The 66323-nt window shown below is 56.7% G+C and overlaps 7 protein-coding genes across 11 annotated transcripts; 3 read left to right on the top strand and 4 right to left on the bottom strand.

Annotated features, from left to right (window-relative positions):
• Positions 1-1310: 1310 nt before the first annotated feature.
• Positions 1311-6672, top strand: LOC307112633 (uncharacterized protein). Of its 4 annotated transcripts, XM_079793426.1 has the most exons (4): positions 1311-1470; positions 3333-4011; positions 4384-4585; positions 6097-6672. In XM_079793426.1, the coding sequence occupies exons 2-4, from the start codon at positions 3385-3387 to the stop codon at positions 6195-6197; spliced, it is 930 nt and encodes a 309-aa protein (XP_079649552.1). In that variant the 5' UTR covers positions 1311-1470; positions 3333-3384; the 3' UTR covers positions 6198-6672. The 4 variants fall into 4 exon arrangements, with proteins under 4 accessions (XP_079649552.1, XP_079649549.1, XP_079649550.1 ...); XM_079793423.1 differs by having other exon boundaries at positions 3333-4585; XM_079793424.1 differs by having other exon boundaries at positions 1461-1554; positions 3333-4585.
• A 1143-nt stretch (positions 6673-7815) lies between these two features.
• CALY (calcyon neuron specific vesicular protein) lies at positions 7816-17426 on the bottom strand. Of its 2 annotated transcripts, XM_079793930.1 has the most exons (6): positions 17382-17395; positions 11764-11911; positions 11499-11650; positions 10300-10413; positions 9249-9362; positions 7816-8146 (listed from the first exon to the last, which is right to left on the bottom strand). In XM_079793930.1, exons 3-6 carry the CDS (start codon positions 11628-11630, stop codon positions 7847-7849), a joined length of 660 nt encoding a protein of 219 aa, XP_079650056.1. In that variant the 5' UTR covers positions 11631-11650; positions 11764-11911; positions 17382-17395; the 3' UTR covers positions 7816-7846. The 2 variants fall into 2 exon arrangements, with proteins under 2 accessions (XP_079650056.1, XP_079650055.1); XM_079793929.1 differs by lacking the exon at positions 11764-11911 and having other exon boundaries at positions 17382-17426.
• A 4236-nt stretch (positions 17427-21662) lies between these two features.
• Positions 21663-25444, bottom strand: FUOM (fucose mutarotase). Its single transcript, XM_079793031.1, has 6 exons — positions 25343-25444; positions 24635-24703; positions 23187-23257; positions 22910-23008; positions 22332-22405; positions 21663-22092 (listed from the first exon to the last, which is right to left on the bottom strand). Exons 1-6 carry the CDS (start codon positions 25362-25364, stop codon positions 22026-22028), a joined length of 402 nt encoding a protein of 133 aa, XP_079649157.1. The 5' UTR covers positions 25365-25444; the 3' UTR covers positions 21663-22025.
• Positions 25445-27189: 1745 nt separating this feature from the next.
• On the bottom strand, positions 27190-36582 carry ECHS1 (enoyl-CoA hydratase, short chain 1). Its single transcript, XM_079792995.1, has 8 exons — positions 36450-36582; positions 34718-34915; positions 34094-34221; positions 32963-33062; positions 31600-31704; positions 31034-31153; positions 30269-30336; positions 27190-29480 (listed from the first exon to the last, which is right to left on the bottom strand). Exons 1-8 carry the CDS (start codon positions 36535-36537, stop codon positions 29415-29417), a joined length of 873 nt encoding a protein of 290 aa, XP_079649121.1. The 5' UTR covers positions 36538-36582; the 3' UTR covers positions 27190-29414.
• A 2794-nt stretch (positions 36583-39376) lies between these two features.
• Positions 39377-47793, top strand: PAOX (polyamine oxidase). Its single transcript, XM_079794299.1, has 7 exons — positions 39377-39590; positions 40105-40591; positions 41830-42029; positions 44026-44278; positions 44917-45029; positions 45498-45655; positions 47075-47793. Exons 1-7 carry the CDS (start codon positions 39407-39409, stop codon positions 47216-47218), a joined length of 1539 nt encoding a protein of 512 aa, XP_079650425.1. The 5' UTR covers positions 39377-39406; the 3' UTR covers positions 47219-47793.
• Positions 47794-48713: 920 nt separating this feature from the next.
• On the top strand, positions 48714-60007 carry MTG1 (mitochondrial ribosome associated GTPase 1). Its single transcript, XM_079792975.1, has 11 exons — positions 48714-48885; positions 49598-49664; positions 50717-50819; positions 52950-53030; positions 53439-53495; positions 53780-53870; positions 55435-55496; positions 56008-56104; positions 56304-56385; positions 58911-59023; positions 59570-60007. The coding sequence occupies exons 1-11, from the start codon at positions 48774-48776 to the stop codon at positions 59728-59730; spliced, it is 1026 nt and encodes a 341-aa protein (XP_079649101.1). The 5' UTR covers positions 48714-48773; the 3' UTR covers positions 59731-60007.
• Positions 60008-61254: 1247 nt separating this feature from the next.
• SPRN (shadow of prion protein) lies at positions 61255-64069 on the bottom strand. The gene is made up of 2 exons (XM_079792976.1): positions 63937-64069; positions 61255-63213 (listed from the first exon to the last, which is right to left on the bottom strand). The coding sequence occupies exon 2, from the start codon at positions 63195-63197 to the stop codon at positions 62766-62768; it is 432 nt and encodes a 143-aa protein (XP_079649102.1). The 5' UTR covers positions 63198-63213; positions 63937-64069; the 3' UTR covers positions 61255-62765.
• Between the last annotated feature and the right edge of the window lie 2254 nt (positions 64070-66323).

Below are 66323 nucleotides of genomic sequence, written 5' to 3'. Positions count from 1 at the left end.
GGGCCAACACTCTATCCACGGAGCCAAACTGGCCAGGGCTAAGGTAGTTTTTATTATGAAAAGTTTCAAACATACACAAAAGCACACAAACTCATGTGTATTAGGATGGATGTGGGGATGGTTGCCCTAACCTGACAATGCCCACCCCTCTCACTCCGCAGCAGGGTGGGACTTGTCCCAGAACATGGGACTCGTGAGGGAGGGGAGTCAGAGGGGACAGCCTCCCCCAGGGGCTTTCTGTTCACTTCAAAATGCCTCTGCCCCACCCAGGTCCCAGACCTTCCCACCAGTGGACCTGCTAGGCCTGGTACCCAGCACACAAGGGGGATGTGTTGGCTCCAAGTGAACCCATGAAGAGCCGGCCCCCACACAGGCTCTCTGGCTGCAAGGTTCACTCAGCAGCTGGCGGACCTGGCCCTGCAGATCCAGCTGCCTGGTAATATCACTGCATAATCGTCGGGGGAGGGGCTTCTAGGATGTCCTCATGTCTGTGCCACCAGGACCAAGGGCCCAGAGCTTCCCCAGAATCTGTCCCTGGGACCAGGTGGGGCTACCAGATCCACAGTGGAGAGGGCCCTCAAGGTGCTCACCTGCAGCCTTGCGCCTCACGGAGCCATTGGTGCGCACCCACCCTGGAGCCTGTGAGTTATGCCCCAGCCACCCTACGCTTGGAGCAAAGAGCAGTGACGCCTTGCCCTGACGTCACCCCTGCCCCCCTCCCACCAGGCTGCTTCCCTCCCTTCCTCCCTGGATGCCTGCAGGCTTACTAGTAAACCACCTCGGACCCCAATCAGCCTCTGCAGAACAGGTGAGGAAACGGAGGCAGGGCCCAGAGGGACACAGAGGGCCCGTCCCCTGGGTGACTGAGCAGAATTGGTGAAGAGGCAGGTTACAAGCTGTGGGTGGGTTTGGGGGAGGCTGCTTGCTGCCTGTTCTTGGACCCCGGAATATGGCTGTTTGGGGAGGGTCACCCAGAATCTTCCCTTGTTGGATGCAGCCAGCCCTGGGGACACGGGGAGAGGGGCGGTTTGACTCTCACCCTGATCCTGGCTGGACATGCTCCGCTGAACCCAACCAGGAGCTCCCGGCTCCCAGTGGCCCTTCCTGTCCCTGCCTCCTGCCTCCTCCTGGGAACGCCCAGCGTCAGCAGCAGACAGATTCTGAGAGCGTCCTGGCCACTTTGAGTCAGATTTCCTGGGCCCGAGACAGACTTTTGTCTTCTCCCAGACTCCTCCCCTTCCCATACGGGCCCCTCCCATGGTCCACTTCCTTCTTTCATTTCCCACTCTTAGTTCCAGCAGAGAGGTTTCTGGAAAGCATAGCTCACAAACATCCTTCTGTGTGGGACAGCTCCGGGGGAGGGGCCGGGGCTGCCCACTAGCGCTCCGAGGACTGAGATGACGGTGGGCAGTGCTGCTGCCTGAGAGCCTGTGGCATTTCCGCACTCGGGGCCAGTCTGCGCCTGATCTGGTGAGATTCCTGTGTGGAGGGCTGCGGGGGGCCGAGGCTGGGACATGGGTGAGGAGCACCTGCTCTTACCCACTCGACTGTTCGGTGAGACCGAGGGCAAAGGGAGGGCTTCCCGGCCGTGTCCCTCAGAGCCTTGCTCACCTGACGCTCCCCTCTTGGAAGGGACAGGGTGAGGGTCAGAGGAATGGTGCCCAAGGCCTGTGGGCTCACTGGGCAGAAAGGGTGGCCTCTTGCAGAGACTCCTGCTCGGCTGTGTGTGCTGTGTGTGCTCTGTGTGTGCTGCGCTGTGCTGAGTGGGCTAAGGGACTGAGTCCCTTCCTCATCCCTACCAATGCGGGAGCCTTCCTCCTGGCCACCAGATAGAGCAGGTGGGGGTCAGGGACCCCGGGGAAGTGGGGAATGGGCAGATGGGCTTCCTCCTCCTTTGCTTCCCTAGGGGGCCGGCGAGAGGGTAGGGGGCCCTTGCAAGGGCTGGCCGAGCAGTCCTAGTGACTCCATGCTGCTCGCCTAAGTGGGGAAGGTTCTCAGCTGGGGACCCCCAGGCAGAGTGAGGTCATCGCTGCCTTGTGCCTGTGGAGCTGGCTCTGAACCCAGGACCACTGGCGGGGTCCACTGAGCAAGCCCCCAGCGATGAGTCCTGGGGAGACAAGCAGACAGACCCCCAACTAAGGCAGTTCAAGCTCAGCCCTCCGCTCACAGGGTTTGAGTTGCAGAATCTCTATTCAAGGGTCTTGAGCTGTGTAGAGAAAGTTCTAGTGCTTTCTGGAAGGTGTGACTGCTCTTCCCAGAGCAAGTGCTTAGAGGAGGTCCCGTCTCGGTCGGCTTGGGCTCCTTAACAGCCACAGACAGGGCGGCTTAGGCAACAACATTCATTCCTCAGTTCTGCAGGCTGGAGAGCTGAGCTCCGGGTGCCCACATGGGCGGGTTCTGGCGAGGCCCACCTCCTGGCTCCTGGCTGTGTCCTCACAGGGAGAGGGTGAGAGAGCTCCCTGGGGCCTCTTACAGGGACACTATCCCATCCTGAGGGCCCCACCCCAGGATCTAATGAACTTCCAGAGGCCTACCTCCTACCACCGCCGGAGGTTAGGATTTCAACATACAAATTTGGTGGGGGACACAAACATTCAGCCTATAGCAACCTCCCAGGACCTCATGAGTCACATCGGAGGTAAAAGAAAGGACTGGAAAGTGTGGCTTCTGTGTGGCCCACCCCTTTCAAAGTCAAATGTCTTGTGGACATGAATGAAGACACCAGGTGAGAACAGCAGAGGCTGCCTCCTCAAAGCTGCTTGGGGACTGGGGCTGTTATATTGTAAATCAGAAGACGCCTTAATCAATCAGCCAAATTTATTTGGAGTCCTGTTCATTCCCGCTCGCGCTAGCGGGCCCAGAGGAACTCTTGCTTCTCAAATTCTGGGGCCCATTATGGTGGAAGTCTTTCCAATTTATATGTTTTTCAGCTCTTTGTTGTCCAAATTTGGAATGAGACTTCCAGACCTTCTGAGAAAAACTCCTGTTTGCTGGGACAGGGCTGAGAGACCATATCTCAAGGCCTGACCAGGCGCTAGCACTGACAACTCTGGGGCATTAGTTTATGGCCTCTCTGGAATGGGAGTAGTCTTATTTTCCCTATTATTTAAGCAAGCAAGCGTTTACAGAAGCCAGTATAGCAGAGTTAAAATTTTAAACAGCAGTTTTTACCCGAGATGGAGGTTACTATGCTTCAGGGCCAGCTGTTAGGGCACCACAGGGGTTGTGTGTGGCTGCCCAGGCTGGTTGCAGCCGGTTGTGGACCTGGTTCCACCTTTATGGCTGGTTGGCCTTGTCTTTCTGCATAATGAGTCTGTCCTGATCTCTTGCAGCCGGGGGTGGTTTTCTCTGTGGGAGAACAAAAGCAGCTCAGGGGCAGCGCCTATGGATTCCAGTTCCGAGGACAAAGATGCAGCCATGGCCATCCCCCCGCTGAAGCCCGGCGAGAAGTTCCACCTGTTTGTCAGCTACAGCAGCATGGATGCCACGTGGACACATGGGCTCATCGGCCGCCTGGAAGCCGACCACGCGGGGCTGCGTGTCTGCCTGCACGAGCAGGACTTCACCCCAGGCAGGAACATCCTGGAGAACATGGCTGAGTGCATCCATCAGAGCCAGAAGGTGCTGCTGGTGCTGAGCCAGGACTTTGTGCAGAGCAGGTGGTGCCTCCTCGAGGCCGACCTGTCACTCTTTGGCTACTGCCTGGAGCGGAAGCCGGTCATCCCCGTGCTGCTGCGGCCCTGCCAGGTCCCGCTGCACCTCAGCCACCTGACCTACCTGGAGGCCATGGACAGCCGTTTCTACAGCAAGGTGGTGCAGCTCCTGTGCACACCCAGCCACTGCATGGTGCGCTCCCTGCCCGGCCCGCGCCCGGTCCCTTCTTTGTACAGCGGGAAGACCCTCCTGACCCTGAACTGTGTCAACAGGGACAGCCTGCCCTCGTGGAAGGTGGGGACCTTCAGCATCCTGAGCGTCCCAGACCCCTTGAAGGAGGTGTTGCCGGACCCCGAGGTATACAAGCATGCTGTGGGCATCCTGAATGGGGTACAGTCCCCCAGGTCCTGCCTCCGCTATCTGGGTTGTAGGGTCCTGCTCAGCATCTTCCTCTTCCTTCTCTTCGGGGTCTCGATCTTTCTCATTGTGGCTTTTGGGCTCGAGCGCATCACACCGGGTCTGCGGTTCCTAATAATCACCACCATTGCGTTCTTCAGCCTCCTCACCGTGGTCCTAGCAGTGAACACTCTGTGCTGGTTCAGAAGGTTTTCTAGGAGGAAGATGCAGGAGCTGGGCCTCAGGGTGGGGGAGGCCAACCTGCTGCTGGCGCCGCACTCGGTGCTGATGGGCTGCGAGACCCTGAACCAGCTGTCCTTCGTGTTCGTGCAGCTGGAGGACTGCCGGCGGACCTTCCTCCAGGCCCCCGAGGGCGAGGCCCTGTTCCGGGAGGCCCTGCTGCAGTTCTCCAGTGCCTACGCATGCTGCCTGGCGCGGGCACACTTCCCCCACTGCGAGGACACCGCGGCCGCTCGGGGCCACCTGGAGCCCGGCCTGTGTTTCTGCCAGTATGTCTCTGTGCGGCTGCGGAGAGGTTAGCCCACGTGGCAGCGGGAGGGCCTGAGGAGGGGCCTTGTGTGGACGGACATCCAGCGCCCCGGGCCGGCGCTGTGGGCGTGGCCGCAGTGAGCCTGCCTGGGGCGCTGCCTCTCACCTCCGGTCAGCGGTGCCAAGCAGGGCAGCCTGCACTGCCTGCTCTGAGGGCAGAGGTGACTGCTGTCAACCCACCCGGCCTGGTGTCCTGCTCTGTCCCGACAGATTGGCGCGGGGGGGGGGGGGGGGACTTTGGTCAAACTACCTGAGAGGAGGCCAGGGAAGAAGTGTGTTCGCCTAGGAACCCTCAGGGACCCCCAGGACTGGCCCACCCCTCGGGGACACAGTCACTGCCCCGCTCTGGATGTCCAGTCAGTATCCAGGAGCCAGAGCAGAATGCAGCTCCTCCAGGCACTTCCCCTCGTTCTGGGAAATGGAGATGGGAACAGGTCAACCCCTAGGGACTTGGAAACGCACACACACACACACAGACACACACACAAACACACAGAGACACACATGCACAGACACACACACACACACACACACACACACACACACACACACACACACTGAGCTCCTGCCTTCAGTGCTGAGCGCCACAGCCATCCTTGGCTGGAAATGGGAGACCTGGGTTGGACTGGGCATGGTCAGATTGGCGTCTGTGGCCTTTGATTCCAGACCAGTGAGCCCTTGCTGCTCTGCATGGCCTCGGGTCCTGAAATAAAGACCCCAGCCTGTCTTCATCCTCCCTTCTGGGGAGGGTGTGCGGGGGCTGCAGCAGCGCCTCCCAGAACCGTGGCGGCGCCAGCATCCTCATCCTCGCTGCTGCTGCCAGTCATCCCACAGGAACAGGCAGCATCCCCGGGAGGTAACTAGGAACTGGTTCTGGACGTTGGGGACAGAGCAGGGAGCAGCAGCAGGCTGAGCCCTCCCTGAGCTGCTCCTCCCAGAGAGTGAGATCCCCACACCTTAAGCTTCACTCCTCTCCCCAAGACCCCTCTCTGCTCTGGCCCAAGCACAGGCAGGACCTTGGAGGTGAGGGTTGGCCCCAGGGTAACGTGGGCCGCAGGCTGCCCTCTGTGAAAGAGCAGTTGGCAGGTGATGACCTGCCAGGCTTGCAGTCCGGTGCTGGGCAGATTCCCTAGCAACTTGGGGAGCCTTGGGTGGGCCCTGGCCAGATGCTGTGCTGGTGGGAGTAGCCCATCGGCTCTGTGGTTTCGCTGCCTGCAGGGCCCTAAACTGACCCTCACCCCCTCCCACAGGCACAGGTCCAGGCAGTAGCTGCAGAGTCACAAATGTAGTTCCTCATTTATCGTCCCACCGCCCTGGCAGTGACCTTCCTGTGGGATTGGGCATGTGGCCTCTCAGCACGACCCCTACATGCGACCCACAGTGTGACCTGCCCAGTCCCACAGGAACCTGCAGTTCTAGGAGGTTCTGAGCTGCACCCCCCCTCAGAGCTTTGGATCACCCCCCGCCAGAGACCCAGGCTCCTCTTTCTTCCCGCAGCTGCTTCCCAGGCGCCTGCAGGAGAGCCTGCTCCGGGCTGGGGACTGACCCGACAAGCGGACGTGTGTCTCTGGGACAGCCACCTCGGTGAGGGGCTCTGATGACTGACCTGAGACGGGGCTCCACCTCCTGGATCCCATCCCTGGGTCCCCAGCCAGGCCCTAGTGAGTGTTTGCCTGGTGAAGAAGGGCATGTAACCTTGAAACGACCTTGAGGACATGGGCATCTGAGGATTGCGCTTGTGATGTACTGTGAAGGGGTGGAGGGTGTGACAGGAAGTGGGGAAGCAGAGCGGGAGGCGGCCAGGTGAGGTCAGCTTGTAGACGACTAACATGCAGCACACGGTCCGACCCATAAAAGTTCCCCCTGTGCCACTGTCCCCAGTGTGGTCTCTCTCTGAGGGTCCAGGTCTCTTCTCAGATGAACACAAGGAGTTTCTCACGTTTTCCTTGAACCCATTGCCACCGTCATCGGGTCCCTCGCCAGGGAGCCCATGGACCTGGGACACACTCGATGTGTAAGAATCGTGTTTTTTGACTTTTGGCATTTTATCTGACACTATTAAAGCCTCACCTGCTCTTACACCTTCATCAAGAGACTCCTTTGGGCTGTGAGCTGGACTCAAGGTCCCCGATACCACGCACCTCACCGGTGAGACCCACAGGTGAGCAAATTGCGTGTCTCAGTGTTGAAGAAGTAGTTGCCTCTCCACTGGCTCAGAAAAAAACTTTGGATAAATGAAAGCTAGAGAAATGACACAGGCCAGATAGACAGACAGGTCGATGAATGGGATGATAGATAATGATGGATAGACTGAGGGATGGATGGATGGATGGATGGATGGATGGATGGATGGACAGGAGCCCAACCATTAAGGGCACTGTGCGTGGCCAAGCCTTCCCTGACCCCCCAGAACCACCCTCCTCCTCACACCCCCAAGTTTGTTCCCACTCCACTACCCACCTCGCCTCCATTGTGCCCCGGTTTCCCTCACAGCCCACTTCCTTGGCACTACCCACTGTTCCTAGGCTGCCCAGACCCCCGCCCCCCAGGCCTGGAAGCTCCCTTGGGTGCAGGTGCAGTTATTGTCCTGTAGCGGCTGAGAGAGAGACCACAAGGCCCTGTGTGCGGGTGCCTTTCACCCCCAGGCCCACCGCGCCTTCCTGAACCAGGGTGCCCAGGGCCCAGCTCACAGTCCCACCCAGTTCTTCAGGGAGACATGAAGGCGGGGGGGGGGGGGGGGGGGGGCTTAATTAACCACATAGGGGGTGGGGGACAGGAAAAGGCCTGAGGATGCTCAGGATAACCAGGAGGCCAGGTGGATGTGAGTCTTTATTTAGAGAAAAGCGACAGCGCTGGAGGCTCCGGGCGGCAGGCGGCAGCGGGGTCCTGGGGACAGGGGCACGACCACGTGGTGGGACAGCATCTGGCGGGGCGGTCACGGGTGCCGCGGGCGGGGGGGCGCTGCGGACAAGGGCGGAGGGGTGAGACCGCCCATTTCCGTGGGGATCCCCCCTCTCCCGCCACGGGTTCACCTGCCCCGCCCTGCCCCCCCCTCGGGCGCTCAGACGCGGTCACGGCAGCCGCGTGGGGGGGACAGCACCCCAGGGTAAGGCTGGCAGGCGGAGTGGGTCCCGCATGGGGTGGGGGTGCCGGGAGGAGGGTCCCTGGCTCTGAGTGGTGGCCGGGCCCGGTCCCCGCCCAGTGGCTCACCTACGGGGCTTCGAGGCTCCGGGCGAGGAGGCGGCCGTCACTGCGGGGCCGGGGCCGGGGGCGGGGCGCTCCCCTCCGCCTGCAGCGCCGCCTCCTTCTCGGCGCCCGCCGCCGCCGGCTTCCCCGGGGCCTCGGTGGTGGCCGGGCCCGCCTGGGGGGACGCCTTGGGCCCCTCCTTGAAGACGGGATGGATCTTCCTCCAGACCACGGGGGGCTCGGTGCCCTGCTTGCGGCTCAGCGGGTAGGCGCCCATGGCCGCCAGGATGCTGCGGTGGCGCTCGGGGCCCATCTCCGCGTAGTACATCTCCAGGGACAGCGGCGTGCACATCTTGTGCTGCTGCAGGGGCGGGGGGGGGGGGGGGGGGGGGGGAGGGGGAGTCGGCTCAGGGGGCGGGGCCAGAGGGTCTGGGGCGGGGCGGGGGTGGGGAGGGGCTGCCCCTGGGCTCAGGTGTGCAAATGGGGGTGAGCTCTCCCTAGGACACCGACCACTGAGCGGCAGCCACATGTGTGCGCCACAGGAGGGGGGGCCGTGACCTCTAGGCCTTCCAGTCCCTCCTGCCTTGGAGCAGTTCAATAATACTGCCCACAATCACCCGAAATACGTTTGTTTCTGCCCTCATTTCCAGCCACCCAAGTTGACCTCCAATTCAGAAGTGGGGGTCCATGGAGCGTCAACCCCTCTCCGAAAGAGGGTGGTGGCTCCTCCTCAGGAGTGAAGGGGAGGGGGCTCCACAGGCACACCCTAGCCCACCCCCAACCAGAGGACATCGAGGGGATCCCGGTGAGTGGGGGATAGGGAACCCCTGGGAATACAGACAGGCCTCCCAGGCCCCAACTCAGGATCGCTGGGGTTAGGGTAAAGGAGCAGATTTCACTACTGAAACGTTGGAGGCGTTAGGAAAAGACACTACAAAGGCTAAAAACCCTTACTAACGCCGAGAGGAAAAAGAGAAGGGAGAAAGTATTTGCCAACTGTGGGAAAATGTTACTGTCATATCACAGAGCAGCCCCCACCCCCCACCCCCCCCCCCCCCGCACAGGTCAGCGGGGGAGGGACCAGGAGCCCCCGCACCTCCGGTGCAGAGCAGGTGCTGACCTGACCGGGAAGCACTGACTGGCCAGCTCACCTCCGTCCCTGCACCTCCTCCCTGAGGTTTTACTTAGTCCTTACTCGCAGGACGATAACGTCTCTTGCAAAAACACCTTTTCTTTGAATCTTTCAAAAGAGGATTTGAATGTTTTCTGGGAAGGTCACGGGAGCACAAGGAGCTTTGGAGACCATATTCCCACAGGAACAGGGCACGCCCTGGGCTCCCCGGGGGGCACGGCTCCCCCGGGGGCACCCGTCCCCGTGCTTCCACTGGAGACCCCCAGGGCCGCTCCCTGGTACTCTGCCTGGGGACCCCCTCCCCACTCTGGGCCCAGCTTGCCTGCCTTACCCGAACCAGGAAGCCATCTGGGCAGGAGAACTGGTCGTACCAGAGGGCCTTGTACATGATCAGGAGGCAGCCCATGATCGCCATGACGAAGGCCAGCATACGTGCGGGGGGCATCTGCAGGTGAGGGGGAGGAGAGGAACCCATGGGGGGTGGGGCCAGGACCCAGCCTGGGCAGTCCTCATGATGGGGCTGCGAACCCAGCTGAGGCCCCCACAACCTGCTAGCCTGTGCGGGGGAGGCTGGCTTTCCTTCTCAGAAACAATAGGGGGAAGAGGCAGGTTTTACTATTGACACATGAAAGGCTTTAGAAATAGTACGGGGAAAATGAGAAAAATCATTATTAGTAAAATTAGTAATGCTAAAAAAAAAAAGGGTGGGAGAAAATATTTGCCAGAGCACCTAGCAGGAAAAGTGACTTTCTATAGTATGTATAAAACCAATAAGCCCGGCCGGCGTGGCTCAGTGGTTGAACGTCAACCTATGAACCAGGAGGTCACAGTTTGATTCCTGATCGGGGCACAAGCCCAGGTTGCAGGCTCCATCCCCAGAGTGGGGTTTGCAGGAGGTGGATGATCAATGATTCTCTCATTGATATTTCGATGATCTCTCTCTCCCTCTTCCTTCCTCTCTAAAATCAATCAAAAAATTATATTTTTTTTAGAAAAGAAAGGAAACCAACGAGTCACTAAGGAAGAGACAGATGACCTGCTGGGAAGGCGGGTGCACGCATTGCCCACAGTGGCTGTCACCCACTGTACAGCAGGAGGGAGGATTGGGTCCCGCTGGCCACAGGTCAGCCTGGCGCTGCTCAGCCCCAAATCCCTCAGCGCCCCCACCCCTAAGCACCCAGCCTTAGTTCCCACCCCACCGTGCCTCTGAATGGGCGCTTCCTTGTCCAACTTCCCTGACAGCAGCAGCCTGAGAAAGGGGCCCAGCCCACCTGGCCCAGCCCTGGGTGCTCAGGCCTGTGGCTGCCTCAGCACCTTGATCCTAATCTGCCTCTCCACGGGACTGACCCCCCAGAAGCACTGGGCGGGAAGGGTTCGGTTACCCCGCGTCCTTCCTCCGGGTTGGTGGAGGCCAGCTTCTGGGCCTCCAGGTCTGGGAACTTCTTCATCTGTTCTGTGGAGGGCAGTCCATATTCCGTCTGTGTCTTGATGACCACCTGTGCAGAGAGATGACCCAGGAGGCCCCTGAGCTGGGAGGGCTAGGAAGGGGTGGGGCAGGGGCTCAGCTGCCCAGCAGGGGTGTGGGTACTGACCATCGGCCAGGGCTGTCTAGTGGCTGGGCTCCAGTGACTACAAGCTGAGGCCCAGGGAAAGTGGGTGCTGCAAGTCTGCTGGGTCCATGGCAGCCATGAGGCCTGGCCAGACCATGGACGGAGCCCCTCTGTCTGCTGGCTGCCTTCAGCTCGGAAGGTCCCACCGCTTCCCGCCAGGAGCTTCCCCTTCAGTGGCCCCACAGCTTGCCTCCCCTTCCAGGGAGTCACCCTGATTCCTCTTCTGGGTCCCAGAGTCCTGAGGGCCCTTCCATAGAGGGCCCAGGCAGGTGCGACCCCGTGCTCTGTGTTCCCTAGGAGCAAGGACTGAGCCTTCCCAAGGTGCCCACTGAGAACTGGGTCCAGAACTGCAGCAGACGCAGTGGAAGCCCAGATGGCTGGAGAGCTGCTCTCAGCCAATGCCTGAGGGGGGGCTGTCATCATGGTCCCCAGCCCATAGCTGACAGATATAGGTACAGATAGCCACCTCCTCGCCCCTAGTTAGGACAAGTCTTGATGTCACTCATACTCCGGAGCTCACATGGGATCAGGCAGGGCTACCCTGAGCTCTGCTTCTCACAGATTCCCGCTGAAAGCTCCCCCACTACCAGCCGCTGCCCCCAGGACCCCGTCTCAGGCTTGACCCAAGACACAGTGTGCCCAGCAGGACAGGGTGGGAATTTTGTGTGCTGAGTCCCCGCTGGGCAGCACCACGGGCTGGGTGCTGTCTTCTAAACAGTGTGTGAATCTTCAGTCACCTGTGACCAGGTTACCTCGTTTACAGATGAGGACAGGGTGGCTCGGGGGGGGGGGGGGGGGTGGCGGGGTAAGGGAGCTGGTTGCATGTGGCTCTAGGTTTCCACCCAGCTGGCCCTTCCTCTGCCTGCCCTCCTGCACCTTGGAGGAGGCCATATCTAAATAAATCTCCCTCTGCACCCCTTTGTTCCCAGCGCATGCTGAGAAGGATCCCCCCACTGGCCCAGGCCACTCACCTGGTCAGAGTATGGTGGCTGGAGCTGGCTGACATCCAGGGGGCTGATCAGCGGGACGCTGTCCATGGTAACCCCATCCTGGTAGCCGAGGTCTCTGCCGAACTTCCCGAAGCTGAAGCCCAGCTTCACCATGGTGGATGGTGGTCCTTGTCCTGTGCAGAGGCAAACACAGGGTCACTGCACACTGGCCGCCTAGCAGATGCCCACCCCAGCAGGCTCTGAACAGAGAGGGTTCAGAGAGGACCGGCCCCAGTGCTCCTCATACCCGAGCTGGGGTGGGCCGTGAGCGGCCAGGCCAAACTCCCTTCCTGGCCCCTGGGCTCCCTCGGGGCCCCACAGCCGTGCCGGGGGTGGCACTTCAGACCAGTGACTGCCCAGACACAGACGGGCAACAGAGTCTTCCACTGGCTGACCTGCTAGAGGACAGTCTAAAGGCAGTGACTCCATTCAACAGAAAACAATCTCTGATAGAAGCCTGAGGGTAGGGTGGCCAGACTTAGCAAATACAAATACAGGACACGGGTTAAATCTGAATTTCAGACAAAAAGGATCCTCCTCCTCCTCCTCCTCCTCCTCCTCCTCCTCCTCCTCCTCCTCCTCCTCCTTCTTCTTCTTCTTCTTCTTCTTCTTCTTCTTCTTCTTCTTCTTCTTCTTCTGTATAAGTACATCCCATGCAATATAGGACATACTGATTCTAAAAAGTCATTTGTTGTCTATTTGAAATTCAAATTTAATTGGCCATCCTGTGTTTTAACTGGAAACCCTCCTAAAGATGCAAGAAGTAACAGGATCTACAGAAGATGACGTCGGTGAGTAAACCCAAATGCTATCTGGGAGGACAGAGTAGCAGTGGTGTACACAGGGCTGGGCCGTGTGGAAAGCGGACATCCCTGACAAGAGGGGAGAGTCAGGAGGATGAGTGGGAGATGGAGACAAAGGCCCTTTGCCATGTCTGTAAATCATGGTGCTAGAGGACTTAGCCACGCTGCGGGGCAGGGAGAAGGAAGAAGAGGAGAGGCCTGGACAAGAGAAGGTCAAGCTCGCATGATTCACAGGCAAACCATTTCTTGTGAATAGAAAATCCAAAAAAATCTACAGGTAAATTATGAAGATTGAAAAGTGAGTTCAGGCCCTGACTGGTTTGGCTCAGTGGATAGAGTGTTGGCCTGTGGACTGGGGAGGTCCCAGGTTCAATTCCGGTAGGGGCATGTACCTTGGTTGTGGGCACATCCCCAGTGGGAGGTGTGCGGGAAGCAGCTGATTGAGATTTCTCTCTCATCGATGTTTCTGACTCTCTGTCCCTCTCCCTTCCTCTCTGTAAAAAATCAATAAAATATATGAAAAAAAGAAAAATGAGTTCAGTGTGGTTCAGTAGTTGAGTGTAGACCTCATGAACCAAGAAGTCTTTGGTTCAGTTCCCAGTTAGGGCACATGCCTGGGTTGTGGGCTCAATCTTCAGCAGGGGTAGTGCAGGAGGCAGCCGATTGATGTGACATCTATGTTTCTATCTCTCCCTTTCTCTCTAAAATCAATATAAACATATTTTTTAAAAAGAGCTCAGCAAGTTGATGGACTTAAGGTATTCAGAAATCAATTATATTCCTATATATCAATGACAAAAAATTAGAAAATGCTTTTTTTTAAAATACTCCTTAAACAGTATCAGAAATAGCAAATGCTCAGGAATAGGTCTAACAAGAGATGAGAAGAACCTCCATATAGAAAACCATCAGCCCAAGGACCAAAGGTTCAAAGGTTCTATTTCTGTTCAAGAGCAGGTACCTGGGTTGAAAGTTTGATCCCCGGCTCCGGTCAGGGCTTGTTTGGGTGGCAACCAATCGATGTCTCTCTCTCTCACACACATTGATGTCTCTCTCTCTCTCTCTCCCTCCCTTACGCTCTCTCTAAAAAAAATTCAGTAGAAAAATATCATTGGGTGAGGATTAACAACACAAAAAGATGTGTATGTGTATGTGGAATCAATAAATCCCAATAAATATTCCAACAGAATTTTTGTGTGTGACCTTGACAAGCACTGTAATTTCATATGGAAGTCAGAGAAACGAGAACACACTTGACCTCTTGAGAAGGACGAGGGGAATTCATGCCAGGTGTCCAGCTTGTTACACAACAGTGGGACTAAGCTGCTCAGTATTGATGCAGTAGACAAAGACCTAGTTGACACACCTTACACATTCAGACCATAGATTTATGACAGAGATGTCACTGCAAAGCAAGGGGGATGACTACCTTTTGATAAACACACATCCATGTGGAAACAACGACCCCAACCCCTACCTCACACCACACATAGAAGCCTACTCTCAGTAAATCAACCTAAGTTGGAAAAGTGTCTTGAAGATAATACAGAATATCCTCCTGGTCACAGGGATAGAACAAGGTCTTCAATATGATAAATAAGCACTAACCATAAGGAAACATTGATAAAAGGACTACCTTAAAATAAAAAAACTTCTGCTCATCAAAACATAGCCTGTAGCCGAAACCGGTTTGGCTCAGTGGATAGAGCGTCAGCCTGCGTACTCAAGGGTCCCAGGTTCGATTCCGGTCAGGGAATGATGTGCACATGATGTGCCCGCAACCAACTCATGTACCTTGGTTGCGGGCACATCCCCAGTGGGAGGTGTGCAGGAGGCAGCTGATTGATGTTTCTCTCTCATCGATGTTCCTAGCTCTCTATCCCTCTCTCTTCCTCTTTGTAAAAAATCAATTAAAAAAAAAAAAAAACATAGCCTGTAGCCCGGCTGGTGTGGCTCAGTGGTTGAGCATCGGCCTATGAACCAGTAGGTCATGGTTCGATTCCTGGTCAGGGCACATGCCCAGGTTGCAGGCTCAAACGCCAGTAGGAGGCAGCCGATCGATGATTCTCTCTCATCATTGATATTTCCCTCTCTCTCTCCTTCTCCCTTCCTCTGAAATCAATAAAAATATATTTAAGAACAAACACACAAACAGAAGACATAGCCTTCAAAGAATGGGAACAGAAACCAAGAAGGTATTTGCACCCCAAAAATGACAAAGGGCTTATTGTGGGTTCAACAAGCTCTAGCACCTGGCACCTGTGGATGTGGCCCTAATTGGAAATAAGGTCTTTACAGATATGCTAAGGTTCAGATGAGGTCACACTGGCCTATGATGGGCCTTGACCCAATGACTGATGTCCTTCCTTACAGGAAGGGGGAAATGTGGACCCAGACACACAGGGAGGAGGCCATGTGAAGAAGGAGGCAGAATTGCAGTGATGCGGCCTCAGCCAAGGGCCACAGGGCCACCAGCAGCTGGGAGAGGCAGGAAAGAGCTTCCCCTGGGACCTCAAAGAGCATGCCAACACCTTGATTTCCGACTTTTGGCCTCCAGATCCCTGAAAGAATAAATGTCTGTTGTTTCAAGCCACCCAATTGTAGTAATGGATTACTAAAGCCCAAGGAAGCCAATGGCCTCTGAACATCAACCCTCCCTCTCTATTGCCTGCAACCCCCCTGCAAAGACTTCTGTGAATCTCAACCCCCAATCTCCTGTCCTAGGGTGACCTCACCACCCCCAAACACTCTCCCTGTAACAGCCCCACCAGGGCCTCAGGTGACCACTGTCTCTGCCCCAGCGGGTTCCAGGTGTGGGCAGGCTGGTGGGAACAGAGGAGGAGGCCTGTCCGGGCAGAGAGGCAGAGAGATGCCGGGCAAGGAGTCCAGGGCTGTGCGGGGCGTGTGTATCAGGGGTAGGGGTGGGGGTGGGGGTGGAGGTGCGGGGGAGTCAGGAACCACCACTGCAAGGCGAACTGGAAGCCGCAGGCTGGGCAGAGAGAGGCGCCCCCATCGTGGACTCCCGGCGCTCCCGGGAGGAGGGTTCTCCTAGGGCCCTTCCTTGCGGGTGTGCGCCTATCCCAGAGCCCTTACTGACCCGCAAAGCGCCCCCAACACCCACCCCCAGGCTGGGGGCGGGGCGCTTCCCCAGGAGGGGCGGGGGCACCTGGGCACCGGGCCCAGGCGGGCGGGCCTTCTTCGGGCGCGGCCCCCGCGCTCCGGGACGCAGAGGTGCTCACGCAGCCGTCAGAGTGAATATGAAGAGGCCCAGCGCGCGGGAGAAAAGGAACTCCCGCCGCGAAGACCACGGGAGATGCAGATGAGGGGGCGGGGGGAGGCGGGGCGCCAAGTGCCCCGGGCTGGAGGGGAGGGAGGGGTGCGCCACCCCGGGGAGGAGACCGGAGGCCTTCACGCAGCGGACGCCCCACGTGGCTCAGAAGCCCGGCCTGTGGCTGAGGCCTGAGCGCGGTCCGTGTCAGGTTGGTGACCGTGCCCGCTGGAGGCCCAGGGTCTCCCCCCACCCCCATAAGGAGCTCCGCTTCTGGGGTCGGTCCCCTTGGAGCCAAACATAAGGTCCAACGCAGCTTGACGTCCACGTTACATCATCGCGGGTTTCCATAGCAACGGGATGAGCTTTGGGTGCCTGGTCTTCAGGGGGAGAAGCTGTGTGGGGCCCTTTGGACCCTCCGCGTCTGGTTCCGGACCCCGTGCCCCCGGGCAGAATGCTGGGAGGGGGGAGGGCTGGCTGCGTGTAGGTAACACCCCCCCTCCCCCCAACTCGCCTTTCCTTCGCTGTCACGGGACCTACTGGGCAGGCGGGCTGAGCGCATTCACATGACAGACACACAAGTCCATGGGATGGGGGAGGGGTCGCCTCTATCCTCCCACCCGCTCCGCTCCTTCCACGCGCGGTAATTGTGTCTTCTCCGGCGGGTCGCCTGCTCCCCACCCGCTGTTGGCTCCTGGGAGGATGGGGGGGGGGGCGGGGCGGTGCAGCCTCTTCTCCGAGGCTTGGGGAGGGGGTATAGGATGAGAGGCAAGTCTGCGCTGATGGGTGGATAGGGGGGTGGCCACGGACTCCAAGGTGAAAGCCCACGAAGCTCGGATACAGGTCAGGCCATAGACTCGCTTTCGCCCCCCCCCCCCCCCCCCCCCGGGGATGCTGCGTCAGGAGAGGCGCGCGCCACTGCGCACGGGCACCAGCGCTCGGCGCGCGTTGGGCTGGCAGCTGGTAGTGCAGGGGCCTGCGATCTTTGCTGGAACCCAGCAGCCCCCCGCCCCCCGCCCAGCCGCCCCCAGGTGCCCTCCTGCCCCTCGCCCTGCAGGCCGAGCGTGGGTTTGGCTCCTGCTTCAAGGGCAGGTGGACTTCGGGCCAGCAGCCCAGCCCTGAGAGGCCCCGGAGGTGGGGGGGGGGGGGGCAGTGGGGTGGGGAGACCTAGGGCTGCACCCGGCTTGGGCTTCCCACGTACCAGTCCGTCACCTGTGGCCCGGCATCCAGCCCGCTGCGGCAGGTGGTTCGGAGCCAGATGGTTCGGAGCCATGCCCGCTCCCTGCTCCCGGCCCCCGCGCAGCCTCCCCACCCCCTCCGGGAGCCCGAAGCGCTTCTCGGTGCTGTGGCGCGACGCTCCTTCTGTCAACCCCTTACTCCCCTCTCCCTACCCCCTCCCCGCCCCCAGACAGAGCTGGGGTCCTGGAACTGCCCCCCCGCCCCCATTTCAGGATGGCCGCAACCGCTGACTCAGATTTGCGAGGCTGGAGCCGGCTCACCGGGAGGGGCTGCCGTCACCATGGCGGGGGCTGATGTCCAGCAGTCCTCACCCACCCGATTCCCCGCTCTGCCGAGGACGGGGATGTGTGCAAGGCTAGACGCCGCGGCCCTTCTGGGCGGTCCCGGCAGCAGTTCGCCCCGCGCAGACCCCACAGGAGGAACCCCGTCCGCCACAGGGCTCCCCTCCATACACTCCTCCTGCACACGCACCTGCACACCCGCACACTCACCTACCGCCGCCCTCCCCCACCCCCACCCCACGGCTCCATAGGGGTAAATGTGGAAATGGCTCACGAGCGGCTCCAACGCGCTGCTGCGGCAGAATGCGGTCTCCGGAGGAGGATGCGGTTCCAGACGCTTCTCAGCCGCAGTCGGGTGGGGCGGGGGAGGGGCCGAGCCCCAGACCGAGGCTGCTGTTGCTGGGGAGACGCAGGCTGGGGGAGGGGAGCCCGGAGCCTGCCCCCCACCCGAGCAGCACCGGGCCCCACAGCCTCACACCCCCCCAGACGCGCGCGCGCACCTCACGCAGGGCACAGGCACTCTGCCAGCGGAGGCCCGGCTGCTCTGCACCTGGGCGTACGGGGCTCTCCGTCCTGGCTCTGGTCAGGCCTCAGACTCTCCCTCCCGCCTGCCTTGGCCAACTGGGTTGAGGTCCAGCTGGGTTTGGCCCCCACCCGCTCGGAGGAGGGCCTCCTTCCCCTGTTTCAGCGTCTGGAGCTCCGGGGCTGTCCGCTTTCCCTGGGCAAGCCGGTCGCTCCTGGTCACTGTGGCCCCAGCACCTGCTCTGTGCTCGCGGAGAAGGCGCTCAGCAGGTGTTTGGGGAGTGTCATGGGAGACGGGACCCCCCTCCCCCGAGGGCTCAGCCCGCTCACAGCTGGAGGACAGCGATGGCAGCAGCTGGATCAGCGCTCCACCCCTTTTGCTGTTGAATACCGTCCCATGTTCAGATGAGCCTCCTTTTTAAAAAATATATTTTTATTGATTTCAGAGAGGAAGGGAGAGGGGGAGAGAGAGATAGAAACATCAATAATGAGAGAGAATCATTGATTGGCTGCCTCCTGCCCACCCCTAACTGGGGATGGAGTCCACAACCCAGGCATGTGCCCTTGACTGGAATCAAACCTGGGACCCTTCAGTCCACAGTCCGACGCTCTATCCACTGAGCCAAACCGGCTAGGGCTAGATGGGCCTCCTTTTACCCATCCATCCACACAGGCCTCTGGACCGATGCTGGTTGTGTCTGATAGATAGTGTTGCATGGATGCTCTTGTCGTCCTGGTGTGGACACAGCTTCATTTCTCTTGGGTGGGTACCTAGGAGTGGAGTTGCGAGGTAGGATGGTAGTTCACATTTCACTTTTAAAGAAAACGCTAAAATAAAATTCTTTTCCAAAGTGGCTGCACCGTGGTACATCCACCAGCAATGTACGAGGCTTTAGTTTCTCCACACCCTCCTCAGCACTTGTTACTGTCTGTCCTTTTAAAAAGTTATAGTCATCTCTCTGAGTTTGCGAGTCCCACCCCCTGACCTCAGGGGAGGGGCGAGGGGCTGGAAGTTGAACCAGTCACCAGGGCTAAGGATTCAGTCAATCATGCCTATGTAATGAAGCCTCCATAAAAGCCCAAAGGGCAGGGTTCGGACAGCTTCCAGGGTGGTGAGCACATGGAGATTTGGGGGGACGTTTCCCCAGACCTTGCCTGTGCATCTCTTCCATCTGGCTGTTCCTGAGTTGTATCCTTTTATAGTAAACCAGTGATCTAGTGAGTAAAACGTATCTGGGTTCGCTGAACTGCTCTGGCAATTTATCCAACCCAAGCAGGGGTCATGAGAACCTCTAACCTGTAGCCAGTGCGTCAGAAGCCCAGGTGACAACCTGGTTGTGTGACTAGAGTCTGAAAGCAGGGCTGGGGACAGTCTTGTGGGACTGAGCTCTTAACCTGTGGGGTCTGATGCCATCGCCAGGCAGATGGTGTCAGAGTGGAGCTGAATGGCAGGACACCAGCCGGTGTCCCAGAATTGCTGTGGTGTGGGATCCCCCATTGCTATTGGTGACCAGATTCATTAAAGGCCTCGGTGCCAGTACAAACTGGGCAAGTATTCATGTCACCAAAGAAAATAGATGGAAGGCAAATAAGCCCATGAGAAAATGCTCAACATCAATAATCACTAGCCCTAGCAAGTATGGCTCAGTGGATAGAGCGTTGGCCTGCGGACCAAAGGGTCCTGGGTTAGGTTCTGGTCAAGGGCACGTACCTTGGTTGTAGGCTCCTCCCCAGCCCGGGCCCTAGTCGGGAAGTGTGTAGGAGGCAACCAATCAATGTGTTTCTCTCACATCGATGTTTCTCTCTGTCTTTCCCTCTCTCTTCCACTCTCCCTAAAAATCAGTGGAAAAATATATCCTCGGGTGAGGATTTAAAAAAATAAAAATAATCACCTGGCAACGCAAATCAAAACTTGAGGTGACACCACCACCTGCCCACCCGCCAGCGCAGCTGACAGGAAGGACTAGCACCCAGAGCTGCCAGGACGAGGAGGGTCAGAATGCTCACTCCCTGTGGAGTGGCAATGTCAATTAGGGCGGTGACTTTGGAAAACAGTTTGGGAGTTTCCTAAAAAGTTACACATACACTTACCACACGACCCAGCCATTGCACTCCAGGCCCGTCTGTCCACAGACCTGGGTGTGCACGGGCACAGCAAGCATAACTGTAACAGCCACACACCAGACACAACCCAGCTCATGATGGGAAACCCACTGCTCAGCAGCAGAAGGGGGCTAATGATATACACAACATGCATGATCCCATGACAACTGATGTGTGCAAGAAGCCAGCCAACAGAGCACACACTGTCCCACTCATGTGACATTCCAGAATGTGTAAATTGACCTGTCCTGACAGAAAGCAGGCGAGGTGGGGGGAGAGGAGATGCAGGGTGACAACGGTGCTGCATGGCTCTCTTGAGTGTAGACAATATCCAAATGTACACACACACACACACACACACACACACACACACACACACATATATATACTAGAGGCCCGATGCATAAAATTCATGCAAGAGTAGGCCTTCCTTCCCCCGGCTGCTGGCACCGGCTTCCCTCAGGCACCCGGGACCCGGGCTTCCCTCTGGCCACTGGCAAGCAACCAGGACCTGGGCTTCCCTCGCAGCCTCGGCTTCATTTGGACGGTTGTCCGGAAGGATGTCCAGTCTAATTAGCATATTACACTTTTATTATTATATGCATTTTTAAATTAATTAATTAATTATTTATTTTTAGAGAGAGAGAAAGGGCAAGGAGAGAAACATCAATGTGAGAGAGAAACATCAATCGGCTGCCTACTGCACTCTCCCCCACCAGGGATTGATCCTGCAATCCAGGCATGTGCTCTGGCCCAGAATTGAACCCAGCACCTTTCAGTGCATGGGACCACACCCAACCAGCCGAGCTGCAATGGCCAGGGTGATGTCCAAATAGACTTCATTGTACATTTGAAATGTGTGGTTTATCATTTCTCAATAAAACAGTTTAAAGAAAGGCTCTGTGTGCCTAGCAGTGGCCATGGGGTCTGAGGTTAAGCCCTTGCAGTGATGGGCCCAAAACAGGGTCCCTTCCCCAGGCTGAGCCCCAGATCTCCACCCAATGGGCTTACCAGTCCCCAGGCTCTCTTAGAGGTCGGGAACGAGCCCCTACATGGGAGCCTCTGCCAAGCCCTGAGGGACAGAGACCCAGGAGCCCCCAGTCTTCCCAGCTCCCACATTCACATGGCTGTAGGAAGATCTGGAGGAAGAGGGACCTCAGGGAGAGACCCTGAGTCTGGGGCAATGGCTGGCGGGAATTTCTTCCACCCTGAGACCCAGTCTGAGCATCTGGCCGGGTGCCATCAGAGCCTTACAGGAACCCCTTCAGGCCAGCCCTCTGCCTGGGCAGCCCCTATCCTCCCATCCTTTGCACCCCCCCACCTCATTTCCCAGGACAGCTCAGGCTTCTTTATAGTCAGTAGGCACTCAACCACTGGGCTGAGGGAACATAGGCATGGGGCCCAGCTGGCACCCCAGGCAGCTCAAGCCCTCCACCCAGGGCCATCCCACTCCCATCCCACCAGCACCACCCCCAGACCAGCCCTGCCACCTGCCCTCCTGCCTTTGGGGCTGAAGAAAGGGCCTTGGTCCCCTCTCTAAGGGCCACCCCAGAGTCTGCAGCTGGGGGGATGGATGCATAAGCCTCTACTCCACTCAGGGCCACCTGAGTAGCGGCTGCACCTACCTCCAGGCCTCCTGCAGTGTGCGGGGTCACCACAGCCCCCCACCCAGGTCCCCAGGTCCTTAGGTTGCAGGAGGGTGTCTACCTGTGTGACCTCTGGTCTCACACCCAGGAACTCACCGAGTCAAGAGGCCCAAACCTATTGGTAGGTGGAGGCCTACCTCCCATCTGAGGCTCCATCTCGGGCACCTGGGGGCTGCTCTCAGGAGCCAGCAGCCTCCCTGCGCTCTGCCTTTGTGAGTGAAAATGGTACTGCTGCTTAAAACTTTGGACTGAACGTTGACAAGTCATTACACTATTTCATCATATTTCTTTTTTAAAAAAATACGTTTTTATTGATTTTAAAAAGAGAGGAAGGGAGAGGTAGAGAGATCGAAACATTGATGAGAGAGACACTTCAATCAGCCACCTTCTGCATGCCCCCATTGGGGATGGAGCCCGAAACCCAGGCATGTGCCCCGACTGGGAATAGACCCAGTGACCTCTTGGTTCAATCACTGAGCCACACCAGCTGGGCTCCATCAGTTTTCAGATAGAGAATCCCAGCCTGTCAGCAGCCCCCCAAGGACCTGTCAGGCCACGCGCCCTGGCTGGGTGAGTCTGGGTGCTGCCAGGAGGGCAGGGCCTGCTGGTAGTGTTGTCCGGCTCTGGGGTCCCGATTCCTCACCCGTCTAGAACAGGGCTTCGGGGGCCAGCACCCCCTTCTTGAGGATGAGATTTCCGTAGAGGGCCGTCTCCCTGCATAAGGAGCTGAGCTGAGCCCAGAGCCGAGCTAGGGTGCCCAGACCCCTGCTGTGCACCACCGCTGGACAGCTCAGTGACCCCATTCCCTGGGGACCATCTGTCTCAGTGGGGTCAGGGGCTGAGCAGAGGGTGGGGGAGCTCTGGAGTGGGGAGGGGGAGGGCCTCACACTCAGCCCAGACCCAGTTGGACCCAACCAACCCATCAGGACCCAGTGGATCCAGCCAGAACTCACCCAGTTGCTACAACAGCAAAAGCCTTCTTGGCTTGCTGATAAAACTCAAACCTCTCTATCTTCTCTAGGGGGCTCTGGAAGGCAAACCAATGTGGTTGAGGGACCCTGCCCAGAAACCCCATGGGCCCAGCAGGGGCATCAGGAGGCATGATCTCTCTGAGCTTCATTTCTCTGGTTCTCCAGGCCAGGGTCCCAAGGATGTTCGGCCTCCTACCTGCAAGGACCAGGAACTGGGGGGGGGGGGGGGGGGGGGGGGCGTGGGGGATGGCGTGGGGGGTGTCACACAAAATCAGACCAGGTCTTTGACCACAAGATGGGGGCCTGGGGTACCCTACTTGCCCTGGCTCCACTTGGAGAGGCGGGGGTGGGTGAGGGCCCCTAGGCAGACAGGTCAGGATCCTGGGAAAACGTAGGAAGCTGGGGGCAGGAGGGTGGCCCCAGGGTCACGCTCCCACTGCGGGTGAATAGGCGCTCACACAACCGTGGGGCAGAGTTTGGGCCTGTCCTTCCTTCCTCCCAGGCCTCCAAAGAAGCGCAGAGGGTCCCAACCCCTTTGTCGGTGGGGGCCGCAGGCTCACCGAGCAGCCAGCCTCCAAGAGGAGGGACTGGTAGCTCTTCCACACCGGGGTCTGGAGGCTCCTCTCCTTGTCACTGGACACCAGCTCCATGACAGCAGCCTGGGACAGAGGGGTCAGTCTGTTCCTGGGTGCCTCCAGGCCCCCCTTGTTGGGTGTTGGTTAGGGCTCTTCTGATCAGGGTTAGAACCCTTGAGGACACATTCCGCCCCCCCCCCCCCACCCCCCCGCCTCCCCAAAGGCAGGTGGGCCCTCTGAGGTCTGGAAAAGGGGCCCTCACCGGGCTCTCCACATAGGTGTCCAGTGGCAGCAGCTTCAGCACGGCCTCCAGGAGCTGCGGGATGCCCAGGCCTGCGGACAGAGGACCGGCCTCAGACTCCAGCCCTCCCAACCCAGGTGCCCACAGCACCACCTGGTGGCTGGGCCTGGCCACACGGTCTCCCTCAACTTGGGAGGGACTGACTTGGGCCCGGGATAGAGGGGCCACAGGCAACTGCTGCCCCCCTGGTGACACTCATGGAGGTCACACTGGTGGCTCCTCACCCTGGCCGCTGCACCTGTCACTGTCCTGGCACTGGGGCAGCCCTGACATGCCCTTCACTCTGTACCATGCAGGTTGTTGGCGGTACCCTCAAAACCTATCCACCGGGAGGAGCGCCCGCCATCTCCTTGACCCCAGAGGCCGCGAGTTGCCACCTTTAGCCTGTGACAAGGACAGTGGGGTCTGGGAAGAGGGCTCTTTTGCCCAAGTGCCCCCAAACCTGTCCCACTTGGCTCCCAGGCCCACGCTCTCCTATAAAGTGAGATTCTGATTGTTAAAGTAACACATGCTCATTGTACAAAATTGGGGGATACAGGAGCCTATGAAAAGAAGGAACCGGCTGTGATCTGGTACCACATAAAGGAAACCTGCTACCTTCGAAGTTCATCTTCTGCCTTTTTTCTCCGCATTTCTACACGATCAGACTTTTCTGTCTGTTTTTTACTCTGAATCCTAATTGCTTGTCCTCCACTAATGCGCACAGCGTGTGTGTGTCACTTTTGGTGGCTGCACTGTGATTTACCTAAACACCCCTTACGTTCCAGCTTTTCCCACGGCCCCCCTGGGCCCACCCTCCTGGGGAAGGAGAGCACCTGGCCCAGGATCTAACCAAGGCCCGGTGGGTTCAGCTCCCTGAGTGGGGAGTGGTTGCCAAGGCAATGGGTCAGGATGGGGCCCTCACCCATGGCCCCCCTACTCAGTACTGCTGGCTCTGCTCCTACCATCTTCTCTGGAATCTGGCTCAAGGCCCCTCCCAGCCTCACCTCCCATCACCGTGAGGGTCAGAGGCTGAGTATGTGGACCCCTGGAGTCTGTGAGGCCAGTTCACAGTACTGGGATTTTTACATCAGGGTAAAGGCTGAAAACCCGACTGACCTGGGGGACATGGGGGCCCCACTGCTCAGTCAGCCCACACGGTGCCTAGCCTCCATTTCCCCATTTTTAAGAAGTCACCAAGGGGTGTCAGAAATGGAGCAGGAGGCCCAGGTCACCTCTGGGGGCTGGGGGCTGCAGGGAGCACCCTGAGGGTCCTGGCACAAGGGTCACTGGTGGGTGCTTGGGGAATGGGTGGAGGTGGGGCAGAGCTGCAGCACCTGGGGAGCTGGGGCCAGGACCACCGCCCATCCTTCCAGCCCTTCCCCCGCCCCCCCCCCCCCGCCCCGCCTTGCAGGAGGGGGCCTGCTCACCATCTGCGCGGATCTCCTCTGGGCCACACTTGCAGATGGAGGAGGTGGGGAAGTTCCTGTCTGCAAGAACTGAAGGGCCGGCTGGGTTAGACATGCTGGGGTCCACATGGGTGTTATGTTACACCATATCCGCTAGCCTCCCCACCCCTTCCCAACAGGGAAACCCACGGGCCAGGGCGGAGGAGGGAGTTACCAGGTGTAGGAGAAACTGTACAGGTGTTAGGGGGTGAGGGCGGAGCTTGGACTGCAGCCTGCACCCTGAATCCCGCCCGCAGCCCAGGAGAAGAGAAACAGGCACAGACACCGGGGGACGTGACCCCTCTGGGGCCATCTGGGGAGGGGTCTGGAGCATGAGCAGCACCCAGGGCCCCTCCCCACCCCTTATACTCGGCTGCGGGAGCGACCAGCCCCAACCCCGACCTAACCCTGCCCGGGCCAAGGGCACTTGTCCTCGTGACCGCCTGGGGCCAACCAAAGCCAGGGCTGCGGCCGGGGCCAGCCGGAGTCTCGGGAGGGGTGAGTCCTACTCCGTCCGCACAGGGCGGCCGACGCAATGACTCCACCTCCAGACCCGGCTCTTCCGGGCATGGGGACCATGTGGGCCAGGACCCCAGCAGGGAGTCCCCACCCCAGCCCCGGGCGCCGCCCCTGACTTCTGCCTCGAGGATGGGGCTCCAGATCCTGGGGCTCGGTCCCCCGCCGACTCACCGATGGTGTCCCCGTGCCCCATCCGCGCCAGGGCGTAAAGCAGCTCTGGGGACAGAAGCGCTGGGATGCCCTTCAGCACCACCAGGCTCGCAGGACGAAGGGGTGTGGCCATGGGCGGGGCCTGCAGGGAAGGCGGGGCCGCTGGAGCTGGAAGAGGGCGGGGCTGCGCCCGGGGGTGTGGTGTGGGACCCAGCCCAGAAGGCACCTTTCAGGGCCTCGCGTCCCTGGCCAGTTCCAGACCCGGACACCCGCGTGTGTTTCTGGCCGGGGCTCCCATCCCGGTGTCCCGGGGTAGGAAGACCCCGTGGTGGACTTACTCCCTGGGCCTGCCCTGGAGAAGACGCCGAGGGCTGTGTACTGGGAGCACCTGGATGGGGCTCTCCCAGCACCGCCCACAGCTGAGAGCCACTGAGGCCTGTCTGAATTCCTGACCCACTTAGACTGTCAGAAGGAATACCTGATTTAGGGTTAAGCCCCTAAATTTAGGGATCATTTGTTATGCAGCAATAGCTGACCAATGCAGGTGGCTCCTGTGCCCTGCTGACACTGCCCTTGGCCTCCAGCCTGTGTCTGCTCTCTCCCAGCCCCCTCCCCCCACTCAGGCTGTGGGGCAGACAGCAGCACAGGCCCCCGAGTGCACTGGCCTAGTCACACCCTCACATAAGAACCCACCATCAAACTCATTGCTCAGCCTGCACATGGGCTCCTGCTTAGCTCGTGGGCCTTAGCCCTCCCTGCTCCGGCTCCTCGACCCTCACCTTGCAGGGCTGCCCTGCTTACCTGCCCAGCAGCCCAGAGGCCGGCCCAGGCCAGGCTGTCTCCCATCAGAGCCCTCCAGCCTCCACTTTGTTCCCAAATGGACACTGGGCTGTGCGGCCAGTGCTCTGGCCACAGCCCTCAGCGTGTGGTGACACAAGATGCTCAGAGCCTGGCAGCTCCTGGGAAGTTCTGTGTGTACATGAGACAACGAAGCCAGTGAAAAACCTGGAGGAAACAGAGCCTTCTCCACGTCGTACGGCTTGGCCCTGGGAGCCTCGGCTGGCTGAGGGAGCCAGGCTGGAAACCCAGTCTGGCGTCCGGCAGTGCCCTGAACACACAGCCCTGGCCGGGTGGTGCAGAGTGGAGTCCGGAACTGCGGGCCAGCAGCCGATTCCACCCAGGGTGAGGGTTGTAGCTGAGCAAGTTTAAGTGGAGAGACTTACAGTCAACATTCTCCAAAGCTTTATCTTTTAGTAGAAATATATGAGGGGAAAGCTGATTTTATATAGATGAGAAGGAAAAGTTTCAGTTTCAGAAATAAATCAAAACCCTAAAACAATCTGAGGCCAGAGGTCAATTAACTCAAGAGAGAGTGGGAGCTCACTCTGGGGTTTGTGGTTCCGGTTCCGTCAGTCACAGTAGAGCACATGGCCACACACTATAGTCTCCTGAGAGCTCGAGGTCCCCACACTCCCCAAGCCCTGGGGGAAGGTCCCATTCCACCAGGCCTGGGGGTAGGGGGAGGAGTGGACTCCTTTTCCTGTAAGTTCTGGAACCCAAATAACCCTGTGGTGACAGACTTCTGAAATATGCTGGCTCAGTGTGAGCCATTCTCAGCTTCTGACTGAGCACAGCAAAGACAAGGGTGTGAGGTCTCAACAGGATCCTCAGAACCGGCCCCACTCAACTCTGGGGACCCGCAGCTCAAAATCAAAGTGTGGAGGCCACTGCTCAAAAGTAAACCAGCGAACAAATGGTTCTCTCAATTTTATTTTATTTTATTATTTACTTTTTTAAAAATTTTTATTCATTTTAGAGAGGAAGGGAGAGGGCGAGAGAGACGAAACATCAATGATGAGAATCATTGGCTACTTCCTGCACGCTCTACAGTGGGGACTGAACCCACAACCCGGGCACATGCCCTGTCTTCCTGGTTGATAGGTCGACACTCAACCACTGAGCCACGCCGGCCGGGTGGTTTCCTCAATGTTAAGGCTCCATCCCTGGACACTCAGCTTGTCTACTCAAATCTAGGATAGGTGGCACGTCACGCAGCAGAGCCCTGGTCACACATTCAGCTTCAATAAGTGAGTATTTCCACATCTACCTTCATGCAGAACAGCCTGCCTCTGGGCTCGCTGCCCCCGGGCCGCCCACTCCAAGTAGCTCCCCTTGTACCTACTTCTGTAATCAGCATGTGTCAAAGGGTAAAGACCCGAGCTTCTCTGAAAAGAACGGCTCCGTTCCCAGCACTGGGAAGCAGGGCTGATCCCTTAGACACCGCCGCCTCCTTCTCAGACTGCTCCCTTCTGAGGCCTGATCTGGATTTCGGATCACAACACAGAACAGACCTGGTGGAGACTGAAGAGCTAATGCCTGCAAGGCAGACAGTCTGCACAGGACGTCAAACTCTTGTTTTGACCAGTGCCCCACTTGGCTGCATAAATATAACCAAAACACAAGGCATGTGATCTAAGGCATTCAGATAGCTGAAGCTTTCAGATCATTTCAACTTTCTCAAATGCAGGTGGGTTTCTCCTTGGTGTTCAGCTCCATCCCAGCCCAAGGCCATGACCCACACATGAAGTGACCTCAGCCATGGGGTAGGACTGGGGGGCACATGGCAGCCAGCAGGGTCCCTCACCTTGGAGGGTCTAAGGATGTTCTGGGGCTTGGGGGCAGTAACCGCCCCCTTCACCTGTGAAGCCCTCCCAGGTGGCAGGACATGGGTTTCCTTCCCAGGCCCCAGGACTTGTTTCTCTCCCACTTGAGAGCCTGGTTTGAGACGGAGGGTCCCGAGTTCTGAGCTGGGCTGTGATGTGAGAATTAAATGGTAGACATCCAGTGGGGGCAGGGGTGGTTTCCTATAACTAGGGTCACTCGGTTACCCAGTGTCCTATGTGGTATCTGACACTGCACAGTGACCCAGGCGATGCGCTGGCCCGCCCCAAGAATGAGGCCAGCAGAGGGAATTTAGTCTCCCCCAGCAAATGGCACTGAGTGTGACAGCCACCACTCACATTCCTGTTGGGGCACCTCCTACACCACACATGCAGCAGCTCTGATCCAGGCCCGGGAATGGGATCCCGATGCAAGGCCTGAAATCAGTCTCGGAGACTCAGCCAGCCCAGCACTGAGAAGAGGCCCTGCTGACCTACAGCCCGAGTTCCCACACGCGCAGCCCTGCAACGTGCAGCTCCTTCTCACAATCTCAGACATGCTCCAGTCAAGGGCACGGTTTCCTGCTCACAGCATTCACCGCAGTGTTATCCATGATCGTTCCGACAGCAAGAAACGTTGCAGTCTAAATACTCAACACCTGGGAAAGCGCAAATTCCAACATACCAATATCATCAAACATTCCAGGGCCATTTAAAAGAATGCTAGTAGGAATACTGTTCAGCAATGAAAATAAACTATTACATGTTATGGCCTTGATAGACCTTGAAAACATTATACTAGATTCACAGAGACAGGAAGAAAGTAGTGTAGAGGGTGTCAGGGGCTGGTGGGGGGTGGGAAAAGGGGGCTGGAGTTCATGGAGATACAGTCTGTTTGGGTTGATGAAACAGTTTGGAGGTGGATGGTGGTGATGGCTGCAGGACTCTGCGAACACACTTAATGCCACTGAAATGTACATTTTAAAATGGTTAAAAATTCCCAGCAGTTTGTATGGCTGGAACATATTTTACCACAATTAAAAAGAATTCTAGGCCAGCTGGCGTGGCTCAGTGTTGAGCATTGACCTATGAACCAGGAGGTCAAAGTTCAATTCCCAGTCAAGGCACAAGCCCGGGTTGCAGGTTTGATCCCGTGTGGGGTGTGCAGGAGGCGGCCGATCAATGATTCTCTCTCATCATTTATATTCCTATCTCTCTCCCTCTCCCTTCCTCTTGGTAATCGATAAAAACATAGAAAAAAAAAAGAAGACGCTCAGGTCAGAATGTGAAGATTCTCCAGACACCGATTCTCACAACTCCACACTTGGAGAGAAAGTGCACGCACCTACGCTGCTCTTTAAAAGAGAGGGTTTATTTGTTCTAAAATAATTTTTCCTCTTTCAATGGAGGTGTTAAGGCAAAGGCAGCAGCTCTTACTGGTCTTTGAAGTTGGCCTTTCTCTTCTCCACAAACGCAGTCATCCCTTCTTTCCGGTCCTCCTGGGGGAGAGGGAATAAAGCAGAGCTGGATGTCACATAGGCGCAGGGCTCTCCACTCTCACAGGCGGGGGACAGGGAGGGCTCTGCAGCAGCAGGACCACCTGGAGGCCTGGGAATGGGTACTTTTACCTGCCGCCTCCCCTCACGCCCAGGCGATGTTCACTCAGGAACCACGAACCTTTGAGTCAAATAAACTCTCATCTACAGAGAACCTCAGATGCACGCTATTTGGGTCATTCACCAAATTGTCATCCGAATTCAGCAGTACCCTGGGTGTCGTGAGGCAGGAATCCAGACTCTACCTCTGCCTCTCTTCCTGTGTGTACACGTGTGCATGCCCATGTGTGTGCACATGCCTGCGCACACACACATCTGCACTTCCTCAAGAGCCAAAGCCATTTTTTATCTTTCTTTCATAAAACACCTATATATGACCTTCTGATGATAAAAGAGGTAAATCTGTATTAGAAGAATGATTTCCTTTGTCACTGGCAGAAATCCAAGAAAACATTGTTCTAAACCCCATTCCAAGTGTGGAGTGACAGGAAATCATGGGTAAACGGACTGCATTTAAGGACCACCCAGAAGACCTCTTGTGACAGGAAATGGCCTTGCTCCGTCCGTCCTTCTCAACTTCCACTCACGGATGCAGCCCCTGACCCAGCTATGGACACTAGCAGCTCTGACCAACGGGGAGCAGGGTAGGCTGATAAAGTCTACGAGGACACTCCCAGCAGCTTGTACAGCTGGAACATGTGTGATTCTTTACTTGAATGCTGTTTACTCACAGTAGCGAAAGTTGAATAGAAGATTTTCTTCTCCAACTTATTTCCCTCTGTTAATGTCATTTCAAAAGCTGAAAGAGAAAACCCTGATGTTACGAAGTGAGATGCTGGAGCTGGGAGTGCTTTTCTGTGGTGGCAGGAAATAGTCTGCACAGCCCCATGCACTTGCACCTGATGCAGAATGTGGCCTGGGGAGGCCTGACCCCCCAGCTCAGTGCCTCCCCCAGAGGAAGGGGCGAGAAACTGCATGAAAGGTGGAATGCAAACTGTCCAAACACAGAGGGCCTGAGGCAGCCCATGAAACTGTTTTAAAAGTCTTAAAGGTCCTGGCCAGGTAGCAGAGAGAACAGAGTGCAGGACGACAGCAGCGTGTGGCCTCTGTCCTGGCTCCCACGGGGTCCTGGGAGTCTGTGCCCCCTGGGCCAAGCCTCGGGCTATTTGCACAGCCCCTGACCACTGAGAAGCAGTCTCTCCACCCAGGCTCCAGGGAAACTGAGTCTCAGAAGCCGACATCAGGCCTCCCCCCTACACAGCCAGCACCCGTGCCTGTCTGTCCCCCAGGATGACATATTCTTGGTCTCAGTACCAGCGGGAGCTCAGAACAGAATTTGTGAGCGAGCGACTAGAAACAAAAACTCTACAAAGAGCCAAATTCGAAATACTGAGAATCCCAACAATTGTTGTCCAGGATGGGTGCCTAATTCAGAGCCAAACCGCTAAAGCCGCACAAGTCCGGGCGGCCTCTCCTTCCCCCTGGCACAGCCCTACCTGCATTCACTGATTCTTTGGCCATCGCTGTTATAATTTTAGAATTGCTGGCAATTTTTTCTGCACACTGGATGGCTTCATCCACCAGCTTCTCAACAGGGAAAATTTTGCTCACAAGACCTAAAACACAGAAAGGTGAACAACATGAGGAAGCGGCTCTGGTTATGTTTCGACACTTTGACAGCAGCGGTCTTTTGGGCTATTAACAAGGGGCTGCAGCAAGGCAGGGAGGGTTCCACCTCGTCCCCACGCTGGGGCGATGCTGCTGGCTGCATGTGTGGTCACTCGACTCTGACAGAGCACGTCACCGAGCAGCGGGGACAGGTGCGCTGCCAGGTCTCAGAGAATCCCCATTGCTTACACTGAGCTCTGGGAAATGAATGGTTTAACACCATTCTGTAACCTGTGCATATGCTTTAGCTACTCTTTTTACATATGGGATGTGAATACAGGCAGCGGTCCCCTGGGTTGTCAGGACCCCTGAAAGCGCTGTGATGATCGTCCACTAGGGCACCCGCAGGCAACTCTCCCCTCTCCATTCCTAGTGGGGTGACCCCAGCCTGTACCTGCTTGCTTGGCATCCTGGGCTGAGATCCGGTCACCAGTGAGGACCATCTCCATGGCCAGAGACTTTCCAACAGCTCGGGTCAGCCTCTGGGTGCCCCCCGCACCTGCAGGGGCAGAAGGCTGTGGTCTCAGCTGGCTCTGTGGCCAGTATAAGCCAACATGCACAGACACAAGGTCTGAGGGGCTGAAGATGGGTCTCTCAGGTGGGGCGAGGCAGCTGGCAGGGGGCAGGCAGGAGACCTGAGGACCCCTGGGGAGGTCTCCTTTCCATGCTCAGTGCCCCCCCTCCACCTGGCACCCCAGGGCCCTACATAAGCACCTCATACAGGAGTCAGACTCCAGACAGATGCACGGAGCTCACAGCTTCCGGCCTCAGACCTGGCTGCGGGGAGGCCTCTGATCTGACCTGCTCCCCTTCGGGTCTGAGCCTAGAGCAGGGCTCCCACCTCCTGGGCACTCTGAACATGTCCTTCTCTCCCAGCGCTCTGCGGGGTCCAGCCTATGAAGCTCCCTCCACGCGCCCCCGCAACCTCCACCAGCTGGAAAGAGAGCAGTCTGCCCAGTCACCTGCCCCACGGTGAACCCCGGACACCAGGGCGAGTCAAGGGGACCACCTGAGGGAGACCACCACACAGTGCAGCAGACTCCAACCTTGGGAGCTGGGACGGGAAGAGCCCACTGGTCACGGAGGTCATGCGGGCTGTCCTTGCCCTTCGCTGATGGGACACACTTTCCTGCCCACCAGCTGGCTCAGGAGATGCCCTGGGCAGAGACATGTGGGGCAGAGACCTTGTGGGGACACAGGCCTGGAATCCTGACCAGGTGGACCGCAGGGGCAGAGGTTGCACTGTTTGCCCATTGCTCCTGCCGACCTCCGTGTGTGGGGGTCTGATTTCCTGCGCTGCTGAACTTGGCCAAGGCCATAAACTTGCTCTGGTCACTGGAACATGAGCAGATGTGACATGTGTCACCTCCGGGCACAAGCTCTCAGGCTGGCCCTCAGTCACCATGTTCCGAGCTTCTAACCTACAAGGACCGTAAGCCAGTGTGTGGTCAGCCCTTCCTAACAGCGTCTGACACGGGATGTGGCCATCACCCAGGAGCCGGCAGAGTTCCGTGACCCCCATGGCCATCTCTGAGTGCTGTTGTGACCACTTACACTTAGTGAGCTGGGGGCAGAGGGAGCAATGGGCAGACAGAGGCAGCCACCTGTCCAGTGCTCACATGACCACCTCACATCCCTCGTCATGTGCAAACCACATGCTCTGTCTGTTCCTGGAAAAGCCCTCAAGCTCCTAAGCGGTGGGCAGACTCTGGGGAGTGACCTGAAGAGCTTATGCTGGAGATGTCACTCCGCTTTACCTGGGATGGTTCCCAGTAGGATTTCCGGCTGCGCAAACTGGGCTTTCTCTCCAGCATAAATGATGTCACACATCATAGCAAGTTCACAGCCGCCGCCAAGCTGCAAAACATGAGGGGTCATCAGGGAATCCAATCACAAAATCACTCTATTTTCTTACTTAAATAGTCTATTAAAATGAAACACAATCCTGGCCAGCGTGGTTCGGTTGGTTGGGCGTAGTTCCATGCACCAAAAGGTTGCAGGTTCGATTCCCAGGCCTGGGTTTCGGGCTCAATCCCCAATAGGGGTATGTAGGAGGCAGATCGATGTTTCTCTCTCTCTCCCTCTCTAAAATCAATAAAAACATATTTTAAAAAAGAAATTAAATAAGTAATTTTTCTAAAAGAAAAAAAAAAGAAGAAGAAAGAAACAGTCTGGGGTATAGCAAAGATTAATACAGTGGTGCAAAGTTAGTTAAGTGTTCCCAAGAATTTCCTATAAAATGGCTGAGGCTGCTCAACTCTTCCTGTAAATGGCCAAAGAGCAAATACTTTCGGCTCTGAGGGTCCCAAGATCTCTCTGCCGAGGCTCGAAGGCAGCCACAGGGAGTGAGCAAACCAACGGGCATGGCTGTTCCAATACATTTTAATCGCTGGTCCTGGCTTACCCCAAGGGAGCTTTATTAAACAGTCACAAAGTGAAATGCTCTCATCACTTCTCTTCAGGCTATGACCAGCCCAGCATCTCTGAGCAGTCAACACGCCTGCAGGAGACCTCAATGCACCAAACAGAGGACACAGAGCTTCCAACAGTAGTTAAAGAGGTTAGTTGATAGGTGCAGTGCAGGGCGGAAAGCCATTACAACTGTACAAAAGCCAACACGTATGCCTTTACCATAGGAGAGGGGAGGAACATTACAGGGAGTCACGGGGTCGTCATGAACACTGGGGGAGAGGGGGCACTGACAAAAGCAGGTGCTGAAACACCTCCTCTCCTTATAGTCTTTGGCTCTTTGGCATCGAGTGGGAAAGGCCTCCTGGCCTGGGAACCAGGCTTAGGCCTTTTCAAAAGAAAACCGGTTATACGTCACACTCACAAGTACGGTTCCCTAAGGAATCCTGAGTGGGAGGGAGACTCGGGCAGACACTCACAGCGTAACCATTGACAGCAGCTATGACTGGCTTCTTGACCCGGGAGAGATGGTCCCAATGGCTCAAGAACCCCGTGGAGTAACAGTCCTGGAATCGCTGGTTCTGCATCTCCTTGATGTCGGCTCCAGCTGGTGGAAGTGAGGCCACAGTTACCAGAGTGCAGAGACCCCAAGAGGCAGCTCCTGAGTGTCCACTGTGAGCAGGCACTGGGGCTCCTGGGGGGACCTGGCTTGCGCAGTGGTGGACAGTGGCAAATCGCTGTGATACATGCTCACAGAAGTGATACGGAGGGACCCCGGGACAAGAAATAGACTCAAGGTGGACTCAGAGAAGGCTGGGCTTATTCATTGGTCACTTGAGCCCTCAACACACAATACCTGACTATGGAGGACCCGAACAAACGTCCTCTGCTGGCAGAGCACGCCTGAAACATACCGAGCAGCTCATCCAAGCAATTCCCCAGCCCATTTCCATTTTACATGTAAGTCAACCCCAAACTGTATGAGCTTTTCTGACCCTACCTCAGAGGTGTAAGTCTGTCTGCAACACCACACCACGGGCGTGATCACGGTCAGACCACCCCTCGTACACCTGGGTGACCTGCCACCACGCTGCCCACCACACCTGCAAACGCCTTCTCCCCGCCCGTGAGGACGATGGCCCCCACGGCTGGGTCCTTCTCGAAGGCCTCCAGCGCCTGGTTGAGCTCCTTGATCAGGCCGTCGCAGAGCGCGTTGAGTGCTTTGGGGCGGTTCAGTCGGATCAACCCCACGTTTTGGTTCTTCCCCTTCTTTTCTGAGATGATGTACTCAAAGTTAGCCCCTGGGACAAGAAGAAAGGAGATATTTTTATTCATACAGGCATCAAACTGGGGGGATGTATCCCCATCGGTGGACACAGTGACCTGCACAGACCTGAGGGACCCCTGACTAGTCCCTGGTGGCTGCAGCACGCAGCTCTCGGCCACATGGGTGGCCTTTCCACCACTCTGCTTCCACTGATGTTTGAATCTTTCCTGAAGTTAAAAAAAACAAAAACAAAAACAAAAAGCCCAGCAATGAACAACAGCCCACAGCAGCCTTCCTTCTGAAGGCCTCCGTCAGCATGAGAGACTTGTGATTCCGCAGAAACAAGGGAAGGAGGAATTCGTGTTTTCAGCCAATGCCAACTAGGTGAAGGGGCTTAAGCTGTGAACGGAACAGAGTTCTGGCCTTGCTGAGTGGACCGTCTGGTGGGGGGCACACCCAGGCACAGGTGACGTCCACCGCCCGCAACTGTCCGCTCAGACGTGGGGGTCAGCATTGACCTGGAGAGGAAGAGGGTTAACCCGAGGAGACAAAGGCGTGCATGTGTGTCTGCATGTTGGAGTGGCCGCTTTCGTGAACGGTAACACAGGGATCGCCGTCCCTGCCCCCTGGGCTTGCTGGGGAGAAACGGGAATAACAGGTAAGGTGTTTGGCGGCAGCAACCTGTCAAGGTGTTAGATCTGATCAAATAATTGAATCCACACCCCTTCTCCTGGGAACGGACCTTCAGGCCACTTCACAATGGACATTCCACTTGCTCAGACCACAATTCACCTGCTAAGACGACTCTCTCTCCCTTCTGGACTTTCCCAGAATCGGGACCTGCACAGAGAATTCTCCACCCAGAAAAAGCCCACCTAGACTCCTTTAAAAACCTCTGACTCCCTGTCTTTGGGTGCTGGTGCCAATTTGGGGCTCAGCCCATCTGATACCCAGATGACCTAATAAATTCATAATTCTTCACCCCTTTTGGCCTTGTGTGTTCCTCTTTCAGCGACCCTAACAGTGGGGGGCACACACAGGCACGGGTGACTTCCACCGCCCCGGAGGGCAGTCCGCTCAGACGTGGGGGTCAGCAATGACCTGGAGAGGAAGAGGGGTAACCTGTGGAGACAAAGGCGTGCATGTGTGTCTGCATGTTGGAGTGGCCGCTTTCGTGAACGGTAACACAGGGATCACAGTCCCTGCCCCGTGGGCTTGCTGGGGAGAAACGGGAATAACAGGTAAGGTGTTCAGCGGCAGCGAACCTGTCGGGGGGGGGGGGGGGGGGCTGGAAACGGTTGCTGAGTACAGCCAGGGTGCAGGGGGGTCAAGGAGAACTCAGGGTAACACCGACACGACTCGGTACTTGGGTCGTGAACTGGATACAGGGGTGAAGGGAAAGGACCGGGCAGGACAGAGCGCACGACCACTGCAATGCCCGCGGCGCTCCCTGCACAGCCCCTTACAGTCAGGTAAACCCAGCCGGCTCCAAACAGACGTGGCCCCGACCGATGCCCAGGGCCCAGCGAGCTCGGCGCGGCGGCGGCGGCGGCCCCACCCGCACTCACCCGAGGCGAAGGGGCGCAGCGCCACGCGGCCGGGCCGGGGGAGCAGCGGGCCGCGGGCCCGGAGCAGCAGGACACGCACGGCGGCCATGGCACTCAGGGGACGACTCGCCCTGCCCACGGCGCCGCCCCCGGCCAAGCCATTCAGGGCACGCCCCGCCCACAGCCCGGCATCGCCCACAGCCTTGCATCGCGAGACCGCGCACGTATCGCGAGATCAGCCTGGGAGACTGGGGCGTGGCCACGAGCCGGAGGGGCGGGGGGAGAAGGGTCTGGGGCGGAGACGAGGGTCTGGGGGCGGAAGTTGGGTCGGTGGTGTCACGGCCCCGCCCGGGCCGGCCGCTATCTGACTCCGAGCGGTTGGAAGTAGCCCTGAGACCTCTGAGCGCGGACCCCTGGTACCTGGGGGGCCCGCCTGCCCAGGGCCGTGCCCCTCCCCGCCTGGAGGGCGCCCGCCCGAGCCCGGCGGGGCTTAAGCGTCCTCGGGGGACCTCGGCGACCCCGGCTGACCTAGGCCCGGGACGGCCGGCGTGGCCCGCGGCTTCTGTCCAGCGCCCCGGTCTCCACCTGGGGGCGTCGCCTCCTGGCTTCTCCTGGGCAGAGGCGGGTGCTAGCTTGGCCCTCGGCCCTCGGCCCTTGCCCCACCATATTCCCGGGTGTCTGAGGGCCAGCCACACCTGGGTTCCCAGGAGGCCCGGACTTTGAGCTGCACGCAAGTTGTCCGGCACAGAAATCCAACCATATTAGGGAAGGAATAGGCTCTCCTCGAACCTGAAATCTGCTCTCAGGAGCAATAGCTCAGGCTCCAGCACTTCCCTTCTTTTACCCAACGCCCTCCATGAAGAGCGGCTGATTTTTTAAAAATGGGTAATGTATTGAACAATGTGCTGTGCGGAGAGCTGAGTGTTTAGACAAGGAAAAGACAGACATTCCTCTTCTTGTTCCTCTGCCTGCCTGTATGTCTGGTGGCCCAGAGGTACTCACGAAGTAGTGACTTATTCACAGCAATTGTACAAGGTGACTGAGAAACATTAAACAATGCATATCACTCTGAAATGTATGTATTTATAGGTCTAAATGGAACAGGCATGAAGCGCAATGCTGATTCTTTTTTAAAAAATATATTTTTATCTAATACTCTCAACAATAAAGATTAAAAAATATATTTTAATTGATTTTAGAGAGAGGAAGGGAGAGGGATAGAGAGAGAAACATCGATCAGCTGCCTCCTGCACAACTCTGACTGGGGATTGAGCCCCAAACTCAGGCATGTGCCCTGATCAGGAATCAAACCATGACTTCCTGGTTCATGGGCCAATGCTCAACCACTGACCCACACCAGCCAGGGCAACACAATGCTGATTTTTTACATTGGCAACTAGATAGCTATTGAATACTAGATTATGAAAAGTTTTATTTTTACAAATATAAGCTTTCATTAAATTTTAGTAATGAAAACTTTTGTTTATTTAAATAACACTTTGAACTCAATAACAAAAAGACAAACTAATTAAAAATGGGTAACATGCCCTAACCCAGTGGTCGGCAAACTCATTCATTAGTCAACAGAGCCAAATATCAACAGTACAACGATTGAAATTCTTTTGAGAGCCAAATTTTTTAAACTTAAACTTCTTCTAACGCCACTTCTGCAAAATAGACTCGCCCAGGCCATGGTATTTTGTGGAAGAGCCACACTCAAGGGGACAAAGAGCCACATGTGGCTTGAGAGCCGCAGTTTGCCGACCACGGCCCTAATCGGTTTGGCTTAGTGGATAGAGTGTTGGCCTGTGGACTCAAGGGTCCTAGGTTCGATTCTAGTCAAGGGCATGTACCTTGGTTTTGGGCACATCCTCAGTAGGGGGTGTGCAGTAAGCAGCTGATTGATGTTTCTCTCTCATCGATGTTTCTAACTCTCTATCCCTCTCCCTCCCTCTCTGTAAAAAAATCAATAACATATGGGTAATGTACTGAACAAACATTTCTCCAATAAAGACATACCAATGGCTAATAAGCACACGAAAAGATGCTCAACATCATTAGTCATTAGGGGAACACAGATCAAAACCACGAGATACTGCTTCATACCTACCAGGATGGCTAAAAAGACAAGCAATGGTAAGTGTTGGTGAGGGTGTGGAGAAACTGGAATATTCATGTAAAATGATGCAGGCACTTTGGAAAAGTGTGGCAGTTCCTCAAAAGTTAAAGAAAGAGCACCATATGACCCAGCAATTCCATCCCTACATATACTTAAGAGAAGTGAACACATATGTCTACACAAAATTTGTACATGGATGCTCATAGCATTATTCAGAACAGCTGAAAAGTGGAGGGAAATTGCCCACCAATTCATGAATGAATACACAAAATGTGAGATCTCCATACAATGGTACATGAGAATATACATGAGAATGTTATTTGGCAATAAAAAGCAGTGAAGTGTACTGATACATGCTACATGCCATGATGTGGATGAACCCTGAAAACATTATGCCGAGTGAAAGAAGCCACGAAGTGCGTGACTCCGTTTCTATGAAATGTCCGGAACAGGCAGATCCAGAGGGACAGGAAGTGGGTTAGCGGGTGCCAGAGGCCGCCGCTGGGGCTGCGGAGCACCGTTCCGGTGTCGGTGTCTCTTTTTGGGGTGATGGAAGTGTTCTAAGCTTGGTCCTGATGATGGTGACACACCTCTGTAAATGTACTGTGAAATGGTGAACTGCACACGTTAACTGGGTGAAATGTATGATATGTGACTTCTAATCAATAAAGCCGTTTACAAAAAAAAAATAATAATAATGGACAGCCTGATCTGGTTCAGCCAAATGGGCAGTGCCACCCACCCAGTGGCTGCAGTAGGTGGTGGCCCTGGGTGCCAGGAGAGGCCCCGCCCCCTGGCCCGCCCGCTTATCTGCACCTCGCAGCGGCGGGAACGCGCAGGGACTGCCCGGAACCGCGCCATGGAGTCCGGCGGCGGCGGCGAGGAGGCTGCGGGCCGCGGGCCGCGGGTGCTGGTGGTGGGCGGCGGCATCGCGGGGCTGGGGGCCGCGCAGCGGCTCTGCCGCCACCCGGCCTTCCGGCACCTGCGGGTCCTGGAGGCCACCGCCCGCGCCGGAGGCCGCATCCGCTCGGAGCGCAGCTTCGGTAACGGCCTCTCCCCCGGAACTCCCTTCCCGAGCTCAGTCCCAGGTCCCAACCGGGGCCGCCCGACCCCCGCCGGCCCCTGGCCGGCCTGCGCCCGGGGTTAACCGACCCGGCAGCCTTACCTGCCCCCCAAGTGGATCCCCGCCGCGCCCCAGTTAATCAGCCCAAGTTCACTGGTCCCGGAAACCCGGCTGCCCGTAGCTGGCAGGGCCGCCCCTGCGGGAAGGTAACCCCTGACTGTGCCCCCCGCAGCCTGTGCGAGGTCCCAGGTCATCCCTCCAGGGTGCTCCCCAGCCAGGTGCAGGCCAGCACACCCCCTCCTCAGGGGTTCCCCTTGAACTAGGTCGGGCCAGGCCCTTCGGGGAGGGACTATGGTCCTCAGGGACCCGTGGCCCTGGGGCTGGTTTTCAGAGCATTTGGGGGAAGGGCAGAGCTGGCTGCGGTCCAGGAGAAGGGCTCAGGGTTCACCTTCGTGGGGACAGAACCTCAAGGTGGCATCTGTGTCCCCTCCCAGGTGGTGTGGTGGAGGTGGGCGCTCACTGGATCCATGGGCCCTCTCAGGGCAACCCGGTCTTCCAGCTGGCTGCCAAGTACGGGCTGCTGGGGGACAAGGAGTTGTCAGAGGAGAACCAGAGGATCGATACCGGAGGCCACGTGGCGCTGCCCTCGGTGTCCTATGGCAGCTCCGGGGAAAGTGTGAGCCTCGAGCTGGTGGTGGAGATGGGCCATCTGTACTACAGCCTCATAGACCAGTCCCGGGAGTTCCTGCACGCGGCCGAGGCCCCCGTGCCCAGTGTTGGGGAGTACCTCAGGAAGGAGATCAGTCAGCACCTGGCCGGCTGGACAGAGGATGAGGAGACCAAGAAGCTCAAGCTGGCCATTCTGAAGAACTTCTTAAACATCGAGTGCTGTGTGAGTGGCACCCACAGCATGGACCTGGTGGCCCTCGCTCCCTTTGGGGAGTACACCGTGCTGCCAGGGCTGGACTGCACTTTTCCTGGGTATGTGTATGCCACACCCACCCAGTCAGCCTTCCATTCTCCCCAGCCCACTTCCATGCACCCACCCAGGCCCCCTCCACCCACCCCAGGTCCCCTCCATGCTCCCCAGCCCCCCTCCATGCACCCACCCAGGCCCCCTCCACCCACCCCAGGTCCCCTCCATGCTCCCCAGCCCCCCTCCATGCCCCCACCCAGGCCCTCTCCACCCACCCCAGGTCCCCTCCATGCTCCCCAGCCCCCCTCCATGTCCCCACCCAGGCCCCCTCCACCCACCCCAGGTCCCCTCCATGCTCCCCAGCCCCCCTCCATGCACCCACCCAGGCCCCCTCCACCCACCCCAGGTCCCCTCCATGCTCCCCAAGCCCCCTCCATGTACCTCAGGTGAAGCTTTGGGAGGCAGGGGAGTGGTGGGAGGGTCAAGGGGGACTTTTGTCTTCTCTTTTTTATTTTTGTTATTTTTAAAAATATATCTTTATTGATTTCAGAGATGAAGAGAGAGATAGAAACATTGAGGAGAGAGAATCATTGATCGGGCTGCCTCCTGCATGCCTCCTACTGGGGATTGAGCCCGGAACCCCGGGCATGTGCCCTTGACCAGAATTGAACCTGGGACCCTTCAGTCTGCATGCCAACGCTCTATCCACATGAGCCAAACCAGCCAGGGCTTTCTCTGTTTAGAAAGTTGGTCATTTGTTTCCCTAATTCTTCTCATTTAAGAAAAGGGAGATCATTATTTTCAGGAACAAGTGATTAAACGAAGGAAATGCATCTCGTAATGCTTTCTTCCTCCCACGTTTACGAGGCCCCTCAGGTGCTAAGCACTGTGTGAGGGGCCCTTCCCTGTGGCACGGGGGCAGGGGAGTGGTGGGAGGGTCAAGGGGGACTCAGTCTGCCCCCAGGCACTGGTGAGACATTCCCATGGGGCTCTCTCTCCCAGGTCCTCCCAGGCCCCATGCACAGGGAAGGGCCTTTGTGCAGAACCAGAGGGCTGGGCAGGCAGCAGGGACCTTGTTCACGCCCTTGGGAACTTTGCCCATTTCATCCTCCCATTAGCCAGGAGGCAGGTATTAACATTCCTGTGGTGGATCAGAAACCACAGGGTGGAGCCTGGCACGAGGTCCCCATGCCCTCCCTGACCCTTCCCAGCCTCCTCCCGCTGAGCCTGAGTGGGGACAGAGCTGCTGCAGCTTCCTGGAGGGCTGGTCCTCTCATCAGTGCCAACACCCTGTCTCTCCCAGGGGCTACCAAGGACTCACAAACTGCATCATGGCCTCCTTGCCCCAGGACGTGATGGTTTTTAACAAGCCCGTGAAGACTATTCACTGGAACGGGTCCTTCCAAGAAGCTGGGTCTCCCGGGGAGAAGTTTCCAGTGTTGGTGGAGTGTGAGGACGGAGACAGCTTCCCAGCACACCACGTGGTCCTTACCGTGCCCTTAGGTAAGGTCACCATCCAGTCAGGGTCTCCTCTCTTCTCGGCCCCAGGTGCCCCGGCCTCTGGCTCTCTCCCGCCCCAGTGGGCGCTGGGGCTTTGCCTGGCTACTAAGCTCACATTTCCATCCTAAGTCTTGGAGAGAAGGACTCTCTTGTGTTTTGTAGCAATCCCATGCGTAGGAAATAGGAGTTTCACAGAGAAAAGGGAAGTCAGCTGTTCTCATGCTTTGGAGGTATTTTCTGGAAAGACTGGGAGGCCTCCTGATGGAGGTTCCCCGGGGGGACAGCAGCAAAGCCACACCTCAAGGTTAGGTCCAGCCGTCATCAAGGAAGGAGTCAAGTACACGATCTGTTTCATTCTAGAGCTGAGGCTTTTGACAGAGACTGTGAGTAGGAGTGGGCAATTTGATAAAAGGTGGAGATGATTGGAATCAAAGTTTTGCCAGCGTTGTCTCCTTTACCCCAAGGCAGCCTGAGGACTTACCTGGCCCCATCCCCTGTTTGACAAATGTCAACAGAGATTAGTCAGTTGCCCAAGTTCACAAAGCTAGCAGGAGCCAGAGCTGACTTAAAATAAAGTCTCCTCCGCGTCCCACAAGTGCAATCTTGTTCTGCTCCATTTGCCTCTTCTCTTCTCTTCTCTTCTCTTCTCTTCTCTTCTCTTCTCTTCTCTTCTCTTCTCTTCTCTTCTCTTCTCTTCTCTTCTCTCCTTTTTCTTTCCTCCCTCCCTCCCACCCTCCCTCTTTCTTTCTTTCTTTCTTTCTTTCTTTCTTTCTTTCTTTCTTTCTTTCTTTCTTTCCTTCCTTCCTTCCTTCCTTCCTTCCTTCCTTCCTTCCTTCCTTCCTTCCTTCCTTCCTTCCTTTCTCTCTCTCTCTCTCTCTCTCTCTCTTTCTTCTTTTCCCCCTTTGTTCATTCATAGTTGCTGGTGCTTACTGAGCCCTTGCTGTGATCAGTAGGAGCATTGTTACGACTGTCCATACTGGTCACAGGGAATGAAATTTGTGCAAGGGGCTCAGCCCTCGCAGCCGAGATGGCTGCCTCAGCCCTCCCAGCCCCGGCTTCATCCGGAAGGTCGTCCAGATGGTCATTCCACTGTTCGGCCATCTGGTCTAATTAGCATATTACGCTTTTATTATTATAGATATGGATGGAAATTTAGGTTGCTTTTACTTTTTCTGTTTCACACAATGTTCTACGTGTGTTTAAGAACACATGGTCTAAGCTTGATAGTGATGATTGTTACACAACTCTATAAATATACTTGTGCGGCCCAGCCAGCATGGCTCAGTGGTTGAGCATCGACCTATGAACTAGGAGGTCACGGTTCAATTTCCTGTCATGGCATATACCTGGGTTGTGGCTCAATCCCCAGTGTGAGGTGTGCTCGAGGCAGCCCATCAATGATTCTCTCTCATCATTGATGTTTCTCTCTCTCCCTCTCCCTTCCTCTCTGAAATCAATAAAATATATATATATATATAATAAAAATATATGTATATATATATATTTAAAAATATATATATATATATATATAAAACACTATACGGATCTCTGTAGGACCTGAGTTGAAGATCTGGACAGGTGGGGATGGCTGTGGAGGGTGGCGACCCCTTCTGGTCCTTCCCACCCCATGCCTCGCTTCCTGTGGGTTGTCCATCCTCTTCTCACTGACTAGCGAGTTTTGTGCACCCTAAGGGATTGGCTTGCACTGTGGCTGTTTCTTCCCGTTTTGTTTGACTTGGCTAAACTAATTTTCTCATCTGGCAGATTAGTTGTTATGTCACCTCTGAAAGGGCCTGTGCTGTGCCTCTTACTGCTTCTCCCCACGGTCCTGAGCGGTGTGCTTTCCAGGGGTGAGAGGCAGAAGGCTCAGACATGAGACTCCGTCCCTACAGAGGCCTCTCTCTGACTCTTCTGACGGGCTCAGGGCGGGTTTCTGTGGTTGCTGATCCCAGTTAAGGATATTTCTGTGGTGTAAGTCGAGTCCAATGATAAATTCCAGGTTTTCTTAAAGAACATCTGGACACCTTCTTCCAGCCGCCACTGCCCGCTGAGAAGGCAGAAGCCATCAGGAAAATGGGCTTTGGGACCAACAATAAGATCTTCCTGGAGTTTGAAGAGCCCTTCTGGGAGCCGGACTGCGAGCACATCCAGGTGGTGTGGGAGGACACATCACCCCTGGAGGACACCGCTCCCCCGCTGCAGGACGCCTGGGTCAAGAAGCTGATTGGCTTTTTGGTCCTGCCTTCCTTCGAGTATGTACGCTCCCCATTTCTCTGAGGAAGCGTGAGTGCTGAGAGGGGCTGGCTCCTCGGCGTCGTTTGGGTTGAGGATCCAACAGTGTGTTGATTCACTGTGAGGTGTCTGGAGGGTGTAATGGTGGGGATCCTGAGACTTCCCAAAGGGCTGATGATAGACAGACCGTCTGGGCCTAACCCCCGTGGGACAGAGGGGCACACACTGTGAGTGGCTTGTCAGCATTGCTGAGGCCCAGAGTGTGCTGGTGGATGGAAGGCATGTTTAGTCAGTAAGAAAGTATTTGCTGAAATACAGGCTTGTAGGTCACAGAAGAAGTCTGAAACGTGGACATGTCTAGAACGGGAGGCAGTGCTTAAACCCGATGCAATAATTGAACAAAGCATCCTTGTAAGTCCTGGGTTAACAGACCCGGGAGCCTTACCTGCCCCCAAGCCTTACCTGCCCCCCAAGTTAGCCCTTCAAACTCACACTTGAAGGGCTAAGTCGTGTGTCCCAGACATGCAGTGTAAGCACAGCAACGTGTGTGGGCTTGGTGCTCACTCAGAAATAAGAACACGAATCATTAGGGAGGGAGAGACTGGTGTTTCCAGCAAAGCCCCACATGGGTTGTCTCGGTGGTGTGTTCTCCACGTAGGTCTGCCCACGTCCTCTGCGGGTTCATCGCTGGACTTGAGTCCGAGTTCATGGAGACGCTGTCGGATGAGGAGGTGCTTCTGTCTCTGACCCGCATGCTTCGCCGGGTGACAGGTACGGACCGCGCACGGCCCCGGCTCTGCCTCGTGCTCCTTGTTGTATGGTCTCTAAAGGGGAACCAAACTTCCTCGCAGTGAAGAACTGAGTTTGCCTCTATGAACTTATCCGAGTTCCTGTTCCTGAGCAACTGAAATGGTTTTGCCAACACTTCCCACTTCCATTTTCTAAAATATGCCACCAAAATAAATACAGCTGCCCTTAATCAGGGCTTTATAGCTGAGACATGGAGGCTCAGACAGAGCACAGTGACCACATGGTCACGGGGGCTGAGGATGCAGTGATGGCGTCCCCAGCTGGACAGAGCGGATAAGACTGGGAGAGCCTCTTATTCATGCACTTCATGGCTTGGTTTTCTTCCTGGGCAGTTTCTTTCATTTTGAACTGCTCAGTCTTGAAAATGAAGGCCCCATTGCAGACTGGTGGGAGGAGCCCCGGTTCATGTGTGGCATCTCTGTGGTTCAGGGAATCCACAGCTTCCTGCGCCCAAGAGTGTGCTGAGGTCTCGCTGGCACAGCGCCCCCTACTCCAGAGGCTCCTACAGCTACGTGGCCGTGGGCAGCACCGGGGATGACATTGACCTGCTGGCTCAGCCGCTCCCTGAAGACAGAGAGAAGGCCCAGGTATGATGTGGCCCCTGGATGGTAAGGCACCGGGGTCCCACTGGAACATGAGAGTGTGGGTGGGGCTGGGACCCCTGAGACTCAGAATCCCTTTTCTTTATATTTTTATTGGTTTCAGAGAAGAAGGGAAAGGGAAAGAGAGAGACAGAAACATCAATGATGAGAGAGAATCATTGCCTCCTGCACACCCCACACTGGTGATCAAGGCCACAACCTGGGCATGTGCCTTGACTGGTAATCAAACCGTGACCTCCTGGTTCATAGGTCAATGCTCAACCACTGAGCCACGCCGGCCAGGAGAATCCCTTTTCTTTCTTTTGTTTTAAAAATATATTTTATTGATTTTTTACAGAGAGGAAGGGAGAGGGATAGAGAATTAGAAACATGAATGAGAAAGAAACATCAATCAGCTGCCTCTTGCACACCCCCCACTGGGGATGTGCCCGCAACCAAGGTACATGCCCTTGACCGGAATCGAACCTGGGACCTTTCAGTCCGCAGGCCGACGCTCTATCCACTGAGCCAAACCGGTTTCAGCTAAGGATACTTTTAAAATGTGTTCTTTTCATCAGAATTCTACATACACATAGCCACAGGGCACATGCTCGTGGGGCTTCCCAGGGCTTCGGTACAGGCGTCCCAGGGGAGTGGGCGGCTGCAGCGCCCCCTGTGACCAAGCTGAGGAGTCAGAAGGCACCATCCCAGGGCAGGCGTGGACCCCGCCTTTCTGTAGGAGTCTCCTAGTTTGGGTATAAAATCGTGGTTTGCGAGTCATGCCCCTCAGGGTTTGGAACATTTTCCAATGTTGCTGTCGGGAAGTCCAAAGCCATTTGGAGTCCTTTCTTCCTTGTGTCCCGCGTTCCAAGCTCTTAGGACGCTTAGAAGAGCATTAGGCTCCAACGCCCATGGAGACCAGCGGCATGCCACCCTGCCAGGCGTCCACTCACTTCACAGGGCTTGCCTTGAGCCCCTAAGTCAGCTGGGAAGTTCTTGTGATTCATCTCATCTTCTCTCTGCTTTCTCTTCTTTTCTCCCCCCCCCCTCCCACCCCCCCCCCCCCCCACACACTAAGATTTCTGTTGTTTGAATGGTAGACTTCTGGACTGGTCCTCAAATATTCTTATCTTTTTCTCTCCTCATTTCTATCTCTGTTTTTTGGTCTGCATGTTGGGGGATGTTCTCCGCGTTGTCTCCCAGGCCCTCTGTTGCATTTTCCATTTTGTGATCACGTGTAATCCCGAATATTTGAGCCCTGTTTCCGCGAGAAGCACCCGCTCTTGTTCTGTGGCCACATCAGGGTGTGGGATTAGGTGAAGAACAAAGCCACCTCCTCACCCTCAGCTCTGTAGCCACACGTGGAAGGCATGTGGCTTGTTGCTCCACCCCAGCACCCCGTTCTAACCCCACCCTTCTCTGCAGCTCCAGGTCCTGTTTGCAGGAGAAGCCACACATCGGACGTTTTACTCGACCACCCACGGGGCTCTGCTCTCCGGCTGGAGGGAGGCTGACCGGCTCATCGCGCTGCTGGACCCCCAGGCGCAGCTGCACGGTCCCAGGCTCTGAGCCAGCCTGTTCCTCCCTTGCCAGGGGAGGCTGCCACCATCCTTCCCTCTGTTCAGCCTGGCTGGAGACTTGGGATGCATTGTTACGGGTCACTGCTCTCATTTTTCACGACTGTCACTGGGCCTGGCCACGGCTGAGCTGGAGCTGGGGGAGGGGGAGAGTCTTCCCGGAGAAGTGAGACACAGGTGTGACCAGCTGCTGATGCTGGTGGCTCACATAAAGTGTGTCAGAACCTCTGTGTCCGGAGTCGTCCTTACGCCTCAGGGCTGCAGCGTCTGTGGCTTCTGCCTTGGACTCCCCCCCGGCCCAGTCATTGCAGGGCCCCTGGACGCTGGGTGCTGGGGTTGCCCCCTGTCCTGGGCATCTTCAGGTGTTTCTGAGGGCCAGCGAGTGGGGAGAAAGGCGGGCACAGGAGGCACCCATCCTGAGGGTTTCTGCAGGAAGTGAACAAACAATGAGGCCTCAAGCGTGCAGAGGGACAGGGTAGCCGGGTGTGTGAGGGTGAGGGAGGAGAGCGTGCTAGGGGTGCGCTGGGCCATGTTGGGGTGTGTTGGCATAGCCCCTTATCCCTCCTGTCTCGGGTCAAATCGCCCCTCAAGGGGTCTTCCTGCCCCTGCCCCGGAGTTGTGTGTGTGGCCACGGCTTTGTGCCACTGGAGCGGTTTTGCCTGGACAGCTTCCAGGCAGAAAGCTGTGGGAGGAGCCCAGACTTCAGCAGGGGTTTGTTTCCGTTTCATGGTCCGAGGCTAAGAAACGATGCAGCTCCCATCAGATGCACAGGTCTGTATCCTTAACGCCCACAGTTTCATCAAGGCATGAGGCTTGGGTGGGCATTTCTCGAGAGGCAAAGGCAGGATGCAGGCTGCTCAGTGAGAAGAGACGGCGGGGGCTGGGTCCTCACCGGGTTCTGCCTCATCAGGAGGCTCTCTCAGCCCGGAGGCCACCTGGTAGGACTGGTCTCTGGTGGTGGGCGCTTGTCTCAGCCCCAGGGCCCTTTAGCGCTGAGAGTTAGGGAATTTAAGACCATCAAGACCCCCGTGAAGATGTTTTTGTGTTGGGAATCTGAGCATGTTGAATTTTAGGAGCTCGTTTCAAAAATCCCGTTAGAGCAATAGTTTTGTAGCTCGGTGTGCGATTGAGTTAGTTGCTGGGACCCCGACCACGTCGCACGGACAGTGAGGACTCACTATAACTCATTGTATGACTACACTCAGTATTTGCAGAGGGTTTGTTTGTCACATTAAAACCTGGAGTACTTGGGGGGCGGGGGGGAAGGGAGGAGGATAATACATTACACGGTAAACTTGAAAATTTTAACCAAGTTTGTAAAAAGGAACCAAATCAAACCGCTAAACTCCCGCCCCGGCGCGTGGCCCCGCCCCTTAGGTCCCGTCCGCCACTCGAGGCAGCGTTGTGCGCACGCGCGGGCCGTTCAGTGGCACTCAAGTGCCGGAACCTTCGAGTCCCGGAACCTTCGGCCGGGGTTGCTGGCCCAGCGGGGAGGTCCGTAGCCGGAGCGGCCCCCCGCGCTGCGCGGGGTGCGGGGACGCGGCGCGATGAGGCTGGCCCCGCGCGCACTGTGCAGCGCCGCCGGGGCCGCCTGGCGGGAGAGCTTCCCTTTGGGGGGTCACGATGTGGCGCGCTGGTTCCCGGGCCACATGGCCAAAGGTGAGGTCCGGGCAGGAGGGGGCGGCGTCCCCGGTGCCCGGCTGCGCTCGGGTCGCCGCGAGCGCGTCGGCGGGAGTGACCTGATCCCTGATTCCCAGCAAGGCCCTTCTGCCACTTTCTTCCCGGAAGCCTCAGTTTCCACATCTGCTTTTAAAAAGAAGTAATATTCCTGGACATTATTCTGAGGACCAAAGGAACTAGGGCAGGAAAGTACTTGCCAAGTGCTTTCACTGCAGCACCTTAAAACGTGGAGTCATTTCTTGTCTTCTGCCTAAACCTCTCTGGGAGTTTCTTAGTGTTTGTCAAAATGTGGCCCTAAGAGACTTTTAGGACCCGCCCAGCTCTTCTCCGTGTCCTGGTTGCCACTGGCCTCCCTGCTCCAGGCCTCGGAGTCGCTCAGATTCACCCTACATAGTGTGACCCAGTGCCCGCCATGCCAGGCTCCTGCCGAATGCTGTGCGCGTGTGTTCCGAGGGGACGCGCGCGGAGTGGGGGTGGGAAGAAGGGGTGAGGTGAGATGTTTGAGGCAGGGCACCGCTGTTGAACTTGAAGGAAAGGCCCAGCAAATGGTTATCAGGCATCATTACTTGAGCACATCCCTCAGAGACGTTCTTTTTAGGCGATTGTGGTGTCATTCTTGACCGATCAGCTTAAAGGTTGTAGCGCCCTCGAAAGGCCACGGACCCCTTGCCTTAGGTGTTCCGTTTTCCAGGGCTGAAGAAGATGCAGAGCAGCCTGAAGCTGGTGGACTGCATCATCGAGGTCCATGATGCTCGGATATCCTTTGCTGGTTGTGATATTGGAACTTATATTAAGAAATACATATTTTGCCTTTGTCCCCATTCTTGGCTGGAGCTCCAAAAACTCTTGGGATGTCCTAAAGCAGTGGTCGCCAAACTCGTTAGTCAACAGAGCCAAATACCAACAGCACAACGATTGAAATGTCTTTTGAGAGCCACATTTTTAAAACTTAAACTTCTTCTAACGCCACTTCTTCAAAATAGACTTGCCCAGTCCGTGGTATTTTGTGGAAGAGCCACACTCAAGGGGCCAAAGAGCCGCATGTGGCTCGCGAGCCGCAGTTTGCCGACCACTGTCCTAAGGGATGAGAGAGACCAAAGGCATCCTTTGTTATGTTAATGAGGCGACTTTTGGAAAGCCCCTCAGGACAAGGTTGGTTCCTGGGAACCCATCTGATTTGGGTTCCCAGTTCTAGCCCCTGACCTCTAGGAGGGGAGAGGGGCTGGAGGTTGAATTGATCTCCAGTGTCCAGTGATTTCATCAGTCTTGCCTGTGTAATGAAGCTGCCATAAAATCCAAAGGATGAGGTTCGGAGAGCTTCCCGGTTGGTGAACACATGGAGATCTGGGGAGAGTGGTGCTCGCAGAGAAGACTTGGGGTCTCCTCAGTGGTCACCGGAGGAGGCAGTGATGGTGTGAGACACACTAGTTAGGACGTCACTTTTCTGAGTGATCAGATATTCATTTTGAACTTTCGTACCTTGACAACCAAACAGTGGTCTAGTTTTAAAACCTTCCACTGAGTTTGTTTTTGTCACCATCATTCCCATTTGAGAAGCCACGTGAGAGCCACTGCCCTGCCTGTCCTCCTCTCTACAGGCAGCAGAGTCCGTGGCTCCGTGGCTGTGAGGGGAGGGAAGCACAGGGGCTGGTGCCACAGCTCCCGGAAAGTGAGGCTGGGTGTGCGCTCGCCCTGAGACGGCTCCTTCTAAAGATTTCCTTCTGAGGTGGTGCAATCTGGGCAACAAGACAAAATAAATTAGTCGGCTGGTAAAAGCTCTGAAGGAATTTTTGCCTTAATTTTGCCACATCCCACTTTCGGGCCGCAACCCTCTGTTTCAGGAAACCCTCGGGATTAAGCCTCACTTGCTCGTCCTCAACAAAATGGACTTGGCGGATCTGAAGGAGAAGCAGGTAAGGCCCCTCAGCTGCCTCGGCACTGGCCCGCTTGGCCCCGATGACAGTCACTGCTGAGACAGACTTGAGTTTGCTGGTCAGGCAGGCTTACCTTGGCACGCCGCCCTTCGTCTGCGTGCTTTCTCTAATGTTTAATTTATGGTCCCAATCATTCACGTGTGTCTCCCAGGGGAAGTGGCCAGGATGTGCTGCTGGAGCCCAGTGCCCACATGTGACTCTGAGCACTTGAAATGTGGCTCCTGTGGCTGCGGAATTGACCTTCACGTGATTTCATTTTAATTAGTTTAAATTTCAGTGGCCATATGAGGCTGCTGGCCGCAGGCCTGGACAGCGCTGGCCTGGAGGTCTCCTGTGATGGCTGCTTTCCCCCAGGTGCCCACATTCACCAATTCCAGGGCCTTCCAGACCCCCGGCCTGGCCTGCAGATCGCCTCCTGCCCGCTGTGCGATCTGAAGGTGGGCAAGGCCCAGAGTAGAGAATGGATTTCTCCAAAGCCAGGCAGAACCCGGGGACACAGGGATCAATTGGAGGACATTTCCCTTGGGTCCCAGAGGTAGAGAAACGTGGTGATTCTGGAATGCCCTTTGCGAATATGCATCTTCACTTTCCTTGCTCTGTTGTCAAATCCTTTGCAGAGTACGTGTTAGAGTCTTTTGAATTCCACTTGTTTTCAAGTTGTTAGTGGTGCAGAGATTTTCCTTTCACTGCAGCCTCAGGAATGCATTCCAGGTTTCTTGGTACGTTTGTTATTTAAACCCCAACCCCAGCCTCCACCATAGTTTTCCAGGGAAACTTCACATGCTCAACCACAAGAGGTCTTTTTGTCCCACCCTGACTCCCACCCACTGCACAGCCCAGGAGCCCACCTCTGATCAGTTCAGTCTGTCCTGTTGTGCAAGGCTCATAGCTTCACAGCTTTCCATGGCTGTATCAGTGAAACGTCAGTCTTATCAGCGAATACTTTGCCCCAGATGCTAATTTTGTTGAGCTGACCGCACTGAGGGTACCTAACCCAGGACACAGCGGTGGTTCGCCGAGTTGGGAGGCAGCAGGAGTGTTCGCTCTGAGGTCCTGCTTCCCCGAGGTCTTGGAGGGGAGGGGAGAGGAGAGGCTCCCGTGGTGGTCCTCAGGGCAGTGGGTGGGAACATCGTGTGAATTTATACACTTCAGAGCGGCTTCACATATGTCTGTTTGGGCTATTTGTTAATCTGCATCACTATACGAGTAACTGAAATGCTTAACTAAAATTAACTGAATTAGTGACTTTTTTGTTCATTTAAATATCAATCATGTTTAGGTCAACAGCTGACCAAACAGTACCATGTTGGGTTTTTTAAAATATATATTTTATTGATTTTTTTACAGAGAGGAAGAGAGAGGGATAGAGAGTTAGAAACATCGATGAGAGAGAAACATTGATCAGCTGCCTCTTGCACTCCCCCTACTGGGGATGTGCCCGCAACCAAGGTACATGCCCTTGACTGGAATTGAACCCGGGACCCTTGAGTCCGCAGGCCGACGCTCTATCCACTGAGCCAAACCGGTTTCGGCTACCATGTTGGTTTTAACAAGTATGGTTTATATGCTGATTTCAATTAATGTTAAGACCAGTGAACTCATATTAGCCTGAGTTTACTTTTGGGCTTTTAAAGTATTCCATACACTTTGTAATCAGATTGGGTTCAAACCTTAAAGTGGAGTTTGTGAAAGCTTGTTAGAATACACAGGAGTGACGAAAATACTAACGGAAAATGAAACTGTTATTTCAGTGCCGGATGCGGCTTCAGAAGAACCTAGGTTAGCCTCATTTTATAAGAAGGTCCTGGGGTCCCAAGAAGGTGGGATGCTCACCTCCAGTGGAGCCTAGAGCCCTCGGACTGAGACCAGCTCTTCCCTCCTGTCCTTACACCGAGCCAGCTGCTCTGGGCCACTCACACAGTCTGTACTGCCCTCGGTGCCCTGTCACCTGAGTCCCCACGTCTGCCCGACGTGGGCCTAATCCTCCCTGCGTCCCCAGCCCCAGTGGCTCTGAGCCCACATGCCTGGACAATCTCAGATCCTCAGACCTCAGGGTGTTATGCCACCCCTATTTTTACTTAGTATTTAAAATAGAAATATCTCTTTCAGAAAATTATACGACACTTGGAAAGAGAAGGCCTAAAAAACGTCATTTTTACCAACTGTATCAAGGATGAAAACATCAAGCAGGTGGGCTTTTCTGTTTTACACTCAAATGCTTCTGCTGAAGGACTTTGAGAAAACACTGCAGAATGTTCTATGCTTTCATAGGAGGAGAGTTTTGGAGGCAACCCACAGATTTGCTGGGATTCCCGGGGCGCACTTGTCTCCCGGGGCCCAGAGCAGATGGGCCTGGCCAGTCCGATGGTCTGGAAGGGCAGAGTCAGGCTGTAAAATGCACTCCTGGTTACAAGTAGGAAGGGCCTTTGGAAAGTGTAGGACCGTATTTGTGCCAGTTGTGTCGGGGAGTTTCACTGGCTAGTGCACATCTTTGTGACAAGGAGTCGTCCCCTCCTGGGATGGGACAGGACAGGGCACAGGTAGTTAACCAAGGGAGAAGCTGGTTTCCTCATGAAAGTGCCTGTGTGGTTGTTACAGGTCATCCCGACGGTCACGGAGTTGGTTGGAAACAGCTACCGCTACCACCGCGGAGAGGTTGGTTGATGGTCGGTGCTGGCCCTGGGGCAGTCCCTGCTGCTGAGGAGCCCGAGGCTCACCTGCCAAACAGTGGGCCAGACTGAGCCCTTGGCATAAACATGAGCCTCTCACCTCACTGCTCCCCTGCGGGAAGGGTGGGGGGCTGTCAGGTGGGCAGGCCTCAGCAGTGACCTTCCTTCCCCCTTGGCTGGCCTAGGCTTCTGGGTCCCGTGGCGTGGGCTGTTGGGGTTCCCGGTGGGTTTCTGGTTGTATCCCTGATGGCCACTGTTCTGCCTCTGCAGAATGTGGAATTCTGCATCATGGTGATTGGCGTCCCTAACGTGGGCAAGTCCTCACTCATCAACTCGCTCAGGAGACAGCACCTCAGGAAAGGTACTGCCAGCCACGTCGGCTGAGGTTGCGACGTCCTCATCCTTCTTTCCGAGCAGCTGCCCTTGTCCTGAGACGAAACTCAGCCCATAGGTCCTCGGGCACAGTCCTCAGCTGGTCTCCTTCTTCCAAAAGGACCCAGTTAGCAGCCTGCTGTGTGGTTACATGGTGAGGGAGTCCTCCCGTGACATTTCACACTTAATTTGTTCTCTTTCTGCTGGATACCTGGATGGCGATTCTAAACTTTGGTGATTTTGTCTTTTCATTTCAGTTTTATTTGTTTTTTAATATATCTTTATTGATTTCCAAGAGGAAGGGAGAGGGAAAGAGAGATAGAAACATCAATGATGAGAAAGAATCACTGATTGGCTGCCTCCTGCACATTCCCTGGGGATTAAGCCCACAACCCAGGCATGTGCCCTTGACCGGAATCGAACCTGGGACCCTTCAGTCCTTAGGCTGACGCTATATCCACTGAGCCAAACCGGCTAGGGCTTCATTTAAGTTTTTGATCCATTGTGCCCAACGCGTTACACAGCCCATGGCGTCTGATGTCAGGCAGGGGTGTCGGGAGCCTGCATGGGGATCACATCTGGGAGCCCCGGGCTGTCTCCCTGCTTCATGCATGTTCTCTGATTTCGAGGCACACAGGAGTGTCCACAGTACTCTAACTGTGCCTGTCCCCTTTTCTTAAGTATTTGAAAGTTCAAAACTGTCTGCATTGACATCACCCCGTCAGTGTCAGCGTGTGGTCTTTATTAGCACTGTTTTCAGCGCACAACCCGAAGGCTGTAAACTGCATGGAACTGTGATTGACAGGCGCTGCTTCTGGTACTCTTTCGAGGGTGGTGATAGTCATCTATTTTTTAAAGTTCATTTTTCTTTAATTGTGGCTTAAAAAACCGGTGGCATTAAGTTATATAGCGCAACACTCCCCTCTCTCCCAGCCCTGGGAACCTGGAATCTCCTTCCTGTCTCTGAGGGTCTGTGAATGTAGCACCGGTGACTGATGTCACTGAGCATAATGGCCTCCAGGTCCATCCAGGTTGTGGCAGGTGCCAGACCTCCTATTTTTTAAGGCGGAACAATACTGCGTTGTGTGGATGGACCACGTTTGCTGGCCATTCATCCGCCAGTGGACACACATGTCCCTTTACCCTCCAGTTGATTTGGCAGAGGGTGCAGCGTCTGCTTGGGACACACCCTGAACTGGGCCCCAAAGCGCAGGCTGGCCCTTGGTCAGGTCAGCCTCACAGACGGCCTACCCGGGGCGGTGCTGTGGGCGGTGCCGTGGGCTGATTAGGAGGGTGCAGGGTCAAGTTTAGGAGGGAGGGAGATGACTGCTGAAAGGAGCAGCTGTGGTCTGACCGTCACAGTCAGGTCCTTGCCCCTTGCCCTCCACAGGTCTTGGAGCACCTTTGCAGGCAATGGGGAGGCATTGCCATGAGCTGGTTTGGGGCAGAACCCTGAACTCAAGTTTGCAGGTTTCCATGTGCTTCGTTGCTTGCTCTGTACCTGATATGCCCGGTGTGTTTAATGTATATTGACAGCCCTGTTTCTCCTGCAGGAAAAGCCGCCAGGGTGGGCGGCGAGCCTGGGATCACTAGAGCTGTGATGTCCAGAATTCAGGTAGGGGCCTCGGCTCCTGGGCCCAGAGCTCCACACACACAGACGCCTGTCACCTCCTGGGGGCTTGCAAGGTGGTGTGCTCGTCTCTGTCCTTTCCCTCAATCTCCATTCCCACGAGTGCTCGCCACAGGCCAGGCACTGCACCAGCCTCATACCGGACCTATGGGGAGGGCACACTGGTCCCTGTTTACAGATAAGCAAACTGAGGCACAGAGGAGTTGCGTCACGTGCCCAAGGTCAGAAAGTAGTCAGGGCAGAGCCGAGTTGCATTACCTCTCTGCACGTTTCCTTCCTCCTGGGAGGAAAAGATGGGGCTGAGGGGGTTCCTGCTGTTATCTCCAAATTAATGGGAGCGGATTCCTGTGGGGAAGCCAAGAGCTTGTGAAAACGACCCCATCAGGGCAGGTTCATTTGGGAGTCTCCTGCATGAGGGGTTATCCAACAGAAGGCCTGGTGGGAGGACTGCTTGACGCTTCCTGAGTGGTGAGCCAACTGCCCTCTGTGCCCACAGGTGAGTGAGCGGCCGCTGATGTTCCTGCTGGACACGCCTGGAGTGCTGGCTCCTCGGATTGAGAGCGTGGAGACGGGCCTAAAGCTGGCCCTATGTGGTGAGCCACCCTCGGCCCCACCTGCGGTCCAGTGCAGCCCCAGCCCTGTGGTTGTGCCACACTAACCTGCAGGCCATGCTAACTCTCAGCGCTGTCCCTTGTACAGCCGGGCAGAATGGTCAGGTCTGGGCATGGCCTTCTCCTTGCAGCCTCTGGCTGAGACCGAGGGCGTGCACTCACCCTCACTGCCTGTTTCCAGGAACCGTGTTGGACCACCTGGTCGGGGAGGATACTCTGGCTGACTACCTTCTCTACACCCTCAACAGGCACCAGCGCTTTGGGTGAGTGCCGGATGCAGGGCAGGTCAGCCCATCCTCTCTCCTATGCTAGCGTAGTTTCCAAAGTGGCACTGTTAGGGTATTGCAGACGAACAACAGTCGGCATCATTCAAAGCCACTGGTGGTCCGTGAGGTCCAAAAGGTTGGCGACCGCTAATTTAAAGTGTATATAGTTGGATGCGTTTGATACACAGATACAGCTGTGAAGCTGCTTTGTAATCCCTCCTCCCCCACCCCTCACCCCAGGGGCCTTCTGCTTTCTGTCCTTTTCTAGATTTTCCTATGAATGGAGCATACGGCGTGCCGATTGTTTCTGACTCGAGCAGTTAAGACGATGGGTCCTGGTGCCCTTTTCTTCCGCTCATTGAGTTCTTGGATCTTCTATGGCTTTGCAGTTTTTATCAAATATGGTGATTTGCAGCCATTGGTTTTCCTGAGCTGACCTGCCTCCTCAGGACAGCAGTTACCACATGTTGGCGCAACACTGTCCCCCGCTCAACGACGCTTGGTCCTTCTCCCAGCGTGTTCCATAGTGCCCAACCTAGAAGGTGGAGGTGGATCGTTTTTTATGTCTTCTGTGTCTCTTTCGGCTGATCTGGCATCTGATTGATTTCCTCCCCGCGGGTCTGTTTTCTGCTCTGTGAGCCTGATCCTTTGTGCCTGGATGGCAGGCATTTTGAATTTTACCTTTTCAGTGACGGGATCTTTGTTCTTGTAGAAAACCCTGGACTTGGTTCTGGGACAGTTGTTTGGAAACATTGTGGTCCTTTCAGGCGGCCTGTGGGTCCAGAATGGTGCCCCTGACTGAGGCAGGCCTGGCCCCTCCTCAGCACCCGTGGGTCCCGAGGTCTCTGTACCTCTGCCCTCCAGCCTTGGGGAGTTCCTCTCCTGTGCTGGTCCCTCCTCTGCTGGACGTGTGGTGGCTTCTGCAGATTTCTGGAATTCTCCCCTAGTTCTCTTGTGTGACCTTTAGCTGCCTTGGTCTCCCCACACCACCTTCTCCTCAGGCTCTGCCAGGTCTCCAGGTACCAGCTGGGCCATTGTGGGTTTCTTCACCTCCTTCATGGACTAATGTCTGGTGCCTTGAAAACCATCATTTTGTGTGTTTTTGGTTGTTTCAGATGGGGTTATTCCAGTCTCTTTCACTGTGTTTTGCCTGGAAGTAGAATTTCAGATGTAACTTTTTTTGCTTCATTTTTGTGGAAGCCAGCTTGGACCTGCGCAGTTCTGCAGTGGTTCTGGAAAGTATAGCGACTGAGTTCCTACAGATGGCAGGTCTCAGATGTGTGGTGGTGGAGTCCTCCTCAGGGCCTGTTGTGTCCCAGGGACAGGTTGTCAGAATTGCGGGGCAGGGACCGTGGGGCGCTGCTCTCGGTTTGCTGCGGGATCTGCATTCCTCAGGGTTCAGTCGATGCTCATGCTGGTCAGGGCCCGTGTCATGAGAGTCACCGGCAGTTCTCGCAGTGGTGGGTGCCACGTGCCATGGCTCCAGAAAACGCGAGTCAGACAGCGGGCGGGAGGACGTGCAGGGGACTCCAGTTGTGCTGACCTGGCCTGGCTGCTGGAGGCACTGAGGAGTCTGCGTGTATCTGAGTGGCCTGTCGCGCCAACCACGGGCCTGCTCAGGGTCGGGTGGTCGATGCTCCTGAAAAGCAATTGCTTTGCAGCCAAGGGCTCTGGCTGGGGAGCTGGCCGTGGCCACACAGATGGAGGACAGATGCCAGTGACTCTACAGTGGGCCCTCATGAGGCCCAGCCCCACACCCACACCACAGCCCCTCATACTCATGCCAGTGTCACCCACACCCACGCTGTGTTCACCCACACCCCCCTACCTTGTCACCTACACTGACACCGCAGTCACCACACCCCCATACCTTGTCACCTACACTGACACCGCAGTCACCCACACCCCCATACCTTGTCACCTACACTGACACCACAGTCACCCACACCCATACCTTGTCACCTACACTGACACCACAGTCACCCACACCCCCATACCTTGTCACCTACACTGACACCACAGTCACCCACACCCCATACCTTGTCACCTACACTGACACCACAGTCACCCACACCCCCATACCTTGTCACCTACACTGACACAGTCACCCACACCCCCATACCTTGTCACCTACACTGACACCACAGTCACCCACACCTCATACCTTGTCACCTACACTGACACCGCAGTCACCCACACCCCCATACCTTGTCACCTACACTGACACAGTCAGCCACACCCCCATACCTTGTCACCTACACTGACACAGTCAGCCACACCCCCATACCTTGTCACCTACACTGACACAGTCACCCACAACCCCATACCTTGTCACCTACACTGACACCGCAGTCACCCACACCCCCATACCTTGTCACCTACACTGACACAGTCAGCCACACCCCCATACCTTGTCACCTATACTGACACTGCAGTCAGCCACACCCACAAGGGTCCCTGTGGAGCCAGATGTGACCTCACAGGCCGCCCTGCTCCTGCTGGCTGACGGTTGCTCTGTTTAGGTACGTGCAGCACTATGGCCTGGGCGAGGCCTGCGATGACGTGGCAAGTGTGCTGAAGCGTGTGGCCATAAAGCTGGGGAAGACGCAGAAGGTGAAGGTGCTCACGGGCACAGGTGAGACTCAGGCTTAGGGGACCTGTCCTTGGAGCAGGCCTGGCTGTCCAGGGAGGACACTGGGGGCCATGAAGCTGTTGTGGGAGCGAAGGTTCTTGTCCATCCTCGCTGCTGTGGGCCCAGGCGGTGCTGGGTGCACTCCGTCTTCACCCTTTCCTCGGGAGGCTCACTCTGTTTTATTTATTTTTTAATTTAATGTATTTTTATTGATTTCAGAGAGGAAGGGAGAGGGATAGAGAGATGGAAACATCAATGATGAGAGAGAACCATTGATCGGCTGCCTCCTGCTCACCCCACACTGGGGATTGAGCCTGCAACCTGGGCATGTGCCCTGACCAGGAATCAAACCATGACCTCCTGGGTCAAAGGTTGACTCAGCTCAACCACTGAGTGACACCAGCCGGGCTGGCTCTGTTTTTTTTTTTGAGTAGGTCCTGGTGCCTGAGCTCCACAGATACCCACCTTAGGGTCCCTGTTCCTGAGGGCAGGCTGGGTGGGATCCTGCGTGGGAGCCCCTTCCTCACCAGACCCTCCTGCCTTCCTCAGGCAACGTGAACGTCATCCAGCCCAACTACTCTGCGGCAGCCCGTGACTTCCTCCGGACCTTCCGCAGCGGGCTGCTGGGCCCCGTGATGCTGGACCGGGACATCCTGCAGAGCCTCCCCGCCGCAGACCCCAGCCAGGCGCTAGGCCCCGGAGACGTGTAGTGTCCCAGACCTTCACGTCTGGGTTTTGACACTCAGGGCTCCCTCTTCCGGAAGCTCCATGCCAGTCACTAACACTAAGGCCTCTGCTCCAGGAAGGGGGCTGCGCCCTCCTGCCGTCCACAGCCAGGCCAGCTCCTGGTTCCAGGGGACAGTGCGTGGGGTGTGGACGTCAGGCACCGACATCCCTGAGCAGTCCTGCGTGCTTGGCCTGGCGAGGACATTCACTCACGCTCACTTCTCGTACGGAGAAGCTGGCCCGTAGGAATGAAGCTGGCCCGGAAGGAGTGAAGCTGTAATCTAATTTAAATGTTTTAAACTAAGAGCCTCGTCTCTGTTGTTGGCCCAGTCACCCTCAGCACCTTGAGCTCTTGTGTCAGGGCCCCCGTCACCAGGGGGAAGTGGGAGGCGAGCTGGTTAGCAGCTGGGGATGCAGCGTCTTGGGTCCTGCAATGAGGAGGCGTCGTTGCCAGCACACTGTTTATTTCACCACGCTACTGGAATGTGCACACAAACGGGGACAGAAGGTTCCAATACTCGTGGCAGAACCCAAGGACTGGCCTGTCCCCTCGGTAACGTGTACTGGCTGGGAGGGTCTCTGGTATGGGCAGCGGGGACCTAGGGCTCCCACTGCTCTGAGCACCTTCTAGCTGCTGGACAATGGCACTTCCCAAGTGCCTCCCAGCACTTGTCATTGCACCGGAAGGGGTCCACGGGGCAGGACAAGGACAGGAAGGATGGGTGGGCTGGGGGGCAGGTTCCCTGGTCAGTAGCCCCGGCGGCTCTATGGGAGAGGCCTGGCCTTCCTGGAGCTGCCAGGGGCCTCCCTTTCTGTAGGTCTCACCACCCATGTGGGTTCCCTTCTAGCTCTCACTATTTATGTGGGGTCCCCCCGGGTCCCACTACCCACGTGGGTTTCCCACACCCCACAAACCTGGCTAACCCCCCTGAGATGATCCACCCTGAGCCCCTCTGCCTCCTGCGGGAACCCTGAGCATGTGTGTGTGTGTGTGGGGGGGTAGATTCAAAGATTCAGGGCCGCACCAAACGCCAGACGCGCTCCCAGAGTCGGGGATGAAATGAGCTCTTGACCGGAGTGTGGCATCTCGATTCCAGAGCGAGCTGACGGCTCATACTGCGCCACGCAGCCTGTCGTCCGGGTGGACATTGAGTGGCTGAGCGCAGCCACGCTGGGCCCACATCTCGGGCCCTTGGGGAGAACAGCTCGGCCCTGTGCAAGGTGACTTTCCTGCTCCCTGCGGATAAAGTGGCAGGAGGGTCACACTGCCTCTGAGGCCCCGGGCGGGGCTTGGCCACGGCTCACTGGTTTTTGGTAGCATCGAGCTTGGTCTGGAATGGATAGAGGAGCGTCTGGGCTCGCTGCACCCCAAGAATACTGGCAGTGTGGACACAGGAGGCTGCCGAGGCTTCATCCTGCAGCTTCCTGTTTTGGAGAAAAACTTGACCCGGAGTCTTGCCAAAAGCCTAGAGACCCCTTCTCCCCCCCACCTCCCCCCCGCACCTCCGGCCCATGACCAGAGCCAGCTGTGGGAGGGCAGAGGGCCTGGTCTCAGCACTGCTGTCCGTCACTGAGTCCAAAGGCCTGCGGTCCAGGGGGCGAGGGCGCATTCTGGGAGGCTCTTGCTGAGCACCGGGAGGGTGAGGTCCCAGGAGCCGGCCTGGGAGCTGTCCTGCCTTGGGGTGCGGTGGTGTTAGAGCTGGAGTACACGGTGAAGAGCTGCCCCCCTCCCCAGGGCTGAGCTCACAGATGCCCCAGAGGCTAAGGGTTGGCCTTACACGTAGGGGTGTTGGGTGCCATAGGCAAACCCTGTGTTTCCTTAGAAGCTCCTCGACATCGGCCCTGTGCCCCTATCCTCAGGAAGTCTGGAGGGTTTAGACACCCCGAGATGGTATTGGAAGAGCTCTGCCTTCTGGGAGCTTCCTTCTACTGAGGGAGGCTCTCACGCCCAGTGTGCTTGCTGGGTCCTGGGGCCCAGCCACCTCGCCTTCCTCCAGGTACTGCCCATGGTCATGTGATGAGCTCCCAGCCTCCTCCATTTGCACCACAGCCTCACCTTCGAGGGGGTGCTGCCCGCTGAGGGTTGCCACTGCCTACTTGCTACCCATCTGCCTGGAACACAGCCAGCCAGGCCGGGGCGGGCTCTTCGGTGGGAGTGGCAGTTGCAGTCCCTGAGCGCAGGCCAGGGCTCTGGGTCCGGGATTTGAACCTGAAGTTCAAAGGGAATGGAAAGATCTTGGTGTTTAAACAGAACGTTGCTTTTTTCAAAGCAGGTCCCAAGAAGAATCAAGTGACTTGTTTCAAGTCAGAGCACAGTGGCTCCAAGGGAGTCCCTGGCAGTGGGTCTCTCAGAGCATCTGCACAGAGCCCCGGGGGGCAGGGCAGCCCGTGGGCAGGGGTGTCCTGGGAATTTGCACAGAACCACGAGCGGGCAAGCCTGGGCTCTGAGATCCACAGAGGGTCAGCACCTGACACTCTCCATGCTTCAGTCCGGGAGCAGAAACCTCTCCAAATCAATTCCTTTGGTCCATCCTGGCAGCTTCTGTGGGGGAGGCCACCACAGCCCTCTGTGCACCTCTGCCTGGTGGTCAACACTGTCACACCCCTCCAGCGCCCAGGGTGGGTTCCAAGGAGGCGGAGTGGCCGGAACAGCCTGGTCTTGGCCCCTGTCCTTGGGGCAGCTCTGGAGAGATGGTAGGCAGCTGGCCCGCCCGGTCCAGGAGCCAAGGGACACCGGCCGTTCTGGGGGACACGCTAACCTGTAAGTGGGGGGGTGAGGCATCCTGGAGCGGATGGTGGGAGGCTCTGGAGGGGCTTGGGCAGGGTGGTGAGCCTCGAAGGTGAGGCTGTGGTGCAAATGGAGGCACCTGGGTCACAGGGAAGAGAGGATGCAGCTCCTGCTGGGACTGGCCGGCATCACCCAGGCAGCCTTTCCGGACACTAGGACCGTGGGCTGTGGGCTGCGCCTGCGGGGAGGGTGCGGGCTGGGGGGCCGAGGTGGCTCCGAGCCCGGCCATGCCTAGGGCTGCAGCAGCCCCAGGGCGCTGAGGGCGCCGCCAAGCAGCAGGCAGAGGTGCAGGCTGCACAGAGGCCCTGCGTCCGACGTCCATGCCCAGTAGCTGTAGACAGCCGTCCTGTTGCCTCCGGATGCCGTGTCCTCGTCCTCCAGGTCACTCTCCCAGGGCCCCAGGGCCCTCCTCCAGCCTGAGCCCGACGAGGCCGCGGCCGCCGCCCCCGCCGCCGCCGCCGCCGCCACCGCCCCCACGCGCAGAGAGGACCCGGAGTAGCGGGGCGCCGGCCTCACGCGCACCCTGGGGACCCCGCGGGCGCCCCCGCGCCCTCCACGCGCGCTGCCGCGAGCCCCTCCACGGCCACCCTTGGTCTCGCCGCTGTCGCAGAGGAAGGTGGCGGCTAGCAGCAGAGCCCAGCACGTCGCTGCCATCCAGTTCATTCTCGTGGGGCAAGACCTGTGGACGGCGGAGGACAGGACCTCAGCTTCCGAGGACCGGGGGGCCGGGGGCCTGGGCCGGGGCTCACTACCCGCTCAGGGCCGGTAGCCTGCGATGAGGGGCTTGAATGCCTAGGACTCGGGACCCAGGCCTGGGGGGGGGGGGGGGTCTTGTTCAGTAACCGGGAAGGGGAGGTGGGGGATGAGAGGGTTCAGCGCCTGGGAGATGCTGGGGAAGGTAGTGAGCACCCTGCGGTGGGGCCGAGAGGCCGGGGCGGGCGCCACATCCTGGGCTGCTCCGCAGGGACCCAGCCAGGCCCGCGCTGCGGTGCGGTTTGGGTCTGGGGGCCGCCGAATCCTGGCCGAGGGCCCCCAAGGACCCGGACCGGGTCTGGAGCCAGGACCCGTGTGCCTCCGCCTGGCTCTCCCGGACCCGTCCCGGCGGCGCGCAACGGTGGCGAGGCCAGAGGCCGGGGGACGCGCGGCGGGTGACGCGGGGCTGACTCCACCCCCCAGGCCGGGACCTAGGGGACCGTCCCTCCTCCCCCCCCCCCCCAACCCCGGCCCCGCATCCACCCCTCCCCCGACTGCCTGGCCCCACAGCCCGGACGGGACCGGGACCAGGACCGGGACAGGACGCCGGCCGGTTCCTGGCGCAGCGATCTGGGCGGCGGCTCGACCCTCTTCCCGGGCCCGCCGGTCCCCTCCATCCCTGGTCCCACGGGCACCCGCTCAGCCTTACCCTCCACCGGGCTCGGTCGGAACCGCGGCCGAGGTGGCCGCTCCAGGGGCTGCAGCCGAGGAAAGCCGCGGGCTGTGGGGGAGATCCTTCGCCCGAGCGGGGCGCTGGAGCGGGATCCGAGCGAGGCCGCCGCCCTAGGATTGGGGGCGGGCAGACGCCGAGGCTCGGCTCGTCCCTCGGGAGACGGGGAGGGAGGAGATAGAGGCGGCTCTGGGAGCGCAGAGCCCCCTCCCTTCTCAGCACCACCCTCCTCGCTGCACCCCGTCCTCCTTCCCACCCACCCCTGCCTCCCTCAGCAGTCCCCATCCACCGCCCCCTCCACCCTCCATCTCCATCCCCGCGTGCACTGTGCCCACATCGGTCCCCACTTCACCCCCCTCCTGCCCACCTTTCCACCCTCCATTCCTACCCACTTCACATCCTCGTCTTCACCCCTGTCAGGGGGATGGCCCTGACACAGGGACAGGATGCCATGGCAACCGGAGCTCACGTCCTGGTGACCAGGCCCCACAGCGGCTGCAGCGCCAGCACAGCAGGCCCAGGTCTGGGACATGGCCCCCTCCTCCGCCTGCGGTGTACATCGGGTAGATCCATGGGGTGGCCACCATGGCAAGGTCACCTGTAACCCGGCTGCCCAAGCCAACAGGCTTCCAGGTGGGATCAGCGGCCACTTCCTGAAATGGTGCTGTCTGGCCTCTGGGCCCCTTTCCCCTCCCACCTGGGAAAGTACGTCTTCACCCCCGCCACCTGCCAGGGGCTTAGGAGTGGGCGCAGCGACCTCCTCAGCTGCCCACGGTTGTTTATGGGTTTAGCATCTCTCTCAGCTGCATCAGATCCCCACGATCCCAAAGGCATAGAACCTCCGCTCCACAGAGCTCCTGGGCACTCTCACTTCTTTTCAATTCCTCCCTCCCTCCCTCCCTCCCTCCCACCCTCCCTCCCTCCCTCCCTCCCTCCCTCCCTCCCTCCCTCCCTCCCTTCCTTCCTTCCTTCCTTCCTTCCTTCCTTCCTTCCTTCCTTCCTTCCTTTTGTTAATCCTCACCCAAGGACATTTTTGCATTGATTTTTAGAGAGAGTGGAAGGGAGGGGGGAGAGAGAGAGAGAGAGAGATCAATGTGAGAGAGACACATTGATTGGTTGCCTCCCGCACACACCCCGACCCAGGGCCGGGATGGAGCCTGCAACCAACATACATGCCCTTGACAGGAATTGAATGTGGTTCCCTTCAGTCCACAGGCTGATGCTCTATCCACTGAGCCAAACTGGCTAAAGCAAATCCCACAATTTTTGATATGCTGTGTTTTCATATTCATTTTAAAACATTTTCTTATGTATCTTTTGGTTTCTTATTTAACTAATAGATTATTTAGAAGTGTATTGTTTCCAAATATTTGGAGATTTCCCAGAGATCTTAATCTTTTAGTGATTTCTATTTTAATTCTATTACGGTCAGCATACATACTTTGTATTGCTTTGAATTCTTTTTAAGTTAGACTTGGTTTATGGCTTAGAATATGGGTCTGCCTTGTTCCATGTGCTCTTCTGTGCTGGTGGAGTGCCAGTCAGTCCAGTGAGTCTATCCATCCGACTCTCCACTTGTTTTATCTCCCTGGGTCTTGTACACACACTTTTTTGTTTTGTTTTGTTTTGTTTTAAATATATTTTATTGATTTTTTACAGAGAGGAAGGGAGAGAGAGAGAGAGTTAGAAACATTGATGAGAGAGAAACATCAATCAGCTGCCTCCTGCACACCCCCCATTGGAGATGTGCCCACAACCAAGGTACATGCCCTTGACCGGAATCGAACCTGGGACCCTTGAGTCTGCAGGCCGACGCTCTATCCACTGAGCCAAACCGGTCAGGGCACACACACTTGTTTTTGAGTTTGTCTCTGGAAAGCCTGCACCTGCTGCCACTCCTGACCTTTTATTTCTTCATGTGCCAGCTCATCTTTGTGATGGAGTGATGGTTAATTTGCATATCACCCTTTTATTAGATAGGGTGCACCAGCCCATCTTTGTGATGGAGTGATGGTTAATTTGCATATTACCCTCTTATTAGATAGGATGTGCCAGCTCATCTTTGATTGGGCGCTGAGTCCTGTAATAGAAGAATTACCTGCTTGGAGCGCACTCTCGGATGTTACCTTCCTCCCTCCTGAAGGGATTTTTTTGTTTGTTTTTACTTCTTCCAGACACAGGGTGGTGCTAGTTGTCTAGACTCAGTGTGACTCTAGAGCAGTGGTTCTCAATCTTTCTAATGCCGCGACCCTTTAATACAGTTCATGTTGTGGTGACCCCCAGCCATACAATTATTTTCGTTGCTACTTCATAACTGTAATTTTGCTACTGTTATGAATTGTAATGTAAATATCTCTATTTTCCGA

The sequence above is a fragment of the Cnephaeus nilssonii genome (genome assembly GCF_951640355.1).
Source record: "Cnephaeus nilssonii genome assembly, chromosome: 16".
Classification (NCBI taxonomy): domain Eukaryota; kingdom Metazoa; phylum Chordata; class Mammalia; order Chiroptera; family Vespertilionidae; genus Cnephaeus; species Cnephaeus nilssonii.
Note: the sequence above shows the minus strand (reverse complement) of the source record. Positions and strands in the feature narration are given on the sequence as shown.

Excerpts from the sequence above, each read along its gene's own strand:
- FUOM (XM_079793031.1), bottom strand. The coding sequence starts at position 25,364 with ATGGGGCACGGGGACACCATCG. Across the intron at positions 23,009-23,186 it reads ACACCTATGTGGAGAGCCCG|GCTGCTGTCATGGAGCTGGT; the intron begins GTGAGGGCCCCT and ends CCTCTGTCCCAG. Across the intron at positions 22,406-22,909 it reads TCTTGGAGGCTGGCTGCTCG|AGCCCCCTAGAGAAGATAGA; the intron begins GTGAGCCTGCGG and ends TTTGCCTTCCAG.
- LOC307112633 (XM_079793423.1), top strand. The coding sequence starts at position 3,385 with ATGGATTCCAGTTCCGAGGACAAAGATGCAGCCATGGCCATCCCCCCG. Across the intron at positions 4,586-6,096 it reads CTCTGTGCGGCTGCGGAGAG|CTGCTTCCCAGGCGCCTGCA; the intron begins GTTAGCCCACGT and ends TTCTTCCCGCAG.
- PAOX (XM_079794299.1), top strand. The coding sequence starts at position 39,407 with ATGGAGTCCGGCGGCGGCGGCGAGGAGGCTGCGGGCCGCGGGCCGCGG. Across the intron at positions 44,279-44,916 it reads TTGGTCCTGCCTTCCTTCGA|GTCTGCCCACGTCCTCTGCG; the intron begins GTATGTACGCTC and ends TTCTCCACGTAG. Across the intron at positions 45,656-47,074 it reads AAGACAGAGAGAAGGCCCAG|CTCCAGGTCCTGTTTGCAGG; the intron begins GTATGATGTGGC and ends CCTTCTCTGCAG.
- MTG1 (XM_079792975.1), top strand. The coding sequence starts at position 48,774 with ATGAGGCTGGCCCCGCGCGCACTGTGCAGCGCCGCCGGGGCCGCCTGG. Across the intron at positions 53,031-53,438 it reads AGGATGAAAACATCAAGCAG|GTCATCCCGACGGTCACGGA; the intron begins GTGGGCTTTTCT and ends TGGTTGTTACAG. Across the intron at positions 53,496-53,779 it reads ACCGCTACCACCGCGGAGAG|AATGTGGAATTCTGCATCAT; the intron begins GTTGGTTGATGG and ends CTGCCTCTGCAG.
- CALY (XM_079793929.1), bottom strand. The coding sequence starts at position 11,630 with ATGGTGAAGCTGGGCTTCAGCTTCGGGAAGTTCGGCAGAGACCTCGGC. Across the intron at positions 10,414-11,498 it reads AGCCACCATACTCTGACCAG|GTGGTCATCAAGACACAGAC; the intron begins GTGAGTGGCCTG and ends CTCTCTGCACAG. Across the intron at positions 9,363-10,299 it reads ACCCGGAGGAAGGACGCGGG|ATGCCCCCCGCACGTATGCT; the intron begins GTAACCGAACCC and ends CCTCACCTGCAG.
- SPRN (XM_079792976.1), bottom strand. The coding sequence starts at position 63,197 with ATGAACTGGATGGCAGCGACGTGCTGGGCTCTGCTGCTAGCCGCCACC.
- ECHS1 (XM_079792995.1), bottom strand. The coding sequence starts at position 36,537 with ATGGCCGCCGTGCGTGTCCTGCTGCTCCGGGCCCGCGGCCCGCTGCTC. Across the intron at positions 34,916-36,449 it reads GCTGCGCCCCTTCGCCTCGG|GGGCTAACTTTGAGTACATC; the intron begins GTGAGTGCGGGT and ends TTCTTGTCCCAG. Across the intron at positions 30,337-31,033 it reads CAAAGAATCAGTGAATGCAG|CTTTTGAAATGACATTAACA; the intron begins GTAGGGCTGTGC and ends TTTCTCTTTCAG.